The sequence below is a fragment of the Eucyclogobius newberryi genome, unplaced genomic scaffold (assembly GCF_026437365.1).
Source record: "Eucyclogobius newberryi isolate DKJ021-1_F unplaced genomic scaffold, fEucNew1.0.hap1 SCAF_8, whole genome shotgun sequence".
Lineage (NCBI taxonomy): Eukaryota > Metazoa > Chordata > Actinopteri > Gobiiformes > Gobiidae > Eucyclogobius > Eucyclogobius newberryi.
The window spans coordinates 36,249,307-36,320,743 of NW_027316500.1; the positions used below are offsets into that span (position 1 = coordinate 36,249,307).

General features: G+C 52.3%; 1 protein-coding gene across 1 annotated transcript; it reads right to left on the bottom strand.

Moving 5' to 3' along the window:
- Positions 1 to 4,177: 4,177 nt before the first annotated feature.
- Positions 4,178 to 43,951, bottom strand: tjap1 (tight junction associated protein 1 (peripheral)). Its single transcript, XM_072436871.1, has 12 exons — positions 43,679 to 43,951; positions 42,374 to 42,402; positions 41,297 to 41,458; positions 36,518 to 36,584; positions 31,528 to 31,557; positions 25,703 to 25,810; positions 10,448 to 10,531; positions 9,179 to 9,253; positions 7,480 to 7,688; positions 6,358 to 6,691; positions 5,088 to 5,377; positions 4,178 to 4,884 (listed from the first exon to the last, which is right to left on the bottom strand). The coding sequence occupies exons 3-12, from the start codon at positions 41,455 to 41,457 to the stop codon at positions 4,497 to 4,499; spliced, it is 1,746 nt and encodes a 581-aa protein (XP_072292972.1). The 5' UTR covers position 41,458; positions 42,374 to 42,402; positions 43,679 to 43,951; the 3' UTR covers positions 4,178 to 4,496.
- Between the last annotated feature and the right edge of the window lie 27,486 nt (positions 43,952 to 71,437).

A 71,437-nucleotide genomic window follows, 5' to 3' on the forward strand; every position in this document is an offset into this window, starting at 1 on the left:
ATGAGGGTCATCATGAGGGTCGTCATGAGGGTCATCATGAAGGTCATGAGGGTCGTCATGAGGGTCATCATGAGGGTCATCATGAAGGTCATGAGGGTCGTCATGAGGGTCATCATGAGGGTCATCATGAGGGTCGTCATGAGGGTCATCATGAGGGTCATGAGGGTCATCATGAGGGTCGTCATGAGGGTCATCATGAGGGTCATCATGAGGGTCGTCATGAGGGTCGTCATGAGGGTCATCATGAGGGTCATGAGGGTCGTCATGAGGGTCATCATGAGGGTCATCATGAGGGTCATCATGAGGGTCATGAGGGTCGTCATGAGGGTCGTCATGAGGGTCATCATGAGGGTCATGAGGGTCATCATGAGGGTCATGAGGGTCGTCATGAGGGTCATCATGAAGGTCATGAGGGTCGTCATGAGAGTCGTCATGAGGGTCGTCATGAGGGTCATCATGAAGGTCGTCATGAGGGTCATCATGAAGGTCATGAGGGTCGTCATGAGGGTCATCATGAGGGTCATCATGAAGGTCATGAGGGTCGTCATGAGGGTCATCATGAAGGTCATGAGGGTCGTCATGAGGGTCATCATGAGGGTCATCATGAAGGTCATGAGGGTCGTCATGAGGGTCGTCATGAGGGTCGTCATGAGGGTCGTCATGAAGGTCGTCATGAGGGTCATGAGGGTCATCATGAAGGTCGTCATGAGGGTCATGAGGGTCATCATGAAGGTCATCATGAGGGTCATCATGAGGGTCGTCATGAGGGTCATCATGAAGGTCATGAGGGTCGTCATGAGGGTCGTCATGAGGGTCGTCATGAGGGTCATGAGGGTCGTCATGAGGGTCGTCATGAGGGTCATCATGAGGGTCATCATGAAGGTCATCATGAAGGTCGTCATGAGGGTCATCATGAGGGTCGTCATGAGGGTCGTCATGAGGGTCGTCATGAGGGTCATCATGAAGGTCATGAGGGTCGTCATGAGGGTCGTCATGAGGGTCATCATGAGGGTCATCATGAAGGTCATGAGGGTCGTCATGAGGGTCGTCATGAGGGTCATCATGAAGGTCATGAGGGTCGTCATGAGGGTCATCATGAGGGTCATCATGAAGGTCATGAGGGTCGTCATGAGGGTCATCATGAAGGTCATCATGAAGGTCATGAGGGTCGTCATGAGGGTCATCATGAGGGTCATCATGAAGGTCATGAGGGTCGTCATGAGGGTCATCATGAGGGTCATCATGAGGGTCATCATGAGGGTCATCATGAAGGTCATCATGAGGGTCGTCATGAGGGTCATCATGAGGGTCATCATGAGGGTCATGAGGGTCGTCATGAGGGTCGTCATGAGGGTCATGAGGGTCGTCATGAGGGTCGTCATGAGGGTCATCATGAGGGTCATGAGGGTCATCATGAGGGTCATGAGGGTCGTCATGAGGGTCGTCATGAGGGTCATCATGAGGGTCATCATGAGGGTCGTCATGAGGGTCATCATGAGGGTCATCATGAGGGACATGAGGGTCGTCATGAGGGTCATCATGAAGGTCATGAGGGTCGTCATGAAGGTCATGAGGGTCGTCATGAGGGTCGTCATGAGGGTCGTCATGAAGGTCATGAGGGTCGTCATGAGGGTCGTCATGAGGGTCATCATGAAGGTCATGAGGGTCGTCATGAGGGTCATCATGAGGGTCATCATGAAGGTCATGAGGGTCGTCATGAGGGTCATCATGAGGGTCATCATGAGGGTCATGAGGGTCGTCATGAGGGTCATCATGAGGGTCGTCATGAGGGTCATCATGAAGGTCATGAGGGTCGTCATGAGGGTCATCATGAGGGTCATCATGAAGGTCATGAGGGTCGTCATGAGGGTCATCATGAGGGTCATCATGAGGGTCGTCATGAGGGTCATCATGAGGGTCATGAGGGTCATCATGAGGGTCGTCATGAGGGTCATCATGAGGGTCATCATGAGGGTCGTCATGAGGGTCGTCATGAGGGTCATCATGAGGGTCATGAGGGTCGTCATGAGGGTCATCATGAGGGTCATCATGAGGGTCATCATGAGGGTCATGAGGGTCGTCATGAGGGTCATCATGAGGGTCGTCATGAGGGTCATCATGAGGGTCATGAGGGTCATCATGAGGGTCATGAGGGTCGTCATGAGGGTCATCATGAAGGTCGTCATGAGGGTCATCATGAAGGTCATGAGGGTCGTCATGAGGGTCATCATGAGGGTCATCATGAAGGTCATGAGGGTCGTCATGAGGGTCATCATGAGGGTCATCATGAAGGTCATGAGGGTCGTCATGAGGGTCATCATGAGGGTCATCATGAAGGTCATGAGGGTCGTCATGAGGGTCATCATGAGGGTCATCATGAAGGTCATGAGGGTCGTCATGAGGGTCATCATGAAGGTCATGAGGGTCGTCATGAGGGTCGTCATGAGGGTCGTCATGAGGGTCATCATGAGGGTCGTCATGAGGGTCATGAGGGTCATCATGAGGGTCATGAGGGTCGTCATGAGGGTCGTCATGAGGGTCATCATGAGGGTCATCATGAGGGTCATGAGGGTCGTCATGAGGGTCATCATGAAGGTCATGAGGGTCGTCATGAGGGTCGTCATGAAGGTCATGAGGGTCGTCATGAGGGTCATCATGAAGGTCATGAGGGTCGTCATGAGGGTCATCATCATGAGGGTCATGAGGGTCATCATGAGGGTCGTCATGAGGGTCATCATGAGGGTCATCATCATGAGGGTCATGAGGGTCATCATGAGGGTCATCATCATGAGGGTCATGAGGGTCATCATGAGGGTCGTCATGAGGGTCATCATGAGGGTCATTAGGGTCATCATCATGAGGGTCATCATCATGAGGGTAATCATGAGGGTCATGGTCATCATGAGGGTCATTAGGGTCATCATCATGAGGGTAATCATGAGGGTCATGGTCATCATGAGGGTCATCATCATGAGGGTCATCATGAGGGTCATCATGAGGGTCATCATGAGGGTCATCATCATGAGGGTCATCATGAGGGTCATCATGAGGGTCATGAGGGTCGTCATGAGGGTCGTCATGAGGGTCGTCATGAGGGTCATCATGAGGGTCATCATGAGGGTCATGAGGGTCGTCATGAGGGTCATGAGGGTCGTCATGAGGGTCGTCATGAGGGTCATCATCACGAGGGTCGTCATGAGGGTCATCATCATGAGGGTCATCATGAGGGCCATCATGAGGGTCATGAGGGTCATCATGAGGGTCATGAGGGTCGTCATGAGGGTCATCATGAGGGTCATGAGGGTCATCATGAGGGTCGTCATGAGGGTCATGAGGGTCATCATCATGAGGGTCATGAGGGTCATCATCATGAGGGTCATGAGGGTCATCATCATGAGGGTCGTCATGAGGGTCATCATGAGGGTCATCATGAGGGTCATCATGAGGGTCATCATGAGGGTCATCATGAGGGTCGTCATGAGGGTCATCATGAGGGTCATGATGAGGGTCATCATGAGGGTCGTCATGAGGGTCATCATGAGGGTCATCATGAGGGTCGTCATGAGGGTCATCATGAGGGTCATGATGAGGGTCATGAGGGTCATCATCATGAGGGTCGTCATGAGGGTCATCATGAGGGTCGTCATGAGGGTCATCATGAGGGTCATGATGAGGGTCATGAGGGTCATCATCATGAGGGTCGTCATGAGGGTCGTCATGAGGGTCATCATGAGGGTCATCATGAGGGCCGTGCAGACATGAGCATGATTCAAATGCTTCATTAAGGGCTCGTTAAAGCCACACCCTGAGACCTTTGACCCCACTTTGGTCCTGTCAATGCCTCAGTTTGAACTCTGGGACAGAAGTTTGGTTTAGGGCGGAGCCTTAAAGGCGGTATGGACGATTTTTCGGCGATTTGAGAACTCAGGCGGAAGTGCTCATGCCACTCCCCCGTGCTCATGCCACTCCCCCGTGCTCATGCCACTCCCCCGTGCTCATGCCACTCCCCCGTGCTCATGCCACTCCCCCGTGCTCATGCCACTCCCCCGTGCTCATGCCACTCCCCCGTGCTCATGCCACTCCCCCGTGCTCATGCCACTCCCCCGTGTGGACTGATACAACACACACGTGTGTTTGTTTATTAGCGCGACAGATCTCATCGCATCTCTCGTCTCCCGTAGATTTCTGTCCACTTCTGCGTCAGCTCCAACTGTCGTTCTCCGTCTTCATTTTGCCCCGTACACTGAGGGAACTATATTATGATAGATCCATGCGCTTAGACACGCGGAAACGTGGGGAGGAGCCTGACGCGGCTGCAGGTGAGCGACAGGTGCGTTTTATGATTGACACGTGGCAGGACAAATGATTTATCCACGACACCAGGAAATATGATCAAACATTTGCTGAAAGAAATCGTCCATTCCACCTTTAAGTTCATTTTTCTGACATCACCAATTATTAAGCAAAGTTTCATTCATCTAAAGCTGAAAATGGTTCTACTCCAGCAGAGTGCCTTGCTCATGGGCTCTGGTCAGACTGTCTTTGCGCGTTAGATGGTGGACTCCCATTCGCTTGGGGCTCTTCGGGGGACGCTGTAGGGCGGGGCCTGGCTGCTGCGGGGCGGGGCCTGGCTGCTGCGGGGCGGGGCCTGGCTGCTGCGGGGCGGGGCCTGGCTGCTGCGGGGCGGGGCCTGGCTGCTGCGGGGCGGGGCCTGGCTGCTGCGGGGCGGGGCCTGGCTGCTGCGGGGCGGGCTGCTGCTGCAAGCTTATTGGCTGCGCCGGCTCCGGGAGGCGGGGACAGATGATGGGCAGGTCGACAGGAAGGACGTCCCTCTCCTCGTTGTTGTCATGGAGACAATTCCGGTCGTCCAAAAGGGGAGCAGAACTAAACCAGGACCAAGAAACACCGGGTCAGGGACAAGACCACATCAAGAGACACAAACATAAAAGTGAATATTCATGTTCATAATTCAGATCAAAATGACACAAATATCACTTTATCTGTCACTTTGACACTTGGAGCTGTTCTTACAGTCACAAGATGGCCGCCTGCTCAGACCCTGTGGTGCGGATCCTGCTCAGACTCACCTGGGCTCTTGGTGCAGCTGTAGCAGGTCTTGGCTGGGTCTCGCTCTGGTTTCGGGCTCCGTGTCCGTGTCCAGACTGGAGCCTCTGCTCGGGGTCCAGCTCTGATTGGACGAGACTTCTTCTCCGTCAGAGTAAGCCCCACCCCGGTGCTGCAGCTCGCGTGCCGATTGGCCACTGAAGGCTGTGCGCTGCAGAGCGTCAGACGGAGCCATTTTGTCCACAAAGAGTCTGTGCCACGAGTTCAGCAGGTCCTCCTCCGAGGAGCCGGAGCTCGGGGCCCCACTCAGGGCCTGCACAAAGAAATATTAGAACATTTCAAATACGATCAGGTCCTCCTCTGGTCCCTCAGCGCCTGTAGGAGGCGCTGTTACACCTGATTACACCTGTAGGAGGGGCCGTTACACCTGATTACACCTGTAGGAGGGGCCGTTACACCTGATTACACCTGTAGGAGGGGCCGTTACACCTGATTACACCTGTAGGAGGGGCCGTTACACCTGATTACACCTGTAGGAGGGGCCGTTACACCTGATTACACCTGTTAGAGGGGCCGTTACACCTGATTACACCTGTAGGAGGGGCCGTTACACCTGATTACACCTGTAGGAGGGGCCGTTACACCTGATTACACCTGTAGGAGGGGCCGTTACACCTGATTACACCTGTAGGAGGGGCCGTTACACCTGATTACACCTGTAGGAGGGGCCGTTACACCTGATTACACCTGTAGGAGGGGCCGTTACACCTGATTACACCTGTAGGAGGGGCCGTTACACCTGATTACACCTGTTAGAGGGGCCGTTACACCTGATTACACCTGTAGGAGGGGCCGTTACACCTGATTACACCTGTTAGAGGGGCCGTTACACCTGATTACACCTGTAGGAGGGGCCGTTACACCTGATTACACCTGTAGGAGGGGCCGTTACACCTGATTACACCTGTAGGAGGGGCCGTTACACCTGATTACACCTGTAGGAGGGGCCGTTACACCTGATTACACCTGTTAGAGGGGCCGTTACACCTGATTACACCTGTAGGAGGGGCCGTTACACCTGATTACACCTGTAGGAGGGGCCGTTACACCTGATTACACCTGTAGGAGGGGCCGTTACACCTGATTACACCTGTAGGAGGGGCCGTTACACCTGATTACACCTGTAGGAGGGGCCGTTACACCTGATTACACCTGTTAGAGGGGCCGTTACACCTGATTACACCTGTAGGAGGGGCCGTTACACCTGATTACACCTGTAGGAGGGGCCGTTACCTGAGGTGGGCTGCTGAAGGGGCTGGACTGGCTGGACAGCGGATCGCTTAGTGCCTCTCTCTGATTGGCTGAGGCGGTGCAGGGGGTGGGGCTCTCCACCAGACTGAGAGAGATGGCCTGGCGCGTGGCGTATGTGCAGTTGGGCAGCGGGCTGTTCTTGGGGACTTTGACGTCGGACGAGAACTCGATGACCTTTCGACCCGGGTACAGTGTGTGAGGGGGCGGGGCCTGCAGCGGAGGGGGCGGGGCCGGGTACGGGTTTAGTTTGGACAGTGAGACGTCTTCTAGCGACGCAGCAAGACGAGATGAGCGCGCCGAGCCGTTCTGACACGAGCTGAGGAGAGACATTAGTCAAGAGTTAGCTTAAGTTCACCCGTTCTAAACATGGATCATTATTTAGACGTTTGAACAGAATTATTCAAACATAAAGCACAAATGTAACTCTGCTCAGAGAATCATTGCAAATACTCCATGTTCATATTTCACACACACAGTCTGGCTTTTATCACCCGTTTTGACATTGTATCTGGAGTTTTGCTGCTTGAGTGAAGGCGTGGCTTTAGAGCTGCCACTCAAACTTGGGACGTCCCGAGCAGGTTTTTTTGGCCTGATCCGATTCAGAGTCATGTGATTTTGAGGATCTGCCGATACCGAGTCCCGACACGTGTAAACACGTGTAAACAAGTGTAAACAAGTGTAAACAAGTGTAAACAAGTGTAAACAAGTGTAAACAAGTGTAAACAAGTGTGAAATGTGCTGATCCATTTATGCTTAACCTTTAACCCCCTACACCCATGAATGTCCCTCTCCTCTCTGTGACCCTGCTCTCACATCTTCTGCTGAATGTCCCTCTCTTCTCTGTGACCCTGCTCTCACATCTTCTGCTGAATGTCCCTCTCCTCTCTGTGACCCTGCTCTCACATCTTCTGCTGAATGTCCCTCTCCTCTCTGTGACCCTGCTCTCACATCTTCTGCTGAATGTCCCTCTCCTCTCTGTGACCCTGCTCTCACATCTTCTGCTGAATGTCCCTCTCCTCTCTGTGACCCTGCTCTCACATCTTCTGCTGAATGTCCCTCTCCTCTCCTGCTCTCACATAGTAATAATAAAGACACTTGACTCACGAGGGAGAGCCGGCTGTCGGGTGATTGGCTCCATTGGGCTGTGCGTCCGATGATGTCATGTCCACGTGCACAAAGACGTCTTCTGCGATTGGCCGGCTGCTGCGCGAGTGGGCGGAGTTTAGCAGCAGAGGCTCCGGTTTCTCCAGAACTCTGGCGATGACCGAAGTCGGGACCACGTCTGCCGGAGTCAGGCTCAGCGAGTCCGGGTCCTAAAGCAGAGAAACATGAGGCCCGGGTGAGGCCCGGGTGAGGCCCGGGTGAGGCCAGATCGTCCAGTCCAGGTCCAGTCCAGGTCCAGTCCTGGTCCAGGTCCAGTCCTGGTCCAGTCCTGGTCCAGTTCCAGTCCTGGTCCAGTCCAGGTCCAGTCCAGGTCCAGTCCTGGTCCAGGTCCAGTCCAGGTCCAGTCCAGGTCCAGTCCTGGTCCAGGTCCAGTCCTGGTCCAGTCCAGGTCCAGTCCAGGTCCAGTCCTGGTCCAGGTCCAGGTCCTGGTCCAGTCCTGGTCCAGTTCCAGTCCTGGTCCAGTCCAGGTCCAGTCCAGGTCCAGTCCTGGTCCAGGTCCAGTCCAGGTCCAGTCCAGGTCCAGTCCTGGTCCAGGTCCAGTCCTGGTCCAGTCCAGGTCCAGTCCAGGTCCAGTCCTGGTCCAGGTCCAGGTCCAGTCCTGGTCCAGGTCCAGTCCAGGTCCAGTCCTGGTCCAGGTCCAGTCCAGGTCCAGTCCTGGTCCAGTCCAGGTCCAGTCCAGGTCCAGTCCTGGTCCAGGTCCAGTCCAGGTCCAGTCCTGGTCCAGTCCAGGTCCAGTCCAGGTCCAGTCCTGGTCCAGGTCCAGTCCAGGTCCAGTCCAGGTCCAGTCCAGGTCCAGGTCCAGTCCAGGTCCAGTCCAGGTCCAGTCCTGGTCCAGTCCAGGTCCAGTCCTGGTCCAGGTCCAGTCCTGGTCCAGTCCTGGTCCAGGTCCAGTCCAGGTCCAGTCCAGGTCCAGGTCCAGTCCTGGTCCAGTCCAGGTCCAGTCCTGGTCCAGTCCAGGTCCAGTCCAGGTCCAGTCCTGGTCCAGTCCAGGTCCAGTCCTGGTCCAGTCCAGGTCCAGTCCAGGTCCAGTCCTGGTCCAGTCCAGGTCCAGTCCAGGTCCAGTCCAGGTCCAGTCCAGGTCCAGTCCAGGTCCAGTCCTGGTCCAGTCCAGGTCCAGTCCAGGTCCAGTCCTGGTCCAGTCCAGGTCCAGTCCAGGTCCAGTCCAGGTCCAGTCCTGGTCCAGTCCAGGTCCAGTCCAGGTCCAGTCCTGGTCCAGTCCAGGTCCAGTCCAGGTCCAGTCCTGGTCCAGGTCCAGTCCAGGTCCAGTCCTGGTCCAGGTCCAGTCCTGGTCCAGTCCTGGTCCAGGTCCAGTCCAGGTCCAGTCCAGGTCCAGGTCCAGTCCTGGTCCAGTCCAGGTCCAGTCCTGGTCCAGTCCAGGTCCAGTCCAGGTCCAGTCCAGGTCCAGTCCAGGTCCAGTCCTGGTCCAGTCCAGGTCCAGTCCTGGTCCAGTCCAGGTCCAGTCCAGGTCCAGTCCAGGTCCAGTCCTGGTCCAGTCCAGGTCCAGTCCAGGTCCAGTCCTGGTCCAGTCCAGGTCCAGTCCAGGTCCAGTCCAGGTCCAGTCCAGGTCCAGTCCAGGTCCAGTCCTGGTCCAGTCCAGGTCCAGTCCAGGTCCAGTCCTGGTCCAGGTCCTGGTCCAGACCTTGTGCTCGGGGCTGTGCTGGGGCTTCATGTTCTTCATGTGCAGGTGGAGCATGTCCTGTAGTTCTGTCGGAAGCTGAAACACAAAGATCATTGTCACCTCCTGGTTCTGAATCCACATGGTCCTTCACCTCCTTCACTAACTCAGACCTAAACCAACTCCTCCTCCTGACTCCTCTTCCTCTGCTTCTCCTCCTCCTCTGCTTCTCCTCCTCCTCTGCTTCTCCTCCTCCTCTGCTTGTCCTCCTCCTCTTCTGACTCCTCTGCTCCTCCTCATGGGTGTGTTTAGTCTTTATGTACAGATACATTAAGTTCATAAAAAAAACAAAGATGTTCCAGAGCAGAATGTGGCTCAAAGAGGTGTGTCAGGTCAATAGGTCAACAGGTCAATAGGTCATGTAAGAGGTGCAGAGGTGTGTCAGGTCAATAGGTCAACAGGTCAATAGGTCATGTAAGAGGTGCAGAGGTGTGTCAGGTCAATAGGTCAATAGGTCATGTAAGAGGTGCAGAGGTGTGTCAGGTCAACAGGTCAATAGGTCATGTAAGAGGTGCAGAGGTGTGTCAGGTCAACAGGTCAATAGGTCATGTAAGAGGTGCAGAGGTGTGTCAGGTCAACAGGTCAATAGGTCATGTAAGAGGTGCAGAGGTGTGTCAGGTCAATAGGTCAACAGGTCAATAGGTCATGTAAGAGGTGCAGAGGTGTGTCAGGTCAACAGGTCAATAGGTCATGTAAGAGGTGCAGAGGTGTGTCAGGTCAATAGGTCAACAGGTCAATAGGTCATGTAAGAGGTGCAGAGGTGTGTCAGGTCAATAGGTCAATAGGTCATGTAAGAGGTGCAGAGGTGTGTCAGGTCAATAGGTCAACAGGTCAATAGGTCATGTAAGAGGTGCAGAGGTGTGTCAGGTCAATAGGTCAACAGGTCAATAGGTCATGTAAGAGGTGCAGAGGTGTGTCAGGTCAATAGGTCAACAGGTCAATAGGTCATGTAAGAGGTGCAGAGGTGTGTCAGGTCAACAGGTCAATAGGTCATGTAAGAGGTGCAGAGGTGTGTCAGGTCAATAGGTCAACAGGTCAATAGGTCATGTAAGAGGTGCAGAGGTGTGTCAGGTCAATAGGTCAACAGGTCAATAGGTCATGTAAGAGGTGCAGAGGTGTGTCAGGTCAATAGGTCAACAGGTCAATAGGTCATGTAAGAGGTGCAGAGGTGTGTCAGGTCAATAGGTCAACAGGTCAATAGGTCATGTAAGAGGTGCAGAGTTGTGTCTTTACGTCTGCAAACTTGTGGTTCCTGAAGTGGCTCTTGTTGCACTTGAGCAGCTGCACAGCCAGATTACAGTCCTGACGGTAACGCTCCTGAAACAGAGAGAACAATGACCCTGAGCACTTCAGACTTAGAGCTCGTGTGACTCTTTTGTTTGTGATTTTAGTAGTTTAGACAATCAGTTGGATTGATCATTTTTAATTTAGTTAATTTTATTGTATTTCTGTTTGTGTCATTTCTTTGTGATTTGAATGCATTTTTCCTGCTGTGAAGCTTTGAATTGCCTTGTGTATGAAATGTGCTCTACAAATAAACCTGGAGGTCATTGTGCTGGAGGTCACTGTGCTGGAGGTCACTGTGCTGGAGGTCATTGTGCTGGAGGTCATTGTGCTGGAGGTCATTGTGCTGGAGGTCATTGAGCTGGAGGTCATTGTGCTGGAGGTCACTGTGCTGGAGGTCACTGTGCTGGAGGTCACTGTGCTGGAGGTCATTGTGCTGGAGGTCATTGTGCTGGAGGTCATTGTGCTGGAGGTCACTGTGCTGGAGGTCATTGAGCTGGAGGTCATTGTGCTGGAGGTCACTGTGCTGGAGGTCATTGAGCTGGAGATCACTGTGCTGGAGGTCACTGTGCTGGAGGTCACTGTGCTGGAGGTCATTGTGCTGGAGGTCATTGTGCTGGAGATCACTGTGCTGGAGGTCACTGTGCTGGAGGTCACTGTGCTGGAGGTCACTGTGCTGGAGGTCATTGTGCTGGAGGTCATTGTGCTGGAGGTCATTGTGCTGGAGGTCACTGTGCTGGAGATCACTGTGCTGGAGGTCACTGTGCTGGAGGTCACTGTGCTGGAGGTCATTGTGCTGGAGGTCATTGTGCTGGAGGTCACTGTGCTGGAGGTCATTGAGCTGGAGGTCATTGTGCTGGAGGTCACTGTGCTGGAGGTCATTGAGCTGGAGGTCATTGTGCTGGAGATCACTGTGCTGGAGGTCATTGTGCTGGAGGTCATTGTGCTGGAGGTCACTGTGCTGGAGGTCATTGAGCTGGAGGTCATTGTGCTGGAGGTCATTGTGCTGGAGGTCACTGTGCTGGAGGTCATTGAGCTGGAGGTCATTGTGCTGGAGGTCATTGTGCTGTGCTGGAGGTCACTGTGTTGGAGGTCATTGTGCTGGAGGTCATTGTGCTGGGGGTCATTGTGCTGGAGGTCAGTGTGCTGGAGGTCATTGTGCTGGGGGTCATTGTGCTGGGGGTCATTGTGCTGGGGGTCATTGTGCTGAGGTCATTGTGCTGGAGGTCATTGTGCTGGAGGTCATTGTGCTGGAGGTCATTGTGCTGGAGGTCATTGTGCTGGGGTCATTGTGCTGGAGGTCATTGTGCTGGAGGTTATTGTGCTGGAGGTCATTGTGCTGGGGGTCATTGTGCTGGAGGTCATTGTGCTGGAGGTCATTGTGCTGGAGGTCATTGTGCTGGAGGTCATTGTGCTGGGCTGGAGGTCATTGAGCTGTGCTGGAGGTCATTGTGCTGTGCTGGAGGTCATTGTGCTGGAGGTCATTGTGCTGGAGGACATTGAGCTGGAGGTCATTGAGCTCGAGGTCATTGTGCTGGAGGTCATTGTGCTGGAGGTCTGTGCTGGAGGTCTGTGCTGGAGGTCATTGTGCTGGAGGTCATTGTGCTGGAGGTCATTGTGCTGGAGGTCACTGTGCTGGAGGTCACTGTGCTGGAGGTCACTGTGCTGGAAGTCACTGTGCTGGAGGTCATTGAGCTGGAGGTCACTGTGCTGGAGGTCATTGTGCTGTGCTGGAGGTCACTGTGCTGGAGGTCACTGTGCTGGAAGTCACTGTGCTGGAGGTCATTGAGCTGGAGGTCATTGTGCTGGAGGTCATTGTGCTGTGCTGGAGGTCACTGTGTTGGAGGTCATTGTGCTGGGGGTCATTGTGCTGGAGGTCATTGTGCTGGAGGTCATTGTGCTGGAGGTCATTGTGCTGGGGGTCATTGTGCTGGGGGTCATTGTGCTGGGGGTCATTGTGCTGAGGTCATTGTGCTGGAGGTCATTGTGCTGGAGGTCATTGTGCTGAGGTCATTGTGCTGGAGGTCATTGTGCTGGAGGTCATTGTGCTGGGGGTCATTGTGCTGGGGGTCATTGTGCTGGGGGTCATTGTGCTGAGGTCATTGTGCTGGAGGTCATTGTGCTGGAGGTCATTGTGCTGGAGGTCATTGTGCTGGAGGTCATTGTGCTGGAGGTCACTGTGCTGGAGGTCACTGTGCTGGAGGTCATTGTGCTGGAGGTCATTGTGCTGGAGGTCATTGTGCTGAGGTCATTGTGCTGGAGGTCATTGTGCTGGAGGTCATTGTGCTGGGGGTCATTGTGCTGGGGGTCCTTGTGCTGGAGGTCATTGTGCTGGAGGTCATTGTGCTGGAGGTCATTGTGCTGGAGGTCATTGTGCTGGAGGTCATTGTGCTGGAGGTCATTGTGCTGGAGGTCATGGTGCTGGAGGTCATTGTGCTGGAGGTCATTGTGCTGGAGGTCATTGTGCTGGTCCTAATCATGTACGAGACGCTCGATCTGAGCAGATAGTCTCACTGAAGCCTCCAGTTCTACTGTAAGAAACCTCAGAGTCTGATTGGACCAGGAGCTCTCATTTAAAGCTCATATAAATCAAGTCTGTGAAACAGTCTCTTTCATCTGTGTAAAAAAGGTCAAATCAGAAGAATCCGGCCTAAAAGTGAAGCTGAAACGTCTCCTGCATTTGTAACGTCTCGATTCTCCTGTAACTCCTGCTCACAGCAGGTCCTAAAAGCTCCATAAAAAGCTTTAACTGGTTCAAAATGCAGCAGCAAGATTACAAGAGGAACTAAAAGAAGAGAGCACATTACGCCGGTGCTGGAGTCTCTTCACTGGCTCCTGTCGAGTTTAGAATCACATTTAAACTCCTCCTCCTGATTTACAAAGCCATAAATGACATGGCCCCTCCCACCTCAAAGATGCTATAGAACCATCCAATCAGAGCTCTTCACTCTCAACATGCTGGCCTTCTGGTGGTGCCAAGAGTCTCTAAAAGCACAGTAGGAGGTAGAGCCTTCTGGTGGTGCCAAGAGTCTCTAAAAGCACAGTAGGAGGTAGAGCCTTCTGGTGGTGCCAAGAGTCTCTAAAAGCACAGTAGGAGGTAGAGCCTTCTGGTGGTGCCAAGAGTCTCTAAAAGCACAGTAGGAGGTAGAGCCTTCTGGTGGTGCCAAGAGTCTCTAAAAGCACAGTAGGAGGTAGAACCTTCTGGTGGTGCCAAGAGTCTCTAAAAGCACAGTAGGAGGTAGAGCCTTCTGGTGTTGCCAAGAGTCTCTAAAAGTACTGTAGGAGGTAGAACCTTCTGGTGATGCCAAGAGTCTCTAAAAGCACAGTAGGAGGTAGAACCTTCTGGTGGTGCCAAGAGTCTCTAAAAGCACAGTAGGAGGTAGAACATTCTGGTGGTGCCAAGAGTCTCTAAAAGCACAGTAGGAGGTAGAGCCTTCTGGTGGTGCCAAGAGTCTCTAAAAGCACAGTAGGAGGTAGAGCCTTCTGGTGGTCCCAAGAGTCTCTAAAAGCACAGTAGGAGGTAGAGCCTTCTGGTGGTGCCAAGAGTCTCTAAAAGCACAGTAGAAGGTAGAGCCTTCTGGTGGTCTCAAGAGTCTCTAAAAGCACAGTAGGAGGTAGAACCTTCTGGTGGTCTCAAGAGTCTCTAAAAGCACAGTAGGAGGTAGAGCCTTCTGGTGGTGCCAATAGTCTCTAAAAGCACAGTAGGAGGTAGAACCTTCTGGTGGTGCCAAGAGTCTCTAAAAGCACAGTAGGAGGTAGAGCCTTCTGGTGTTGCCAAGAGTCTCTAAAAGTACTGTAGGAGGTAGAACCTTCTGGTGATGCCAAGAGTCTCTAAAAGCACAGTAGGAGGTAGAGCCTTCTGGTGGTGCCAAGAGTCTCTAAAAGCACAGTAGGAGGTAGAGCCTTCTGGTGGTCCCAAGAGTCTCTAAAAGCACAGTAGGAGGTAGAGCCTTCTGGTGGTGCCAAGAGTCTCTAAAAGCACAGTAGGAGGTAGAGCCTTCTGGTGGTCCCAAGAGTCTCTAAAAGCACAGTAGGAGGTAGAGCCTTCTGGTTGGTCCAAGAGTCTCTAAAAGCACAGTAGAAGGTAGAGCCTTCTGGTGGTCTCAAGAGTCTCTAAAAGCACAGTAGGAGGTAGAACCTTCTGGTGGTCTCAAGAGTCTCTAAAAGCACAGTAGGAGGTAGAGCCTTCTGGTGGTGCCAAGAATCTCTAAAAGCACAGTAGGAGGTAGAACCTTCTGGTGGTCTCAAGAGTCTCTAAAAGCACAGTAGGAGGTAGAGCCTTCTGGTGGTGCCAAGAGTCTCTAAAAGCACAGTAGGAGGTAGAGCCTTCTGGTGGTGCCAAGAGTCTCTAAAAGCACAGTAGGAGGTAGAGCCTTCTGGTGGTGCCAAGAGTCTCTAAAAGCACAGTAGGAGGTATAACCTTCTGGTGGTGCCAAGAGTCTCTAAAAGCACAGTAGGAGGTAGAGCCTTCTGGTGTTGCCAAGAGTCTCTAAAAGTACTGTAGGAGGTAGAACCTTCTGGTGATGCCAAGAGTCTCTAAAAGCACAGTAGGAGGTAGAACCTTCTGGTGGTGCCAAGAATCTCTAAAAGCACAGTAGGAGGTAGAGCCTTCTGGTGGTCCCAAGAGTCTCTAAAAGCACAGTAGGAGGAAGAGCCTTCTGGTGGTGCCAAGAGTCTCTAAAAGCACAGTAGGAGGTAGAGCCTTCTGGTGGTCCCAAGAGTCTCTAAAAGCACAGTAGGAGGTAGAGCCTTCTGGTGGTGCCAAGAGTCTCTAAAAGCAGAGTAGGAGGTAGAGCCTTCTGGTTGTCTCAAGAGTCTCTAAAAGCACAGTAGGAGGTAGAACCTTCAGGTGGTCTCAAGAGTCTCTAAAAGCACAGTAGGAGGTAGAGCCTTCTGGTGGTGCCAAGAATCTCTAAAAGCACAGTAGGAGGTAGAACCTTCTGGTGGTCTCAAGAGTCTCTAAAAGCACAGTAGGAGGTAGAGCCTTCTGGTGGTGCCAAGAGTCTCTAAAAGCACAGTAGGAGGTAGAGCCTTCTGGTGGTGCCAAGAGTCTCTAAAAGCACAGTAGGAGGTAGAGCCTTCTGGTGGTGCCAAGAGTCTCTAAAAGCACAGTAGGAGGTAGAGCCTTCTGGTGGTGCCAAGAGTCTCTAAAAGCACAGTAGGAGGTAGAACCTTCTGGTGGTGCCAAGAGTCTCTAAAAACACAGTAGGAGGTAGAGCCTTCTGGTGGTCCCAAGAGTCTCTACAAGCACAGTAGGAGGTAGAGCCTTCTGGTGGTGCCAAGAGTCTCTAAAAGCACAGTAGGAGGTAGAGCCTTCTGGTGGTGCCAAGAGTCTCTAAAAGCACAGTAGGAGGTAGAGCCTTCTGGTGGTGCCAAGAGTCTCTAAAAGCACAGTAGGAGGTAGAGCCTTCTGGTGGTGCCAAGAGTCTCTAAAAGCACAGTAGGAGGTATAACCTTCTGGTGGTGCCAAGAGTCTCTAAAAGCACAGTAGGAGGTAGAGCCTTCTGGTGTTGCCAAGAGTCTCTAAAAGTACTGTAGGAGGTAGAACCTTCTGGTGATGCCAAGAGTCTCTAAAAGCACAGTAGGAGGTAGAACCTTCTGGTGGTGCCAAGAGTCTCTAAAAGCACAGTAGGAGGTAGAGCCTTCTGGTGGTCCCAAGAGTCTCTAAAAGCACAGTAGGAGGTAGAGCCTTCTGGTGGTGCCAAGAGTCTCTAAAAGCACAGTAGGAGGTAGAGCCTTCTGGTGGTCCCAAGAGTCTCTAAAAGCACAGTAGGAGGTAGAGCCTTCTGGTGGTGCCAAGAGTCTCTAAAAGCACAGTAGGAGGTAGAGCCTTCTGGTGGTCTCAAGAGTCTCTAAAAGCACAGTAGGAGGTAGAACCTTCTGGTGGTCTCAAGAGTCTCTAAAAGCACAGTAGGAGGTAGAGCCTTCTGGTGGTGCCAAGAATCTCTAAAAGCACAGTAGGAGGTAGAACCTTCTGGTGGTCTCAAGAGTCTCTAAAAGCACAGTAGGAGGTAGAGCCTTCTGGTGGTGCCAAGAGTCTCTAAAAGCACAGTAGGAGGTAGAGCCTTCTGGTGGTCCCAAGAGTCTCTAAAAGCACAGTAGGAGGTAGAGCCTTCTGGTGGTGCCAAGAGTCTCTAAAAGCACAGTAGGAGGTAGAGCCTTCTGGTGGTCTCAAGAGTCTCTAAAAGCACAGTAGGAGGTAGAACCTTCTGGTGGTCTCAAGAGTCTCTAAAAGCACAGTAGGAGGTAGAGCCTTCTGGTGGTGCCAAGAATCTCTAAAAGCACAGTAGGAGGTAGAACCTTCTGGTGGTCTCAAGAGTCTCTAAAAGCACAGTAGGAGGTAGAGCCTTCTGGTGGTGCCAAGAGTCTCTAAAAGCACAGTAGGAGGTAGAGCCTTCTGGTGGTGCCAAGAGTCTCTAAAAGCACAGTAGGAGGTAGAGCCTTCTGGTGGTCTCAAGAGTCTCTAAAAGCACAGTAGGAGGTAGAACCTTCTGGTGGTGCCAAGAGTCTCTAAAAGCACAGTAGGAGGTAGAGCCTTCTGGTGTTGCCAAGAGTCTCTAAAAGCACAGTAGGAGGTAGAGCCTTCTGGTGGTGCCAAGAGTCTCTAAAAGAACAGTAGGAGGTAGAGCCTTCTGGTGGTGCCAAGAGTCTCTAAAAGCACAGTAGGAGGTAGAGCCTTCTGGTGGTGCCAAGTCTCAAAAAGCACAATAGGAGGTAGAGCCTTCTGGTGGTCCCAAGAGTCTCTAAAAGCACAGTAGGAGGTAGAGCCTTCTGGTGGTGCCAAGAGTCTCTAAAAGCACAGTAGGAGGTAGAGCCTTCTGGTGTTGCCAAGAGTCTCTAAAAGCACAGTAGGAGGTAGAGCCTTCTGGTGGTGCCAAGAGTCTCTAAAAGCACAGTAGGAGGTAGAGCCTTCTGGTGGTGCCAAGAGTCTCTAAAAGCACAGTAGGAGGTAGAGCCTTCTGGTGGTGCCAAGTCTCAAAAAGCACAATAGGAGGTAGAGCCTTCTGGTGGTCCCAAGAGTCTCTAAAAGCACAGTAGGAGGTAGAGCCTTCTGGTGGTGCCAAGAGTCTGTAAAAGCACAGTAGGAGGTAGAGCCTTCTGGTGTTGCCAAGAGTCTCTAAAAGCACAGTAGGAGGTAGAGCCTTCTGGTGGTGCCAAGAGTCTCTAAAAGCACAGTAGGAGGTAGAGCCTTCTGGTGGTGCCAAGAGTCTCTAAAAGCACAGTAGGAGGTAGAGCCTTCTGGTGGTGCCAAGTCTCAAAAAGCACAATAGGAGGTAGAGCCTTCTGGTGGTCCCAAGAGTCTCTAAAAGCACAGTAGGAGGTAGAGCCTTCTGGTGGTGCCAAGAGTCTCTAAAAGCACAGTAGGAGGTAGAGCCTTCTGGTGTTGCCAAGAGTCTCTAAAAGCACAGTAGGAGGTAGAGCCTTCTGGTGGTCCCAAGAGTCTCTAAAAGCACAGTAGGAGGTAGAGCCTTCTGGTGGTGCCAAGTCTCAAAAAGCACAATAGGAGGTAGAGCCTTCTGGTGGTCCCAAGAGTCTCTAAAAGCACAGTAGGAGGTAGAGCCTTCTGGTGGTGCCAAGTCTCAAAAAGCACAATAGGAGGTAGAGCCTTCTGGTGGTCCCAAGAGTCTCTAAAAGCACAGTAGGAGGTAGAACCTTCTGGTGGTCTCAAGAGTCTCTAAAAGCACAGTAGGAGGTAGAGCCTTCTGGTGGTGCCAAGAATCTCTAAAAGCACAGTAGGAGGTAGAACCTTCTGGTGGTCTCAAGAGTCTCTAAAAGCACAGTAGGAGGTAGAGCCTTCTGGTGGTGCCAAGAGTCTCTAAAAGCACAGTAGGAGGTAGAGCCTTCTGGTGGTGCCAAGAGTCTCTAAAAGCACAGTAGGAGGTAGAGCCTTCTGGTGGTGCCAAGAGTCTCTAAAAGCACAGTAGGAGGTATAACCTTCTGGTTGTGCCAAGAGTCTCTAAAAGCACAGTAGGAGGTAGAGCCTTCTGGTGTTGCCAAGAGTCTCTAAAAGTACTGTAGGAGGTAGAACCTTCTGGTGATGCCAAGAGTCTCTAAAAGCACAGTAGGAGGTAGAACCTTCTGGTGGTGCCAAGAATCTCTAAAAGCACAGTAGGAGGTAGAGCCTTCTGGTGGTCCCAAGAGTCTCTAAAAGCACAGTAGGAGGAAGAGCCTTCTGGTGGTGCCAAGAGTCTCTAAAAGCACAGTAGGAGGTAGAGCCTTCTGGTGGTCCCAAGAGTCTCTAAAAGCACAGTAGGAGGTAGAGCCTTCTGGTGGTGCCAAGAGTCTCTAAAAGCAGAGTAGGAGGTAGAGCCTTCTGGTGGTCTCAAGAGTCTCTAAAAGCACAGTAGGAGGTAGAACCTTCTGGTGGTCTCAAGAGTCTCTAAAAGCACAGTAGGAGGTAGAGCCTTCTGGTGGTGCCAAGAATCTCTAAAAGCACAGTAGGAGGTAGAACCTTCTGGTGGTCTCAAGAGTCTCTAAAAGCACAGTAGGAGGTAGAGCCTTCTGGTGGTGCCAAGAGTCTCTAAAAGCACAGTAGGAGGTAGAGCCTTCTGGTGGTGCCAAGAGTCTCTAAAAGCACAGTAGGAGGTAGAGCCTTCTGGTGGTGCCAAGAGTCTCTAAAAGCACAGTAGGAGGTAGAGCCTTCTGGTGGTGCCAAGAGTCTCTAAAAGCACAGTAGGAGGTAGAACCTTCTGGTGGTGCCAAGAGTCTCTAAAAACACAGTAGGAGGTAGAGCCTTCTGGTGGTCCCAAGAGTCTCTAAAAGCACAGTAGGAGGTAGAGCCTTCTGGTGGTGCCAAGAGTCTCTAAAAGCACAGTAGGAGGTAGAGCCTTCTGGTGGTGCCAAGAGTCTCTAAAAGCACAGTAGGAGGTAGAGCCTTCTGGTGGTGCCAAGAGTCTCTAAAAGCACAGTAGGAGGTAGAGCCTTCTGGTGGTGCCAAGAGTCTCTAAAAGCACAGTAGGAGGTATAACCTTCTGGTGGTGCCAAGAGTCTCTAAAAGCACAGTAGGAGGTAGAGCCTTCTGGTGTTGCCAAGAGTCTCTAAAAGTACTGTAGGAGGTAGAACCTTCTGGTGATGCCAAGAGTCTCTAAAAGCACAGTAGGAGGTAGAACCTTCTGGTGGTGCCAAGAGTCTCTAAAAGCACAGTAGGAGGTAGAGCCTTCTGGTGGTGCCAAGAGTCTCTAAAAGCACAGTAGGAGGTAGAGCCTTCTGGTGGTCTCAAGAGTCTCTAAAAGCACAGTAGGAGGTAGAACCTTCTGGTGGTCCCAAGAGTCTCTAAAAGCACAGTAGGAGGTAGAGCCTTCTGGTGGTGCCAAGAGTCTCTAAAAGCACAGTAGGAGGTAGAGCCTTCTGGTGGTCTCAAGAGTCTCTAAAAGCACAGTAGGAGGTAGAACCTTCTGGTGGTCTCAAGAGTCTCTAAAAGCACAGTAGGAGGTAGAGCCTTCTGGTGGTGCCAAGAATCTCTAAAAGCACAGTAGGAGGTAGAAACTTCTGGTGGTCTCAAGAGTCTCTAAAAGCACAGTAGGAGGTAGAGCCTTCTGGTGGTGCCAAGAGTCTCTAAAAGCACAGTAGGAGGTAGAGCCTTCTGGTGGTCCCAAGAGTCTCTAAAAGCACAGTAGGAGGTAGAGCCTTCTGGTGGTGCCAAGAGTCTCTAAAAGCACAGTAGGAGGTAGAGCCTTCTGGTGGTCTCAAGAGTCTCTAAAAGCACAGTAGGAGGTAGAACCTTCTGGTGGTCTCAAGAGTCTCTAAAAGCACAGTAGGAGGTAGAGCCTTCTGGTGGTGCCAAGAATCTCTAAAAGCACAGTAGGAGGTAGAACCTTCTGGTGGTGCCAAGAGTCTCTAAAAGCACAGTAGGAGGTAGAGCCTTCTGGTGGTGCCAAGAGTCTCTAAAAGCACAGTAGGAGGTAGAGCCTTCTGGTGGTCTCAAGAGTCTCTAAAAGCACAGTAGGAGGTAGAACCTTCTGGTGGTGCCAAGAGTCTCTAAAAGCACAGTAGGAGGTAGAGCCTTCTGGTGTTGCCAAGAGTCTCTAAAAGCACAGTAGGAGGTAGAGCCTTCTGGTGGTGCCAAGAGTCTCTAAAAGAACAGTAGGAGGTAGAGCCTTCTGGTGGTGCCAAGAGTCTCTAAAAGCACAGTAGGAGGTAGAGCCTTCTGGTGGTGCCAAGAGTCTCTAAAAGAACAGTAGGAGGTAGAGCCTTCTGGTGGTGCCAAGAGTCTCTAAAAGCACAGTAGGAGGTAGAGCCTTCTGGTGGTGCCAAGTCTCAAAAAGCACAATAGGAGGTAGAGCCTTCTGGTGGTCCCAAGAGTCTCTAAAAGCACAGTAGGAGGTAGAGCCTTCTGGTGGTGCCAAGAGTCTCTAAAAGCACAGTAGGAGGTAGAGCCTTCTGGTGTTGCCAAGAGTCTCTAAAAGCACAGTAGGAGGTAGAGCCTTCTGGTGGTCCCAAGAGTCTCTAAAAGCACAGTAGGAGGTAGAGCCTTCTGGTGGTGCCAAGTCTCAAAAAGCACAATAGGAGGTAGAGCCTTCTGGTGGTCCCAAGAGTCTCTAAAAGCACAGTAGGAGGTAGAGCCTTCTGGTGGTGCCAAGTCTCAAAAAGCACAATAGGAGGTAGAGCCTTCTGGTGGTCCCAAGAGTCTCTAAAAGCACAGTAGGAGGTAGAACCTTCTGGTGGTCTCAAGAGTCTCTAAAAGCACAGTAGGAGGTAGAGCCTTCTGGTGGTGCCAAGAATCTCTAAAAGCACAGTAGGAGGTAGAACCTTCTGGTGGTCTCAAGAGTCTCTAAAAGCACAGTAGGAGGTAGAGCCTTCTGGTGGTGCCAAGAGTCTCTAAAGGCACAGTAGGAGGTAGAGCCTTCTGGTGGTGCCAAGAGTCTCTAAAAGCACAGTAGGAGGTAGAGCCTTCTGGTGGTGCCAAGAGTCTCTAAAAGCACAGTAGGAGGTATAACCTTCTGGTTGTGCCAAGAGTCTCTAAAAGCACAGTAGGAGGTAGAGCCTTCTGGTGTTGCCAAGAGTCTCTAAAAGTACTGTAGGAGGTAGAACCTTCTGGTGATGCCAAGAGTCTCTAAAAGCACAGTAGGAGGTAGAACCTTCTGGTGGTGCCAAGAATCTCTAAAAGCACAGTAGGAGGTAGAGCCTTCTGGTGGTCCCAAGAGTCTCTAAAAGCACAGTAGGAGGAAGAGCCTTCTGGTGGTGCCAAGAGTCTCTAAAAGCACAGTAGGAGGTAGAGCCTTCTGGTGGTCCCAAGAGTCTCTAAAAGCACAGTAGGAGGTAGAGCCTTCTGGTGGTGCCAAGAGTCTCTAAAAGCAGAGTAGGAGGTAGAGCCTTCTGGTGGTCTCAAGAGTCTCTAAAAGCACAGTAGGAGGTAGAACCTTCTGGTGGTCTCAAGAGTCTCTAAAAGCACAGTAGGAGGTAGAGCCTTCTGGTGGTGCCAAGAATCTCTAAAAGCACAGTAGGAGGTAGAACCTTCTGGTGGTCTCAAGAGTCTCTAAAAGCACAGTAGGAGGTAGAGCCTTCTGGTGGTGCCAAGAGTCTCTAAAAGCACAGTAGGAGGTAGAGCCTTCTGGTGGTGCCAAGAGTCTCTAAAAGCACAGTAGGAGGTAGAGCCTTCTGGTGGTGCCAAGAGTCTCTAAAAGCACAGTAGGAGGTAGAGCCTTCTGGTGGTGCCAAGAGTCTCTAAAAGCACAGTAGGAGGTAGAACCTTCTGGTGGTGCCAAGAGTCTCTAAAAACACAGTAGGAGGTAGAGCCTTCTGGTGGTCCCAAGAGTCTCTAAAAGCACAGTAGGAGGTAGAGCCTTCTGGTGGTGCCAAGAGTCTCTAAAAGCACAGTAGGAGGTAGAGCCTTCTGGTGGTGCCAAGAGTCTCTAAAAGCACAGTAGGAGGTAGAGCCTTCTGGTGGTGCCAAGAGTCTCTAAAAGCACAGTAGGAGGTAGAGCCTTCTGGTGGTGCCAAGAGTCTCTAAAAGCACAGTAGGAGGTATAACCTTCTGGTGGTGCCAAGAGTCTCTAAAAGCACAGTAGGAGGTAGAGCCTTCTGGTGTTGCCAAGAGTCTCTAAAAGTACTGTAGGAGGTAGAACCTTCTGGTGATGCCAAGAGTCTCTAAAAGCACAGTAGGAGGTAGAACCTTCTGGTGGTGCCAAGAGTCTCTAAAAGCACAGTAGGAGGTAGAGCCTTCTGGTGGTCCCAAGAGTCTCTAAAAGCACAGTAGGAGGTAGAGCCTTCTGGTGGTGCCAAGAGTCTCTAAAAGCACAGTAGGAGGTGGAGCCTTCTGGTGGTCCCAAGAGTCTCTAAAAGCACAGTAGGAGGTAGAGCCTTCTGGTGGTGCCAAGAGTCTCTAAAAGCACAGTAGGAGGTAGAGCCTTCTGGTGGTCTCAAGAGTCTCTAAAAGCACAGTAGGAGGTAGAGCCTTCTGGTGGTCTCAAGAGTCTCTAAAAGCACAGTAGGAGGTAGAACCTTCTGGTGGTCTCAAGAGTCTCTAAAAGCACAGTAGGAGGTAGAGCCTTCTGGTGGTGCCAAGAATCTCTAAAAGCACAGTAGGAGGTAGAACCTTCTGGTGGTCTCAAGAGTCTCTAAAAGCACAGTAGGAGGTAGAGCCTTCTGGTGGTGCCAAGAGTCTCTAAAAGCACAGTAGGAGGTAGAGCCTTCTGGTGGTCCCAAGAGTCTCTAAAAGCACAGTAGGAGGTAGAGCCTTCTGGTGGTGCCAAGAGTCTCTAAAAGCACAGTAGGAGGTAGAGCCTTCTGGTGGTCTCAAGAGTCTCTAAAAGCACAGTAGGAGGTAGAACCTTCTGGTGGTCTCAAGAGTCTCTAAAAGCACAGTAGGAGGTAGAGCCTTCTGGTGGTGCCAAGAATCTCTAAAAGCACAGTAGGAGGTAGAACCTTCTGGTGGTCTCAAGAGTCTCTAAAAGCACAGTAGGAGGTAGAGCCTTCTGGTGGTGCCAAGAGTCTCTAAAAGCACAGTAGGAGGTAGAGCCTTCTGGTGGTGCCAAGAGTCTCTAAAAGCACAGTAGGAGGTAGAGCCTTCTGGTGGTCTCAAGAGTCTCTAAAAGCACAGTAGGAGGTAGAACCTTCTGGTGGTGCCAAGAGTCTCTAAAAGCACAGTAGGAGGTAGAGCCTTCTGGTGTTGCCAAGAGTCTCTAAAAGCACAGTAGGAGGTAGAGCCTTCTGGTGGTGCCAAGAGTCTCTAAAAGAACAGTAGGAGGTAGAGCCTTCTGGTGGTGCCAAGAGTCTCTAAAAGCACAGTAGGAGGTAGAGCCTTCTGGTGGTGCCAAGTCTCAAAAAGCACAATAGGAGGTAGAGCCTTCTGGTGGTCCCAAGAGTCTCTAAAAGCACAGTAGGAGGTAGAGCCTTCTGGTGGTGCCAAGAGTCTCTAAAAGCACAGTAGGAGGTAGAGCCTTCTGGTGTTGCCAAGAGTCTCTAAAAGCACAGTAGGAGGTAGAGCCTTCTGGTGGTGCCAAGAGCCTCTAAAAGCACAGTAGGAGGTAGAGCCTTCTGGTGGTGCCAAGAGTCTCTAAAAGCACAGTAGGAGGTAGAGCCTTCTGGTGGTGCCAAGTCTCAAAAAGCACAATAGGAGGTAGAGCCTTCTGGTGGTCCCAAGAGTCTCTAAAAGCACAGTAGGAGGTAGAGCCTTCTGGTGGTGCCAAGAGTCTCTAAAAGCACAGTAGGAGGTAGAGCCTTCTGGTGTTGCCAAGAGTCTCTAAAAGCACAGTAGGAGGTAGAGCCTTCTGGTGGTGCCAAGAGTCTCTAAAAGCACAGTAGGAGGTAGAGCCTTCTGGTGGTCCCAAGAGTCTCTAAAAGCACAGTAGGAGGTAGAGCCTTCTGGTGGTGCCAAGAGTCTCTAAAAGCACAGTAGGAGGTAGAGCCTTCTGGTGGTGCCAAGTCTCAAAAAGCACAATAGGAGGTAGAGCCTTCTGGTGGTCCCAAGAGTCTCTAAAAGCACAGTAGGAGGTAGAGCCTTCTGGTGGTGCCAAGAGTCTCTAAAAGCACAGTAGGAGGTAGAGCCTTCTGGTGGTCCCAAGAGTCTCTAAAAGCACAGTAGGAGGTAGAGCCTTCTGGTGGTGCCAAGAGTCTCTAAAAGCACAGTAGGAGGTAGAGCCTTCTGGTGGTGCCAAGAGTCTCTAAAAGCACAGTAGGAGGTAGAGCCTTCTGGTGGTCCCAAGAGTCTCTAAAAGCACAGTAGGAGGTAGAGCCTTCTGGTGGTGCCAAGAGTCTCTAAAAGCACAGTAAGAGGTAGTCGTGGAGCCCTTGTTTGGGGCATATGACCTGGAGAGCTAAAACTGCTGTTGTGATTTTGGGCGTTATAAAAATAAATTGAATTGAACGTGTTGGAGATTAAGTCTCGACTCGACTTATTGAAACGGTGATAAAGAGTTGATCCATGAGTTCAGGTCACGTGACACATATGTGGGCGTGGCCATTGACGTCAAAAATATCACATCTCACTGAAAATGAAAAGGGTGGATAGTTAAAGGGTGGATAGTTAGAGGGTGGATAGTTAGAGGGTTTGATCCTCGACGGGCGAGTGGCAGACACTAAGAAGTAACAAACTGATTCACATCTAAACTTCCTGGTGGACAGTTGCTCTGCACATGCACTTCCTGTTTGATCCTATGACATCACACCAGGACGGCAGGAAATGAGGCTAAAGTTTGTAAGAATAATAACCTTTATTAACAGTGTGGCAGTTTAATGTGGAGTCGTCAAAAAAAGGGACATTATAGTGACATAAGTCTGTTACTATTGTTATTATTATATAAGAGTGTTTTTATAAGTTATTTACTTCTGCACCTACTTGTGTTGCCCCATTGTGGGACAAATAAAGGCTAATCTTATCTTAAGGGTCACATTAGACTTCCGGGTCATGACTCTCACGCTGCTGCAAAACTCGGCTTTAAAATCATCGTTTGACATAATCCAAAAGAGGAAGAACTAAAGACGAGTCAACAAGGATGACACAAGTCTGTAACCATGACGACCAAAGCAAAGAGAGCTGACCATACCACTGGAAAACAGCCCGCAGCACAAGCTAATGGGGCTAACGTGGCTAACGAGGCTAACGAAGCTCACGAGGCTCGAGGTGAAACCGGATTCTTTCATGCTTTTTTTACTTTTACAAGATCTGTGTATGAGCGGTGGTTGTGTGTTACGTGTCCTAGGCGTGTCCTAGGCGTGTCCTAGGCGTGTCCTAGGCGTATAGATGTGTTAGAGGTCATGACTCACGTTGAGCTCTTCCAGACGGTCGATGGTGCCTTTAGCATCCAACAGTTTGTTGGTGAGCTCCACCAGCTCCTGGTCCATCGTCTTTTTGTCCCGCTCCACCTTCCTCAGCTGTGACATCATCATCATCATCAGGTCAGTGACATCATCAGAGGCACACGTTTACCACAGATTATTTTTAGGGCTGCAACATTTAATTGTCAAAATCCAGTAATTGTATTTGTTTGTATTTGTCTAAAGTCATGTTTATCAGGTACTCAGTGAGGAGGGAGCCAGAGTCAGGTTACAGCAGGAGGCTGATGCCCAGTACAGGCTGATAGTAACAAAGAGGCTAGTTTCAAGTGAAACCAAAGACTCCCTTTATCAGGAGGTCCCGCCTGGTGGGCGGGGCTTCCCAGACTCCATTCACAGATTGAAAATGACGAGATGAGAGTCGAAACGTTTCGTTTTTCTAAAACAGAGTCCAGACGATAAAACGGAATCTTTTTCTAAAATATTTTGGTCAAACTAAAATAATTGTTAGTTGCAGCTCTAAATATTTTACATGTTTGTGAATCTACAGCAGCTCAAAGAGCGCCATCTACGGTCTGAAGGTTAAAGCATGTCCACTCAATGACATGACGGTAACGCAGCCGCTAACAGGAGCTAAAGCTAACAGCAGGCGCTAACAGAAGCTGCAAACAGGAGTTAAAGCTAAGAGCAGGCGCTAACAGGAGCTAAAGCTAACAGCAGCCACTAAAAGGAGTTAAAGCTAAGGGCAGGCGCTAACAGGAGCTAAAGCTAACAGCAGCCACTAAAAGGAGTTAAAGCTAAGGGCAGGCGCTAACAGGAGCTAAAGCTAACAGCAGGCGCTAACAGAAGCTGCAAACAGGAGTTAAAGCTAAGAGCAGGCGCTAACAGCAGCTAAAGCAGTAAAGGCTCTTCATGACATCAGAACACCAGGTGTGACTCATGACATCAGAACACCAGGTGTGACTCATGACATCAGAACACCAGGTGTGACTCGTGACATCAGAACACCAGGTGTGACTCGTGACATCAGAACACCAGGTGTGACTCGTGACATCAGAACACCAGGTGTGACTCGTGACATCAGAACACCAGGTGTGACTCGTGACATCAGAACACCAGGTGTGACTCGTGACATCAGAACACCAGGTGTGACTCGTGACATCAGAACACCAGGTGTGACTCGTGACATCAGAACACCAGGTGTGACTCATGACATCAGAACACCAGGTGTGACTCGTGACATCAGAACACCAGGTGTGACTCGTGACATCAGAACACCAGGTGTGACTCGTGACATCTGAACACCAGGTGTGACTCGTGACATCTGAACACCAGGTGTGACTCGTGACATCAGAACACCAGGTGTGACTCATGACATCAGAACACCAGGTGTGACTCATGACATCTGAACACCAGGTGTGACTCATGACATCTGAACACCAGGTGTGACTCATGACATCAGAACACCAGGTGTGACTCATGACATCAGAACACCAGGTGTGACTCATGACATCAGAACACCAGGTGTGACTCATGACATCTGAACACCAGGTGTGACTCATGACATCAGAACACCAGGTGTGACTCATGACATCTGAACACCAGGTGTGACTCATGACATCAGAACACCAGGTGTGACTCATGACATCAGAACACCAGGTGTGACTCATGACATCAGAACACCAGGTGTGACTCATGACATCAGAACACCAGGTGTGACTCATGACATCAGAACACCAGGTGTGACTCATGACATCAGAACACCAGGTGTGACTCATGACATCAGAACACCAGGTGTGACTCATGACATCAGAACACCAGGTGTGACTCATGACATCTGAACACCAGGTGTGACTCATGACATCAGAACACCAGGTGTGACTCATGACATCAGAACACCAGGTGTGACTCATGACATCAGAACACCAGGTGTGACTCATGACATCAGAACACCAGGTGTGACTCATGACATCAGAACACCAGGTGTGACTCATGACATCAGAACACCAGGTGTGACTCATGACATCAGAACACCAGGTGTGACTCATGATATCAGAACACCAGGTGTGACTCATGACATCAGAACACCAGGTGTGACTCATGACATCTGAACACCAGGTGTGACTCATGACATCAGAACACCAGGTGTGACTCATGACATCTGAACACCAGGTGTGACTCATGACATCAGAACACCAGGTGTGACTCATGACATCTGAACACCAGGTGTGACTCATGACATCAGAACACCAGGTGTGACTCATGACATCTGAACACCAGGTGTGACTCATGACATCTGAACACCAGGTGTGACTCATGACATCAGAACACCAGGTGTGACTCATGACATCAGAACACCAGGTGTGACTCATGACATCTGAACACCAGGTGTGACTCATGACATCTGAACACCAGGTGTGACTCATGACATCAGAACACCAGGTATGACTCATGACATCAGAACACCAGGTGTGACTCATGACATCAGAACACCAGGTGTGACTCATGACATCTGAACACCAGGTGTGACTCATGATATCAGAACACCAGGTGTGACTCATGACATCTGAACACCAGGTGTGACTCATGACATCTGAACACCAGGTGTGACTCATGACATCTGAACACCAGGTGTGACTCATGACATCAGAACACCAGGTGTGACTCATGACATCAGAACACCAGGTGTGACTCATGACATCTGAACACCAGGTGTGACTCATGACATCTGAACACCAGGTGTGACTCATGACATCAGAACACCAGGTGTGACTCATGACATCAGAACACCAGGTGTGACTCATGACATCAGAACACCAGGTGTGACTCATGACATCAGAACACCAGGTGTGACTCATGACATCAGAACACCAGGTGTGACTCATGACATCTGAACACCAGGTGTGACTCATGACATCAGAACACCAGGTGTGACTCATGACATCAGAACACCAGGTGTGACTCATGACATCAGAACACCAGGTGTGACTCATGACATCAGAACACCAGGTGTGACTCATGACATCAGAACACCAGGTGTGACTCATGACATCAGAACACCAGGTGTGACTCATGACATCTGAACACCAGGTGTGACTCATGATATCAGAACACCAGGTGTGACTCATGACATCAGAACACCAGGTGTGACTCATGACATCAGAACACCAGGTGTGACTCATGACATCAGAACACCAGGTGTGACTCATGACATCAGAACACCAGGTGTGACTCATGATATCAGAACACCAGGTGTGACTCATGACATCTGAACACCAGGTGTGACTCATGACATCAGAACACCAGGTGTGACTCATGACATCAGAACACCAGGTGTGACTCATGACATCAGAACACCAGGTGTGACTCATGACATCTGAACACCAGGTGTGACTCATGACATCAGAACACCAGGTGTGACTCATGACATCAGAACACCAGGTGTGACTCATGACATCAGAACACCAGGTGTGACTCATGACATCAGAACACCAGGTGTGACTCATGATATCAGAACACCAGGTGTGACTCATGACATCAGAACACCAGGTGTGACTCATGACATCAGAACACCAGGTGTGACTCATGACATCAGAACACCAGGTGTGACTCATGACATCTGAACACCAGGTGTGACTCATGACATCAGAACACCAGGTGTGACTCATGACATCTGAACACCAGGTGTGACTCATGACATCAGAACACCAGGTGTGACTCATGACATCAGAACACCAGGTGTGACTCATGACATCTGAACACCAGGTGTGACTCATGACATCAGAACACCAGGTGTGACTCATGACATCTGAACACCAGGTGTGACTCATGACATCAGAACACCAGGTGTGACTCATGACATCTGAACACCAGGTGTGACTCATGACATCAGAACACCAGGTGTGACTCATGACATCTGAACACCAGGTGTGACTCATGACATCTGAACACCAGGTGTGACTCATGACATCAGAACACCAGGTGTGACTCATGACATCAGAACACCAGGTGTGACTCATGACATCTGAACACCAGGTGTGACTCATGACATCTGAACACCAGGTGTGACTCATGACATCAGAACACCAGGTATGACTCATGACATCAGAACACCAGGTGTGACTCATGACATCAGAACACCAGGTGTGACTCATGACATCTGAACACCAGGTGTGACTCATGATATCAGAACACCAGGTGTGACTCATGACATCTGAACACCAGGTGTGACTCATGACATCTGAACACCAGGTGTGACTCATGACATCTGAACACCAGGTGTGACTCATGACATCAGAACACCAGGTGTGACTCATGACATCAGAACACCAGGTGTGACTCATGACATCTGAACACCAGGTGTGACTCATGACATCTGAACACCAGGTGTGACTCATGACATCAGAACACCAGGTGTGACTCATGACATCAGAACACCAGGTGTGACTCATGACATCAGAACACCAGGTGTGACTCATGATATCAGAACACCAGGTGTGACTCATGACATCTGAACACCAGGTGTGACTCATGACATCAGAACACCAGGTGTGACTCATGACATCAGAACACCAGGTGTGACTCATGACATCAGAACACCAGGTGTGACTCATGACATCAGAACACCAGGTGTGACTCATGACATCAGAACACCAGGTGTGACTCATGACATCAGAACACCAGGTGTGACTCATGACATCTGAACACCAGGTGTGACTCATGATATCAGAACACCAGGTGTGACTCATGACATCAGAACACCAGGTGTGACTCATGACATCAGAACACCAGGTGTGACTCATGACATCAGAACACCAGGTGTGACTCATGACATCAGAACACCAGGTGTGACTCATGATATCAGAACACCAGGTGTGACTCATGACATCTGAACACCAGGTGTGACTCATGACATCAGAACACCAGGTGTGACTCATGACATCAGAACACCAGGTGTGACTCATGATATCAGAACACCAGGTGTGACTCATGACATCTGAACACCAGGTGTGACTCATGACATCAGAACACCAGGTGTGACTCATGACATCAGAACACCAGGTGTGACTCATGACATCAGAACACCAGGTGTGACTCATGACATCAGAACACCAGGTGTGACTCATGATATCAGAACACCAGGTGTGACTCATGACATCAGAACACCAGGTGTGACTCATGACATCAGAACACCAGGTGTGACTCATGACATCAGAACACCAGGTGTGACTCATGACATCCCAGCCCTGATCTAGAGTTTGGTTCATAATCTGCAGTCACAGCTTTATTTAACTGCTCTGGTTCATTCACCCGTGTTGTGTCCAAAAGACCCTAACCCACAATGCATTGTGTCCTGCGTAAACCAGGACTAAACCAGGACTAAACCAGGTGTAAACCAGGACTAAACCAGGACTAAACCAGGTGTAAACCAGGACTAAACCAGGACTAAACCAGGTCTAAACCAGGACTAAACCAGGTCTAAACCAGGACTAAACCAGGACTAAACCAGGTCTAAACCAGGACTAAACCAGGTCTAAACCAGGTCTAAACCAGGACTAAACCAGGTCTAAACCAGGACTAAACCAGGTCTAAACCAGGTCTAAACCAGGTGTAAACCAGGTGTAAACCAGGTGTAAACCCTGGTGTACAGATGAAGATATGAACAGGTTTCTAAATGAGCAGGTTTGATTTGGGGTTTATAGGGCGATGAGTGAGGGTTAGACTGGAGGTGTCAGAGCAGGTCAAGCAGGTCAGAGCAGGTCAGAGCAGGTCAGAGCAGGTCAGAGCAGGTCAGAGCGCAGATGAGTGACACTGACAGCGTGGACCCAGGTCTGACTGACGGCCGCCTGAGGTCGATGTGAATCCAGCAGCAAAATAGAAAAAAACAGTTGACTTCATATGGGAACTCACTACAACACGTGACGAGGTCCTCACTACAACACGTGACGAGGTCCTCACTACAACACGTGACGAGGTCCTCACTACAACACGTGACGAGGTCCCGACGTGTGACGAGGTCCTCACTACGACACGTGACGAGGTCCTCACTACAACACGTGACGAGGTCCCGACACGTGACGAGGTCCTCACTACAACGCGTGACGAGGTCCCGACGTGTGACGAGGTCCACGCGACGAGGTCCTCACTACGACACGTGACGAGGTCCCGACACGTGACGAGGTCCCGACGTGTGACGAGGTCCTCACTACAACACGTGACGAGGTCCCGACACGTGACGAGGTCCACGCGACGAGGTCCTCACAACGACACGTGACGAGGTCGACACGCGACGAGGTCCCGACACGTGACGAGGTCCTCACAAAGACACGTGACGAGGTCCCGACACGTGACGAGGTCCTCACAAAGACACGTGACGAGGTCCCGACATGTGACGAGGTCCTCACAAAGACACGTGACGAGGTCCCGACACGTGACGAGGTCCTCACAAAGACACGTGACGAGGTCCCGACACGTGACGAGGTCCTCACTACAACACGTGACGAGGTCCTCACTACGACACGTGACGAGGTCCCGACACGTGACGAGGTCCTCACTACAACACGTGACGAGGTCCTCACTACAACACGTGACGAGGTCCTCACTACAACACGTGACGAGGTCCCGACACGCGACGAGGTCCTCACTACAACACGTGACGAGGTCCTCACTACAACACGTGACGAGGTCCCAACACGTGACGAGGTCCTCACTACGACACGTGACGAGGTCCTCACTACAACACGTGACGAGGTCCCGACACGCGACGAGGTCCACGCGACGAGGTCCTCACTACGACACGTGACGAGGTCCTCACTACAACACGTGACGAGGTCCCAACACGTGACGAGGTCCTCACTACAACACGTGACGAGGTCCTCACTACAACACGTGACGAGGTCCCAACACGTGACGAGGTCCTCACTACGACACGTGACGAGGTCCTCACTACAACACGTGACGAGGTCCCGACACGCGACGAGGTCCACGCGACGAGGTCCTCACAACGACACGTGACGAGGTCGACACGCGACGAGGTCCCGACACGTGACGAGGTCCCGACACGTGACGAGGTCCTCACAAAGACACGTGACGAGGTCCTCACTACGACACGTGACGAGGTCCCGACACGTGACGAGGTCCCGACACGTGACGAGGTCCTCACTACAACACGTGACGAGGTCCTCACTACGACACGTGACGAGGTCCCGACACGTGACGAGGTCCTCACTACAACACGTGACGAGGTCCTCACTACAACACGTGACGAAGTCCCGACACGTGACGAGGTCCTCACTACAACACGTGACGAGGTCCCGACACGTGACGAGGTCCTCACTACAACACGTGACGAGGTCCTCACTACAACACGTGACGAAGTCCCGACACGTGACGAGGTCCTCACTACAACACGTGACGAGGTCCCGACACGCGACGAGGTCCACGCGACGAGGTCCTCACAACGACACGTGACGAGGTCGACACGCGACGAGGTCCCGACACGTGACGAGGTCCCCACGACACGTGACGAGGTCCTCACGACACGTGACGAGGTCCCGACGTGTGACGAGGTCCTCACAACGACACGTGACGAGGTCCCGACAACGACGCGTGACGAGGTCCCGACGTGTGACGAGGTCCTCACAACGACACGTGACGAGGTCCTCACTACGACGCGTGACGAGGTCCCGACGTGTGACGAGGTCCTCACAACGACACGTGACGAGGTCCCGACAACGACGCGTGACGAGGTCCTCACTACGACGCGTGACGAGGTCCTCACAACGACGCGTGACGAGGTCCTCACTACGACGCGTGACGAGGTCCCGACACGTGACGAGGTCCTCACTACAACACGTGACGAGGTCCTCACAACGACGCGTGACGAGGTCCTCACTACGACGCGTGACGAGGTCCCGACGTGTGACGAGGTCCTCACAACGACACGTGACGAGGTCCTCACAATGACACGTGACAAGGTCCCGACACGTGACGAGGTCCTCACTACGACACGTGACGAGGTCCTCACAACGACGCGTGACGAGGTCCTCACAACGACACGTGACGAGGTCCCGACACGTGACGAGGTCCTCACAACGACGCGTGACGAGGTCCTCACAACGACACGTGACGAGGTCCCGACACGCGACGAGGTCCTCACAATGACACGTGACGAGGTCCCGACACGTGACGAGGTCCTCACAACGACGCGTGACGAGGTCCTCACAACGACGCGTGACGAGGTCCCGACGTGTGACGAGGTCCTCACTACGACGCGTGACGAGGTCCTCACAACGACGCGTGACGAGGTCCCGACGTGTGACGAGGTCCTCACTACGACACGTGACGAGGTCCTCACAACGACACGTGACGAGGTCCCGACACGCGACGAGGTCCTCACAATGACACGTGACGAGGTCCCGACACGTGACGAGGTCCTCACAACGACGCGTGACGAGGTCCTCACAACGACGCGTGACGAGGTCCCGACGTGTGACGAGGTCCTCACAACGACGCGTGACGAGGTCCTCACTACGACACGTGACGAGGTCCCGACGTGTGACGAGGTCCTCACTACGACATGTGACGAGGTCCCGACACGTGACGAGGTCCTCACAACGACGCGTGACGAGGTCCTCACTACGACGCGTGACGAGGTCCCGACGTGTGACGAGGTCCTCACAACGACACGTGACGAGGTCCCGACACGCGACGAGGTCCTCAAAATGACACGTGACGAGGTCCTCACAATGACACGTGATGAGGTCCCGACACCTGACGAGGTCCTCACAACGACACGCGACGAGGTCCCGACACGAGACGAGGTCCCGACACGTGACGAGGTCCTCAAAACGACACGTGACGAGGTCCCGACACGTGACGAGGTCCTCACGACACATGACGAGGTCCCGACAAGTGACGAGGTCCTCACAACGACACGTGACGAGGTCCCGACACGCGACGAGGTCCCGACACGCGACGAGGTCCTCACAACGACACGCGACGAGGTCCCGACACGTGACGAGGTCCCGACACGTGACGAGGTCCCGACACGCGACGAGGTCCTCACAACGACACGTGACGAGGTCGACACGTGACGAGGTCCTCACAACGACGCGTGACGAGGTCCCGACGTGTGACGAGGTCCTCACTACGACACGTGACGAGGTCCCGACGTGTGACGAGGTCCTCACTACGACATGTGACGAGGTCCCGACACGTGACGAGGTCCTCACTACGACATGTGACGAGGTCCCGACACGTGACGAGGTCCTCACAACGACACGCGACGAGGTCCCGACACGTGACGAGGTCCCGACACGTGACGAGGTCCCGACACGCGACGAGGTCCTCACAACGACACGTGACGAGGTCGACACGTGACGAGGTCCTCACAACGACGCGTGACGAGGTCCCGACGTGTGACGAGGTCCTCACTACGACACGTGACGAGGTCCCGACGTGTGACGAGGTCCTCACTACGACATGTGACGAGGTCCCGACACGTGACGAGGTCCTCACTACGACACGTGACGAGGTCCCGACGCGTGACGAGGTCCTCACTACGACATGTGACGAGGTCCCGACACGTGACGAGGTCCTCACTACGACATGTGACGAGGTCCCGACACGTGACGAGGTCCTCACTACGACACGTGACGAGGTCCCGACGCGTGACGAGGTCCTCACTACGACGCGTGACGAGGTCCTCACTACGACGCGTGACGAGGTCCTCACAACGACGCGTGACGAGGTCCCGACACGTGACGAGGTCCCGACGCGTGACCAGGTCCCGACACGTGACGATGTCCTCACTACGACATGTGACGAGGTCCCGACACGTGACAAGGTCCTCACTACGACATGTGACGAGGTCCCGACGCGTGACGAGGTCCCGACGCGCGACGAGGTCTTCACTACGACGCGTGACGAGGTCCAGACGCGTGACGAGGTCCCGACGCGTGACGAGGTCCTCACCACGACGCGTGACGAGGTCCTCACCACGACGCGTGACGAGGTTCAGACGCGTGACGAGGTCCCGACGCGTGACGAGGTCCCGACGCGTGACGAGGTCCCGACGCGTGACGAGGTCCCGACGCGTGACGAGGTCCTCACTACGACGCGTGACGAGGTCCTCACAACGACACGTGACGAGGTCCCGACACGTGACGAGGTCCTCACTACGACGCGTGACGAGGTCCAGACGCGTGACGAGGTCCCGACGCGTGACGAGGTCCTCACCACGACGCGTGACGAGGTCCTCACCACGACGCGTGACGAGGTCCAGACGCGTGACGAGGTCCCGACGCGTGACGAGGTCCCGACGCGTGACGAGGTCCTCACCACGACGCGTGACGAGGTCCTCACCACGACGCGGGACGAGGTCCCGACGCGTGACGAGGTCCTCACTACGACGCGTGACGAGGTCCCGACGCGTGACGAGGTCCCGACGCGTGACGAGGTCCCGACGCGTGACGAGGTCCCGACGCGTGACGAGGTCCCGACGCGTGACGAGGTCCCGACGCGTGACGAGGTCCCGACGCGTGACGAGGTCCCGACGCGTGACGAGGTCCTCACCACGACGCGTGACGAGGTCCTCACCACGACGCGTGACGAGGTCCTCACTACGACGCGTGACGAGGTCCTCACTACGACGCGTGACGAGGTCCCGACGCGTGACGAGGTCCTCACTACGACGCGTGACGAGGTCCCGACGCGTGACGAGGTCCTCACTACGACGCGTGACGAGGTCCTCACATCTACAACACACGGACCACTCTCCTAAAGCCTGTTCTGATTGGTTCTTACCAGTGCATGAAGCTTCTCTTCCAGGTCCTGATTGGCTCTCTGAGATGCTGTGTAACTGTTCTGCAGCCTGAGGACACAAGGAGAGAGGAGATGAGAAGAGATGAGGAGAGGAGAGAGGAGATGAGGAGGGAGGAGATGAGGAGATGAGGAGAGAGGAGATGAGGAGATGAGGAGATGAGGAGAGAGGAGGAAATGAGGAGATGAGGAGAGTGGAGATGAGGCGAGAGGAGATGAGGAGAGAGGAGATGAGGAGAGAGGAGATGAGGAAATGAGGAGATGAGGAGAGAGGAGGTGAGGAGATGAGGCGAGAGGAGATGAGGAGAGAGGAGATGAGATGAGGAAATGAGGAGATGAGGAAATGAGGAGATGAGGAAATGAGGAGATGAGGAGATGAGGAGATGAGGAGAGAGGAGGAAATGAGGAGATGAGGAGAGTGGAGATGAGGCGAGAGGAGATGAGGAGAGAGGAGATGAGGAGAGAGGAGATGAGGAAATGAGGAGATGAGGAGAGAGGAGGTGAGGAGATGAGGCGAGAGGAGATGAGGAGAGAGGAGATGAGATGAGGAAATGAGGAGATGAGGAAATGAGGAGATGAGGAAATGAGGAGATGAGGAGAGAGGAGATGAGGAGGGAGGAGATGAGGAGAGAGGAGATGAGGAGGGAGGAGATGAGGAGGGAGGAGATGAGGAGGGAGGAGATGAGGAGATGAGGAGAGAGGAGATGAGGAGGGAGGAGATGATGAGGGAGGAGATGAGGAGGGAGGAGATGAGGAGATGAGGAGGGAGGAGATGAGGAGGGAGGAGATGAGGAGATGAGGAGAGAGGAGATGAGGAGGGAGGAGATGATGAGGGAGGAGATGAGGAGATGAGGAGGGAGGAGATGAGGAGGGAGGAGATGAGGAGAGAGGAGATGAGGAGGGAGGATATGAGGAGATGAGGAGAGAGGATGAGAGGAGATGAGGAGGAGATGAGAAGAGAGGAGGTGAGGAGATGAGGCGAGAGGAGATGAGGAGAGAGGAGATGAGGAGAGAGGAGATGAGGAGAAGAGGAGATGAGGAAATGAGGAGATGAGGAGATGAGGAGAGAGGAGATGAGACGATGAGAGAAGAGATGAGGAGATGAGGAGATGAGGAGAGAGGAGGTGAGGAGATGAGGAGAGTGGAGATGAGGCGAGAGGAGATGAGGAGAGAGGAGATGAGGAGAAGAGGAGATGAGGAGAAGAGGAGATGAGGAAATGAGGAGAGAGGAGATGAGGAGGGAGGAGATGAGGAGAGAGGAGATGAGGAAATGAGGAGATGAGGAGATGAGGAGATGAGGAGAGAGGAGATGAGGAGAGAGGAGATGAGGAGAGAGGAGATGAGGAGGGAGGAGATGAGGAGAGAGGAGATGAGGAGGGAGGAGATGAGGAGGGAGGAGATGAGGAGGGAGGAGAGAGGAGATGAGGAGAGAGGAGATGAGGAGGGAGGAGATGAGGAGGGAGGAGATGAGATGAGGAGAGAGGAGATGAGGAGGGAGGAGAGAGGAGATGAGGAGAGAGGAGATGAGGGAGGAGAGAGGAGATGAGGAGAGAGGAGATGAGGAGAGAGGAGATGAGGAGAGAGGAGATGAGGAGATGAGGAGAGAGGAGATGAGGAGGGAGGAGAGAGGAGATGAGGAGAGAGGAGATGAGGAGGAAATGAGGAGATGAGGAGAGTGGAGATGAGGCGAGAGGAGATGAGTAGAGAGGATATGAGGAGAGAGGAGATGAGAAATGAGTAGATGAGGAGAGTGGAGATGAGGCGAGATGAGATGAGGAGAGAGGAGGATGAGGAGAAGAGGAGAAGAGGAGGAGGAAATGAGGAGATGAGGAATGAGGAGATGAGGAAATGAGGAATGAGGAGATGAGGAGATGAGGAGATGAGGAGAGAGGAGATGAGGAGAGAGGAGATGAGGAGGGAGGAGATGAGGGAGGGAGATGAGGGGAGGAGATGAGGAGGGAGGAGATGAGGAGATGAGGAGAGAGGAGATGAGGAGGGAGGAGATGATGAGGGAGGAGATGAGGAGGGAGGAGATGAGGAGATGTGGAGGGAGGAGATGGGAGGGAGGAGATGAGGAGAGAGGAGATGAGGAGGGAGGATATGAGGAGATGAGGAGAGAGGAGATGAGGAGGAGATGAGAAGAGAGAGGTGAGGAGATGAGGAGAGTGGAGATGAGGCGAGAGGAGATGAGGAGAGAGGAGATGAGGAGAAGAGGAGATGAGGAGAAGAGGAGATGAGGAGATGAGGAGGAAATGAGGAAATGAGGAGATGAGGAGATGAGGAGATGAGGAGAGAGGAGATTAGATGAGGAGAGAGGAGATGAGGAGAGAGGAGATGAGACGATGAGACGAGGAGAGAAGAGATGAGGAGATGAGGAGAGAGGAGGTGAGGAGATGAGGAGAGTGGAGATGAGGCGAGAGGAGATGAGGAGAGAGGAGATGAGACGATGAGACGAGGAGAGAAGAGATGAGGAGAGATGAGGAGAGGAGAGAGGGAGATGAGGAGGTGAGGAGATGAGGAGATGAGGAGAGAGGAGGTGAGGAGATGAGGCGAGAGGAGATGAGGAGAGTGGAGATGAGGAGAAGAGGAGAAGAGGAGAAGAGGAAATGAGGTGATGAGGAGATGAGATAAGGAGAGAGGAGATGAGGAGAGAGGAGATGAGGAGGGAGGAGATGAGGAGGGAGGAGATGAGGAAATGAGGAGATGAGGAGATGAGGAGGTGAGGAGATGAGGAGAGTGGAGATGAGGAGAAGAGGAGATGAGGAGAAGAGGAGATGAGGAAATGAGGAATGAGGAGATGAGGAGATGAGGAGGAGAGGAGATGAGGAAGGAGGAGATGAGGAGGGAGGAGATGAGGAGATGAGGAGGGAGGAGATGAGGAGGGAGGAGATGAGGAGGGAGGAGAGAGGAGGTGAGGAGATGAGGAGAGTGGAGATGAGGCGAGAGGAGATGAGGAGAGAGGAGATGAGGAGAAGAGGAGATGAGGAAATGAGGAGATGAGGAGATGAGGAGAGAGGAGATGAGGAGAGAGGAGATGAGGAGAGAGGAGATGAGGAGATGAGGAGAGAGGAGGTGAGGAGATGAGGAGAGTGGAGATGAGGCGAGAGGAGATGAGGAGAGAGGAGATGAGGAGAAGAGGAGATGAGGAAATGAGGAGAGAGGAGATGAGGAGAGAGGAGATGAGGAGGGAGGAGATGAGGAGAAGAGGAGATGAGGAGAAGAGGAGAAGAGGAGAAGAGGAGATGAGGAAATGAGGAAATGAGGAAATGAGGAAATGAGGAGAGAGGAGATGAGGAGGGAGGAGATGAGGAGAGAGGAGATGAGGAGGGAGGAGATGAGGAGGGAGGAGATGAGGAGGGAGGAGATGAGGAGGGAGGAGAGAGGAGATGAGGAGAGAGGAGATGAGGAGGGAGGAGAGAGGAGAGAGGAGATGAGGAGGGAGGAGAGAGGAGATGAGGAGGGAGGAGATGAGGAGGGAGGAGATGAGGAGGGAGGAGATGAGATGAGGAGAGAGGAGATGAGGAGGGGAGATGAGGAGATGAGGAAATGAGGAGATGAGGAGAGAGGAGATGAGGAGATGAGGAGAGTGGAGATGAGGAGAAGAGGAGATGAGGAAATGAGGAAATGAGGAAATGAGGAAATGAGGAGAGAGGAGATGAGGAGAGAGGAGATGAGGAGAGAGGAGATGAGGAGGGAGGAGATGAGGAGAGAGGAGATGAGGAGGGAGGAGATGAGGAGAGAGGAGATGAGGAGGGAGGAGATGAGGAGAGAGGAGATGAGGAGAAGAGGAGATGAGGAGAAGAGGAGAAGAGGAGATGAGGAAATGAGGAAATGAGGAGAGAGGAGATGAGGAGGGAGGAGATGAGGAGAGAGGAGATGAGGAGGGAGGAGAGAGGAGATGAGGAGGGAGGAGATGAGGAGGGAGGAGAGAGGAGATGAGGAGGGAGGAGATGAGGAGGGAGGAGAGAGGAGAGAGGAGATGAGGAGGGAGGAGAGAGGAGATGAGGAGAGAGGAGATGAGGAGGGAGGAGAGAGGAGATGAGGAGGGAGGAGATGAGGAGGGAGGAGATGAGGAGGGAGGAGATGAGATGAGGAGAGAGGAGATGAGGAGGGAGGAGAGAGGAGATGAGGAGAGAGGTGATGTGGGAGGAGCGAGGTGAGTGAGGTGGGAGGAGATGAGGAGGAGGAGATGAGGAGGGAGGAGGAGAGGAGAGGAGGAGATGAGGAGGGAGGAGTGGGGATGTGGTGGTGGTGTGAGGTGGGTGGTGATGAGGAGGGGAGGAGATGAGGAGGGAGGAGATGAGATGAGGAGAGAGGAGATGAGGAGGGAGGAGAGAGGAGATGAGGAGAGAGGAGATGAGGGAGGAGAGAGGAGATGAGGGGGGAGGAGATGAGGAGAGAGGAGATGAGGAGATGAGGAGAGAGGAGATGAGGAGGGAGGAGAGAGGAGATGAGGAGAGAGGAGATGAGGAGGGAGGAGATGAGGAGGGAGGAGATGAGGAGGAAGGAGATGAGGAGATGAGGAGAGAGGAGATGAGGAGGGAGGAGAGAGGAGATGAGGAGGGAGGAGATGAGGAGAGAGGAGATGAGGAGAGAGAAGATGAGGAGATGAGGAGGGAGGAGATGAGGAGATGAGGAGAGAGGAGATGAGGAGGGAGGAGATGAGGAGATGAGGAGGGAGGAGATGAGGACATGAGCAGGTTTAGACCTGGACCACGTCTGATGTTCTCGCGCCCTTTGACCCCGGCCTGACCCCATTATTACCTCCTGAACTTGTCCCTCATCTTGTCCAGGTCGTCTCGGGTGTGGTTAAGCTCCGCCTCCATGTAGTGTCTGCAGGAGTCCAGCTCCGCCCCCAGAGCTTCCGTTCTCTGATTGGACAAAGAGAGACGATGACGCAGCTCCTGGTTCTGCCCCTCCAGCATCCTGAAAACACAGGTCACATGATCACTGAGCCTACACTGCAAAACACGCTGAAAACACAGGTCACGTGATCACTGAGCCTACACTGCAAAACACGCTGAAAACACAGGTCACGTGATCACTGAGCCTACACTGCAAAACGCGCTGAAAACACAGGTCACGTGATCACTGAGCCTACACTGCAAAACACGCTGAAAACACAGGTCACGTGATCACTGAGCCTACACTGCAAAACGCGCTGAAAACACAGGTCACGTGATCACTGAGCCTACACTGCAAAACGCGCTGAAAACACAGGTCACGTGATCACTGAGCCTACACTGCAAAACGCGCTGAAAACACAGGTCACGTGATCACTGAGCCTACACTGCAAAACACGCTGAAAACACAGGTCACGTGATCACTGAGCCTACACTGCAAAACGCGCTGAAAACACAGGTCACGTGATCACTGAGCCTACACTGCAAAACGCGCTGAAAACACAGGTCACGTGATCACTGAGCCTACACTGCAAAACACGCTGAAAACACAGGTCACGTGATCACTGAGCCTACACTGCAAAACGCGCTGAAAACACAGGTCACGTGATCACTGAGCGGGAGCACAGATCACACACGATACAAACAACTATTTATATTAATCATATTTGATATTTACACTTTTATGATTTATTTCACAAACATTTCCCAAGTTTGATCATTAAACTTGAACCATGTCATTTAACCATACGAGTATGCGCCGATTCCGGGTATCGGCCACTCCGGCCGGCACCCGCCCGGCACCCGCCCGGCACCCGCCCGGCACCCGCCCGGCACCCGCCCGGCACCCGCCCGGCACCCGCCCGGCACCCGCCCGGCACCCGCCCGGCACCCGCCCGGCACCCGCCCGGCACCCGCTGGTTTAAATAAAAACACTCACCTGATCCGCTCCGACTCCGACACCGGCTCCTGAAACACAAAAGAAGAGCATCAGGACTCCAGCACAGCCCCTCAGCTGAAAGGAGGCACGTCTGCCACGTCTCAGCGCAGGTCACTTCCTGGTCACTTCCTGGTCACTTCCTGGTCACTTCCTGGTCACTTCCTGGTCTGGTTTGTTTGCATTCACAATTCAGACAAATTGAACCACAGTTTCCCAAATGATCTGGACAGTCCAGGCAAATGGACCAGATCCAGATCCAGATCCAGATCCAGAGTGTGGAACAACCTGAGAAAAACACCGGAAGTCCCTCCTTAACTCCTCCTCTCCCTCCTTAACTCCTCCTCTCCCTCCTTAACTCCTCCTCTCCCTCCTTAACTCCTCCTCTCCCTCCTTAACTCCTCCTCTCCCTCCTTAACTCCTCCTCTCCCTCCTTAACTCCTCCTCTCCCCTCTTAACTCCTCCTCTCCCCTCTTAACTCCTCCTCTCCCCTCTTAACTCCTCCTCTCCCCTCTTAACTCCTCCTCTCCCCTCTTAACTCCTCCTCTCCCTCCTTAACTCCTCCTCTCCCTCCTTAACTCCTCCTTAACTCCTCCTCTCCCCTCTTAACTCCTCCTCTCCCCTCTTAACTCCTCCTCTCCCTCCTTAACTCCTCCTTAACTCCTCCTCTCCCCTCTTAACTCCTCCTCTCCCTCCTTAACTCTTCGTTTCCTCTCCTAGCTCCTGGTCGCCTCTTTTAACTTCTCTCCGTGCGCCCTAGCCCCTCGTCTCCTCACCGTGCGCCCTAGCCCCTCGTCTCCTCACCGTGCGCCCTAGCCCCTCGTCTCCTCACTGTGCGCCCTAGCCCCTCGTCTCCTCACCGTGCGCCCTAGCCCCTCGTCTCCTCACCGTGGGCCCTAGCCCCTCGTCTCCTCACCGTGGGCCCTAGCCCCTCGTCTCCTCACCGTGCGCCCTAGCCCCTCGTCTCCTCACCGTGCGCCCTAGCCCCTCGTCTCCTCACCGTGGGCCCTAGCCCCTCGTCTCCTCACCGTGCGCCCTAGCCCCTCGTCTCCTCACCGTGGGCCCTAGCCCCTCGTCTCCTCACCGTGCGCCCTAGCCCCTCGTCTCCTCACCGTGCGCCCTAGCCCCTCGTCTCCTCACCGTGCGCCCTAGCCCCTCGTCTCCTCACCGTGGGCCCTAGCCCCTCGTCTCCTCACCGTGGGCCCTAGCCCCTCGTCTCCTCACCGTGGGCCCTAGCCCCTCGTCTCCTCACCGTGCGCCCTAGCCCCTCGTCTCCTCACCGTGGGCCCTAGCCCCTCGTCTCCTCACCGTGGGCCCTAGCCCCTCGTCTCCTCGTCTTCTTAGCGAGGCGGTCCACTCGTCCCACCTCTGGCGCCGTTCATGGTGACATGGCGTTTCTTGGTGACGGCGTCGAGAAGTTTTCGAGATGTTTTCATGTTGTGGGGGCGTGGCTTGTTGTGGGGGCGTGGCTTGTTGTCGGCCCAGCGACTGCAGGTGGGCGGGGCTTAGCACGCGACATGTGACATCATCCAGAAAGTGAGAAAAGCGCTCTTTGTCATGAAGCAGCTGCTGCAGGGGGCGCTACAAGCAGACAACAGGCTCAAGACAAGCCACAAAGGACGAAAGAAACCAAACCAGACTAAAACCGACAACACTCAGTTTCATCGTAAAAGACTTTGAAATATCTATTGGAGCTGAGAGAAAGCCCAGATGCATGTGTATCCCTGGAGAGAGAAGAGGTTTCAGCAGGCTTCAGGCAGTTTCAAGAGGCTTCAGGAGGTTACAGGAGGTTTCAGGCGGTTTCAGGCAGTTTCAAGAGGCTTCAGGAGGTTTCAAGAGGCTTCAAGCGGTTTCAGGCGGTTTCAGGCAGTTTCAAGAGGCTTCAGGAGGTTTCAGGGCGTTTCAAGAGGTTTCAGCAGGTTTCAGCAGGTTTCAAGAGGTATCAGGAGGTTTCAGGGCGTTTCAAGAGGTTTCATGAGGTTTCAGGGCGTTTCAGGAGGTTTCAGGGGGTTTCAGGGCGTTTCAAGAGGTTTCAGGGGGTTTCAGGGCGTTTCAAGAGGTATCAGGAGGTTGCAGGGCGTTTCAAGAGTTTTCATGAGGTTTTAGGGCGTTTCAGTAGGTTTCAGGGCATTTCAGGAGGTTTCAGGGCGTTTCATGAGGTTTCATCAGGTTTCAGGAGTTTTCAAGCGGTTTCAAGAGGTTTCAGGCAGTTTCAAGAGGTTTCAGGCGGTTTCAGGAGGTTTCAAGAGGTTTCAAGAGGTTTCAGGAGTTTTCAGGGCATTTCAACAGGTTTCAGTAGGTTTCAGCAGGTTTCAGGAGGTTTCAGGGCATTTCAGGAGGTTTCAGGAGGTTTCAGGGCGTTTCAGGAGGTTTCAGGGCGTTTCAGGAGGTTTCAGGAGGTTTCAGGGCGTTTCAGGAGGTTTCAGGAGGTTTCAGCAGGTTTCAGCAGGTTTCAGCAGGTTTCAGGCGGTTTCAGGAGGTTTCAGGGCGTTTCAGGAGGTTTCAGCAGGTTTCAGCAGGTTTCAGGCGGTTTCAGGAGGTTTCAGGAGGTTTCAGCAGGTTTCAGCAGGTTTCAGGAGGTTTCAGGCGGTTTCAGGAGGTTTCAGGGCGTTTCAGGAGGTTTCAGCAGGTTTCAGCAGGTTTCAGGCGGTTTCAGGAGGTTTCAGGAGGTTTCAGCAGGTTTCAGCAGGTTTCAGCAGGTTTCAGGCGGTTTCAGGAGGTTTCAGGGCGTTTCAGGAGGTTTCAGCAGGTTTCAGCAGGTTTCAGGCGGTTTCAGGAGGTTTCAGGGCGTTTCAGGAGGTTTCAGCAGGTTTCAGCAGGTTTCAGGCGGTTTCAGGAGGTTTCAGGGTGTTTCAAGAGGTTTCAGGAGGTTTCAAATAAGGTCCAAGAGGAGACGAAGATGAAAGTGAATAACTCAGAGGACGAGTGCGGGGCAGGACACCAGGGGGCGCATGCGTCACCTTCTGTTCCACAGACCGGGATAAGGAGCCGCAATGTGATTGGTCCAAAGGCTCCGCAGACCGCGCCCTCCTGATGACGTCACAATCCCGCTGCGCTCCCTTTGGACGCTTAAGTATTCCTCTGGGTGACAGCGTAAGATTGGCTCGTCTGTGTCGAGGGGCGGGGCTATGGGCGTGTGCCGACATGTCGCTGCTGACATCACTGATGATGTCATCGCTGTCTGAGAACTAAGGAGGTGAGGAAACGAGGAAGGAAACGAGGAAGGAAACGAGGAAGGCCTGTTAGACTCTCATTGTGAAGGTCTAACAGACTCTCACTGTGAAGGTCTAACAGACTCTCATTGTGAAGGTCTAACAGACTCTTACTGTGAAGGTATAACAGACTCTTACTGTGAAGGTCTAACAGACTCTTATTGTGAAGGTCTAACAGACTCTTATTGTGAAGGTCTAACAGACTCTTATTGTGAAGGTCTAACAGACTCTTATTGTGAAGGTCTAACAGACTCTTATTGTGAAGGTCTAACAGACTCTTATTGTGAAGGTCTAACAGACTCTTATTGTGAAGGTCTAACAGACTCTTACTGTGAAGGTCTAACAGACTCTTATTGTGAAGGTCTAACAGACTCTCACTGTGAAGGTCTAACAGACTCTTACTGTGAAGGTCTAACAGACTCTTACTGTGAAGGTATAACAGACTCTTATTGTGAAGGTCTAACAGACTCTTATTGTGAAGGTCTAACAGACTCTTATTGTGAAGGTCTAACAGACTCTTACTGTGAAGGTATAACAGACTCTTATTGTGAAGGTCTAACAGACTCTTATTGTGAAGGTCTAACAGACTCTTATTGTGAAGGTCTAACAGACTCTTATTGTGAAGGTCTAACAGACTCTTACTGTGAAGGTCTAACAGACTCTTATTGTGAAGGTCTAACAGACTCTCACTGTGAAGGTCTAACAGACTCTCACTGTGAAGGTCTAACAGACTCTTATTGTGAAGGTCTAACAGACTCTTATTGTGAAGGTCTAACAGACTCTTATTGTGAAGGTCTAACAGACTCTCACTGTGAAGGTCTAACAGACTCTTATTGTGAAGGTCTAACAGACTCTTACTGTGAAGGTCTAACAGACTCTTACTGTGAAGGTCTAACAGACTCTTATTGTGAAGGTATAACAGACTCTTATTGTGAAGGTCTAACAGACTCTTACTGTGAAGGTCTAACAGACTCTTACTGTGAAGGTCTAACAGACTCTTATTGTGAAGGTATAACAGACTCTTATTGTGAAGGTCTAACAGACTCTTATTGTGAAGGTCTAACAGACTCTTATTGTGAAGGTCTAACAGACTCTCACTGTGAAGGTCTAACAGACTCTCACTGTGAAGGTCTAACAGACTCTTATTGTGAAGGTCTAACAGACTCTCACTGTGAAGGTCTAACAGACTCTTATTGTGAAGGTCTAACAGACTCTTACTGTGAAGGTCTAACAGACTCTTACTGTGAAGGTCTAACAGACTCTTATTGTGAAGGTATAACAGACTCTTATTGTGAAGGTCTAACAGACTCTTATTGTGAAGGTCTAACAGACTCTTATTGTGAAGGTCTAACAGACTCTTATTGTGAAGGTCTAACAGACTCTTACTGTGAAGGTCTAACAGACTCTTATTGTGAAGGTCTAACAGACTCTTATTGTGAAGGTCTAACAGACTCTCACTGTGAAGGTCTAACAGACTCTCACTGTGAAGGTCTAACAGACTCTTATTGTGAAGGTCTAACAGACTCTTATTGTGAAGGTCTAACAGACTCTTATTGTGAAGGTCTAACAGACTCTTATTGTGAAGGTCTAACAGACTCTCATTGTGAAGGTCTAACAGACTCTTACTGTGAAGGTCTAACAGACTCTCACTGTGAAGGTCTAACAGACTCTCACTGTGAAGGTCTAACAGACTCTTATTGTGAAGGTCTAACAGACTCTTATTGTGAAGGTCTAACAGACTCTTATTGTGAAGGTCTAACAGACTCTCACTGTGAAGGTCTAACAGACTCTCACTGTGAAGGTCTAACAGACTCTTATTGTGAAGGTCTAACAGACTCTTATTGTGAAGGTCTAACAGACTCTTATTGTGAAGGTCTAACAGACTCTTATTGTGAAGGTCTAACAGACTCTCATTGTGAAGGTCTAACAGACTCTTATTGTGAAGGTCTAACAGACTCTTATTGTGAAGGTCTAACAGACTCTTATTGTGAAGGTCTAACAGACTCTTATTGTGAAGGTCTAACAGACTCTTATTGTGAAGGTCTAACAGACTCTTATTGTGAAGGTCTAACAGACTCTCACTGTGAAGGTCTAACAGACTCTTATTGTGAAGGTCTAACAGACTCTTATTGTGAAGGTCTAACAGACTCTTATTGTGAAGGTCTAACAGACTCTTATTGTGAAGGTCTAACAGACTCTTATTGTGAAGGTAAATTTACAATAGTAGAAAAAGCTTCAGTTGTTTCATCTGGACTCAGTTAGAAAAAATAGACGTTTCGACTTCATCCAAGAGTCATTGTCAATAACAGAATTTAGGTCGAGAACTCCCATATTAATACTGTTCTGTGGTAAGACCCGCCCATGAACTGAAGCTTTTTCTACTATGGAACACGCCTGGACCAATGAGGGATTACACCCATAAATTTACAATTGTTCAATCTAATCCTTTAAATCAGTGACTAGGACTAGGACCAGGACCAGGACCAGGACCAGGACCAGGACCAGGACCAGGACCAGGACCAGGACCAGGACCAGGACCAGAGCCAGGACCAGGACCAGGACCAGAGTCAGGACCAGAACCAGGACCAGAGCCAGGACCAGAACCAGGACCAGGACCAGGACCAGGACCAGAGCCAGGACCAGAACCAGGACCAGGACCAGGACCAGGACCAGGACCAGGACCAGGACCAGGACCAGGACCAGAGCCAGGACCAGAACCAGGACCAGGACCAGGACCAGGACCAGAGTCAGGACCAGGACCAGGACCAGAACCAGGACCAGAGCCAGGACCAGAACCAGGACCAGGACCAGGACCAGGACCAGAGCCAGGACCAGGACCAGGACCAGGACCAGAGCCAGGACCAGAACCAGAACCAGGACCAGAACCAGAACCAGAACCAGGACCAGGACCAGGACCAGAGCCAGGACCAGAACCAGGACCAGGACCAGGACCAGGACCAGGACCAGGACCAGGACCAGAGCCAGGACCAGAGTCAGGACCAGGACCAGGACCAGAACCAGGACCAGAGCCAGGACCAGAACCAGGACCAGGACCAGGACCAGGACCAGAGCCAGGACCAGGACCAGGACCAGGACCAGAGCCAGGACCAGAACCAGGACCAGGACCAGGACCAGGACCAGGACCAGGACCAGGACCAGAGCCAGGACCAGAACCAGAACCAGGACCAGGACCAGGACCAGGACCAGGACCAGAGCCAGGACCAGAGCCAGGACCAGAACCAGGACCAGAACCAGGACCAGGACCAGGACCAGAGCCAGGACCAGAACCAGGACCAGAACCAGAACCAGGACCAGGACCAGGACCAGGACCAGAGCCAGGACCAGAACCAGGACCAGAACCAGAACCAGAACCAGGACCAGGACCAGGACCAGAGCCAGGACCAGAGCCAGGACCAGAACCAGGACCAGGACCAGAACCAGGACCAGAACCAGAACCAGAACCAGGACCAGGACCAGGACCAGAGCCAGGACCAGAGCCAGGACCAGAACCAGAACCAGAACCAGAACCAGAACCAGGACCAGGACCAGGACCAGAACCAGGACCAGGACCAGGACCAGAGCCAGGACCAGAGTCAGGACCAGGACCAGAGTCAGGACCAGAGCCAGGACCAGAGCCAGGACCAGAACCAGGACCAGGACCAGAGCCAGGACCAGGACCAGGACCAGAGTCAGGACCAGAGCCAGGACCAGAGCCAGGACCAGAGCCAGGACCAGAACCAGGACCAGAGCCAGGACCAGAGTCAGGACCAGAGCCAGGACCAGAGTCAGGACCAGGACCAGGACCAGAACCAGGACCAGAGTCAGGACCAGAGCCAGGACCAGAACCAGGACCAGAGCCAGGACCAGAACCAGGACCAGGACCAGGACCAGGACCAGAGTCAGGACCAGGACCAGGACCAGAACCAGGACCAGAGCCAGGACCAGAACCAGGACCAGGACCAGGACCAGGACCAGAGCCAGGACCAGGACCAGAACCAGAACCAGGACCAGGACCAGGACCAGAGCCAGGACCAGAACCAGGACCAGGACCAGGACCAGGACCAGAGCCAGGACCAGGACCAGGACCAGGACCAGAGCCAGGACCAGGACCAGGACCAGGACCAGGACCAGAGCCAGGACCAGAACCAGGACCAGGACCAGGACCAGGACCAGAGCCAGGACCAGAGCCAGGACCAGAACCAGGACCAGAGCCAGGACCAGGACCAGGACCAGGACCAGAGCCAGGACCAGAACCAGGACCAGAACCAGAACCAGGACCAGGACCAGGACCAGAGCCAGGACCAGAGCCAGGACCAGAACCAGGACCAGAGCCAGGACCAGAACCAGGACCAGGACCAGGACCAGGACCAGGACCAGAGCCAGGACCAGAGTCAGGACCAGAGCCAGGACCAGAACCAGGACCAGAGCCAGGACCAGAACCAGAACCAGGACCAGGACCAGGACCAGGACCAGGACCAGAGCCAGGACCAGAACCAGGACCAGGACCAGAGTCAGGACCAGAACCAGGACCAGAGCCAGGACCAGAACCAGGACCAGGACCAGAGTCAGGACCAGGACCAGAGTCAGGACCAGAGTCAGGACCAGAGCCAGGACCAGAACCAGGACCAGGACCAGAGCCAGGACCAGGACCAGGACCAGAGCCAGGACCAGAGCCAGGACCAGAGCCAGGACCAGAGCCAGGACCAGAACCAGGACCAGAGTCAGGACCAGAGCCAGGACCAGGACCAGGACCAGAGCCAGGACCAGAACCAGGACCAGGACCAGGACCAGGACCAGAGTCAGGACCAGGACCAGGACCAGAACCAGGACCAGGACCAGGACCAGGACCAGAGTCAGGACCAGGACCAGGACCAGAACCAGGACCAGAGCCAGGACCAGAACCAGGACCAGGACCAGGACCAGGACCAGAGCCAGGACCAGGACCAGGACCAGGACCAGGACCAGAGCCAGGACCAGAACCAGAACCAGGACCAGAACCAGAACCAGAACCAGAACCAGGACCAGGACCAGGACCAGAGCCAGGACCAGAACCAGGACCAGGACCAGGACCAGGACCAGGACCAGAGCCAGGACCAGAACCAGGACCAGAACCAGAACCAGAACCAGAACCAGGACCAGGACCAGGACCAGAGCCAGGACCAGAACCAGGACCAGAACCAGAACCAGAACCAGGACCAGGACCAGGACCAGAGCCAGGACCAGAGCCAGGACCAGAACCAGGACCAGGACCAGGACCAGAGCCAGGACCAGAGCCAGGACCAGAACCAGAACCAGAACCAGAACCAGGACCAGGACCAGAGTCAGGACCAGGACCAGGACCAGAGCCAGGACCAGAACCAGGACCAGGACCAGAGTCAGGACCAGAACCAGGACCAGAGCCAGGACCAGAACCAGGACCAGGACCAGAGTCAGGACCAGGACCAGGACCAGAGTCAGGACCAGGACCAGAGTCAGGACCAGAGTCAGGACCAGAGCCAGGACCAGAACCAGGACCAGGACCAGAGCCAGGACCAGGACCAGGACCAGAGTCAGGACCAGAGCCAGGACCAGAGCCAGGACCAGAGCCAGGACCAGAACCAGGACCAGAGCCAGGACCAGGACCAGGACCAGAACCAGGACCAGAGCCAGGACCAGAACCAGGACCAGGACCAGGACCAGGACCAGAGTCAGGACCAGGACCAGGACCAGAACCAGGACCAGAGCCAGGACCAGAACCAGGACCAGGACCAGGACCAGGACCAGAGCCAGGACCAGGACCAGGACCAGGACCAGAGCCAGGACCAGAACCAGAACCAGGACCAGAACCAGAACCAGGACCAGGACCAGGACCAGGACCAGAGCCAGGACCAGGACCAGGACCAGGACCAGGACCAGAGCCAGGACCAGAACCAGAACCAGGACCAGGACCAGGACCAGGACCAGGACCAGAGCCAGGACCAGAGCCAGGACCAGAGCCAGGACCAGAACCAGGACCAGAACCAGGACCAGGGCCAGGACCAGAGCCAGGACCAGAACCAGAACCAGAACCAGAACCAGGACCAGGACCAGGACCAGAGCCAGGACCAGAACCAGGACCAGAACCAGAACCAGAACCAGGACCAGGACCAGGACCAGAGCCAGGACCAGAGCCAGGACCAGAACCAGGACCAGGACCAGAACCAGGACCAGAACCAGAACCAGAACCAGGACCAGGACCAGGACCAGAGCCAGGACCAGAACCAGGACCAGAGCCAGGACCAGGACCAGGACCAGGACCAGAGCCAGGACCAGAGCCAGGACCAGAACCAGGACCAGAGCCAGGACCAGGACCAGGACCAGGACCAGGACCAGAGCCAGGACCAGAACCAGGACCAGAACCAGGACCAGAGCCAGAACCAGAACCAGAACCAGGACCAGAACCAGAACCAGAACCAGGACCAGGACCAGGACCAGAGCCAGGACCAGGACCAGGACCAGGACCAGGACCAGGACCAGGACCAGGACCAGGACCAGAGCCAGGACCAGAACCAGAACCAGGACCAGGACCAGGACCAGGACCAGGACCAGAGCCAGGACCAGAGCCAGGACCAGAGCCAGGACCAGAGCCAGGACCAGAACCAGGACCAGGACCAGGACCAGAACCAGGACCAGAACCAGAACCAGAACCAGGACCAGGACCAGAGCCAGGACCAGAGCCAGGACCAGAACCAGGACCAGAACCAGAACCAGAACCAGAACCAGAACCAGGACCAGGACCAGGACCAGAGCCAGGACCAGAGTCAGGACCAGAGCCAGGACCAGAACCAGGACCAGAACCAGGACCAGGACCAGGACCAGGACCAGAGCCAGGACCAGAACCAGGACCAGGACCAGGACCAGGACCAGAGTCAGGACCAGAACCAGGACCAGAACCAGAACCAGAACCAGAACCAGAACCAGGACCAGGACCAGGACCAGAGCCAGGACCAGAGTCAGGACCAGAGCCAGGACCAGAACCAGGACCAGAACCAGGACCAGGACCAGGACCAGGACCAGAGCCAGGACCAGAACCAGGACCAGGACCAGAGCCAGGACCAGAGTCAGGACCAGGACCAGAGCCAGGACCAGAGTCAGGACCAGAGCCAGGACCAGAACCAGGACCAGGACCAGAGTCAGGACCAGAGCCAGGACCAGAGTCAGGACCAGAGTCAGGACCAGGACCAGAGTCAGGACCAGAGCCAGGACCAGGACCAGAGTCAGGACCAGAGTCAGGACCAGAACCAGGACCAGAGTCAGGACCAGAGCCAGGACCAGAGTCAGGACCAGAGTCAGGACCAGAGTCAGGACCAGAGCCAGGACCAGAACCAGGACCAGGACCAGGACCAGAGCCAGGACCAGAGCCAGGACCAGAACCAGGACCAGGACCAGAGTCAGGACCAGAGTCAGGACCAGAGCCAGGACCAGGACCAGAGTCAGGACCAGAGCCAGGACCAGAACCAGGACCAGAGCCAGGACCAGAACCAGGACCAGAGCCAGGACCAGGACCAGAGTCAGGACCAGAGCCAGGACCAGGACCAGAGTCAGGACCAGAGTCAGGACCAGAGCCAGGACCAGGACCAGAGTCAGGACCAGAGCATGGACCAGGACCAGAGTCAGGACCAGAGCCAGGACCAGAGCCAGGACCAGAGCCAGGACCAGAGCCAGGACCAGAACCAGGACCAGGACCAGGACCAGGACCAGAGCCAGGACCAGGACCAGGACCAGGACCAGGACCAGGACCAGAGTCAGGACCAGAGCCAGGACCAGAGCCAGGACCAGAGCCAGGACCAGAGCCAGGACCAGAACCAGAACCAGGACCAGAACCAGAACCAGAACCAGGACCAGGACCAGGACCAGAGCCAGGACCAGAGCCAGGACCAGGACCAGGACCAGGACCAGGACCAGAGCCAGGACCAGAACCAGGACCAGGACCAGGACCAGGACCAGGACCAGGACCAGAGCCAGGACCAGAACCAGAACCAGGACCAGGACCAGGACCAGGACCAGAGCCAGGACCAGAGCCAGGACCAGGACCAGGACCAGAGCCAGGACCAGAACCAGGACCAGGACCAGAACCAGAACCAGAACCAGGACCAGGACCAGGACCAGGACCAGAGCCAGGACCAGAACCAGGACCAGAACCAGAACCAGAACCAGGACCAGGACCAGGACCAGAGCCAGGACCAGAGTCAGGACCAGAGCCAGGACCAGGACCAGGACCAGGACCAGGACCAGAGCCAGGACCAGAACCAGGACCAGGACCAGAGCCAGGACCAGAACCAGGACCAGGACCAGAACCAGGACCAGGACCAGGACCAGGACCAGAGCCAGGACCAGAGTCAGGACCAGGACCAGAGTCAGGACCAGAGCCAGGACCAGAGTCAGGACCAGAGCCAGGACCAGAACCAGGACCAGGACCAGAGTCAGGACCAGAGCCAGGACCAGAACCAGGACCAGAGTCAGGACCAGAGCCAGGACCAGAGTCAGGACCAGAGTCAGGACCAGAGTCAGGACCAGAGCCAGGACCAGAACCAGGACCAGAACCAGGACCAGAACCAGGACCAGAGCCAGGACCAGAGTCAGGACCAGAGCCAGGACCAGAGTCAGGACCAGAGCCAGGACCAGAACCAGGACCAGAGCCAGGACCAGGACCAGAGTCAGGACCAGAGCCAGGACCAGGACCAGGACCAGAGCCAGGACCAGAACCAGGACCAGGACCAGAGCCAGGACCAGAGTCAGGACCAGAGCCAGGACCAGAGTCAGGACCAGAGTCAGGACCAGGACCAGAGTCAGGACCAGAGCCAGGACCAGGACCAGAGTCAGGACCAGAGTCAGGACCAGAGTCAGGACCAGAGCCAGGACCAGGACCAGAGTCAGGACCAGAGCATGGACCAGGACCAGAGTCAGGACCAGAGTCAGGACCAGAGCCAGGACCAGAGTCAGGACCAGAGCCAGGACCAGAACCAGGACCAGGACCAGAGCCAGGACCAGAGTCAGGACCAGAGCCAGGACCAGAGTCAGGACCAGAGTCAGGACCAGGACCAGAGTCAGGACCAGAGCCAGGACCAGAGTCAGGACCAGAGTCAGGACCAGGACCAGAGTCAGGACCAGAGCCAGGACCAGGACCAGAGTCAGGACCAGAGTCAGGACCAGAGCCAGGACCAGAGTCAGGACCAGGACCAGGACCAGAGCCAGGACCAGGACCAGGACCAGGACCAGAGCCAGGACCAGGACCAGGACCAGAGCCAGGACCAGAACCAGGACCAGGACCAGAGTCAGGACCAGAGCCAGGACCAGAACCAGGACCAGAGTCAGGACCAGAGCCAGGACCAGAACCAGGACCAGAGCCAGGACCAGAACCAGGACCAGGACCAGGACCAGGACCAGAGCCAGGACCAGGACCAGGACCAGGACCAGAGCCAGGACCAGAACCAGAACCAGGACCAGAACCAGAACCAGAACCAGGACCAGGACCAGGACCAGAGCCAGGACCAGAGCCAGGACCAGGACCAGGACCAGGACCAGAGGCAGGACCAGAACCAGGACCAGGACCAGGACCAGGACCAGGACCAGAGCCAGGACCAGAACCAGAACCAGGACCAGGACCAGGACCAGGACCAGAGCCAGGACCAGAGCCAGGACCAGGACCAGGACCAGAGCCAGGACCAGAACCAGGACCAGAACCAGAACCAGAACCAGGACCAGGACCAGGACCAGGACCAGAGCCAGGACCAGAACCAGGACCAGAACCAGAACCAGGACCAGGACCAGAGCCAGGACCAGAGTCAGGACCAGAGCCAGGACCAGGACCAGGACCAGGACCAGGACCAGAGCCAGGACCAGAACCAGGACCAGGACCAGAGCCAGGACCAGAACCAGGACCAGGACCAGAACCAGGACCAGGACCAGGACCAGAGCCAGGACCAGAGCCAGGACCAGGACCAGAGCCAGGACCAGAGTCAGGACCAGAGTCAGGACCAGAGCCAGGACCAGAGTCAGGACCAGAGCCAGGACCAGAACCAGGACCAGGACCAGAGTCAGGACCAGAGCCAGGACCAGAACCAGGACCAGGACCAGGACCAGAGCCAGGACCAGAGTCAGGACCAGAGCCAGGACCAGAGCCAGGACCAGAACCAGGACCAGAGCCAGGACCAGAGTCAGGACCAGAGCCAGGACCAGGACCAGAGTCAGGACCAGAGCCAGGACCAGAACCAGGACCAGAGCCAGGACCAGGACCAGAGTCAGGACCAGAGCCAGGACCAGAGTCAGGACCAGGACCAGAGTCAGGACCAGAGCCAGGACCAGAGTCAGGACCAGAGTCAGGACCAGGACCAGAGTCAGGACCAGAGCCAGGACCAGGACCAGAGTCAGGACCAGAGTCAGGACCAGAGTCAGGACCAGGACCAGAGTCAGGACCAGAGTCAGGACCAGAGCCAGGACCAGGACCAGAGTCAGGACCAGAGTCAGGACCAGAGTCAGGACCAGGACCAGAGTCAGGACCAGGACCAGGACCAGAGCCAGGACCAGAGTGGTGGGAGAAGAGGCGGGGTTTGTTACCTGTGGGACATCTGGGGGCGGAGCTGCAGGGAGGTGGTGAGGTGGGCGTGTCTCTCTGTGTTGGGGCGGGGCTTTGCGATACGGCTTCCTTGCTGCCGCACTCATCTCCTACCTCCTTGTCTCCTCTGTCCTTGAGTCCTTGATCCTGAGAGAGCAAAAAAACATTTAAGAACTAAAAGAATAAAGCCCAGAAGAGTCCAGAGCTGAAGGAACTAAACCAGGTCTAAACCAGGACTAAACCAGGTCTAAACCAGGCCTAACCAGGTCTAAACCAGGACTAAACCAGGACTAAACCAGGACTAAACCAGGACTAAACCAGGACTAAACCAGGACTAAACCAGGACTAAACCAGGACTAAACCAGGTCAAACCCGGGACTGGTCAGTACTGGTCAGGACTGAGCCAGGACTAAAGCAGGACCAGAGCAGGACCAGGGCAGAGAGCAGCTCGATGGCCCCGGGGCCCTGTTCTGGGGGAGGGACTGAGGGGTCAATACTGAATGTAGAGCTCCACATGGTCTAAACCAGGACTAAACCAGGACTAAACCAGGACTAAACCAGGACTAAACCAGGACTAAACCAGGACTAAACCAGGACTAAACCAGGACTAAACCAGGACTAAACCAGGACTAAACCAGGTCTAAACCAGGACTAAACCAGGTCAGGGTCTATAACTAACATCTTTAGATCAGAGGATTTCTACTGAACGTTGACACTTTTTAAACACATTCTTCACCAAATAAAGGTCTATTATGTGACTGAAGCTTTAGAGAATATTTAATCTGTCACATCCTGAGGCCGGCGAGCATTTTCTATATCTCAAATATACTCTTACATCATCACTTTTATTTCCGTGGTCAATACCATAAGTTATACATCATTTTAAAGAGTATTTTCTCAACAAAACGAATATGTCATTGATTTACATAGAATAATTTGCCCCAAGAAGCAATTGCCAATAGTTTGTGAGAAAGTCTCAACTTTTACAAACGCATGTCCTGTTTGTGTTTATAATGGACGAAACGGCTTTAATTCTGTTCATCCTTGTGCTCAGTCTGTCCATAAGGAACCATTGAAAAACAATATACACTTGTATTTTTACTGAAGTTTTCTGATTTCGAGATATTGTCAAGTAAACAAACTTTTCTTTGTTTCTCGCCGGACGAGAATGCGCTTGTCCGGCGCATTTCTCCGTCCATAACAAATGACCTGTTTGACCTATAAGATAATGTTGGGTATCCTTCTGTTCTTCAGACTGTTTCCTACAGAATGAGACCATCCACACATTTTTCTGTCCACGGGTTTGTTTGCTTCAGCCTCCGGAGGAAAAAATGCGCCGCTTGCGACGCACATGGATTAGTCTGTTTACATCTAAATAGTGCTGCATGTGAGTGACGTAGAAGTATTTGATTGACATATTATTCTAGCCAATAAGAATAGCTTTAGAAAGAGGGGCGGGACAAAGGGCTTATTGACACAGAATCTTCTGTATTCTCGTGCGTAAGGCAGGATTTTGCGCATAACGTTTTCTGATTTTATTAGCCTTTTGGACGTGCATTTTGTTAGATATATGTATTATTATACCAATATAAAAATATATATATATATATATTTTTTTTAACCTCTATATGGGAAATTCATGGGTAAACTCATATTTACACATTTTCACATATATTGTTTTTAGCAGTTATAATGGGTATTAGTGGCCTACAAAACATCAAAATGTATGTTTTATGATCATAGAGGAGCTAAAATTGATTGTAATAAAACAGTTTGGCACAGTTGGCACATATTTGGATCACTTGAATATACTTTTTGATACAAAAAGGTCAACAGCACCAAAATGCCTGTTCCTAGAGATCTGAAACTGTACACAGTTGTTGTCAACAAGATAAACATCATGTGCAGTGAACAGCATAAACACACAATGAAGTATGTCATGCTCAGGACCATTACAAATGGACAATATTCAGGCGAGACTAAAAAAGGATGTTTTGTTTATGTTTGGGCCTCTGTAGTGTAAGTTCTGAAGCCCTGACAGTGTGACATGTGCACATCTGCAGAAACTAGAAGGTCTAAGCTTTCTAATGATGCATCACACTTGCATGTGGAACATAAGATCCTCTTTTAATAAGCAATGACATGTGGGTCCAACCATTGTGCACAGGGCCAAAATAGGTGGATGGGAACAGGTTAAGAATAATGATTTCTCTGACACATATTTGGAGGTTAGACTTGCCTTACGAGTCAGGTCTGCTCTGAGGAGAGCAGACCTGAGGATACGAGTCAGGTCTGCTCTGAGGAGAGCAGACCTGAGGTTACGAGTCATGGATCTCACATCAAACACACGGCCTGTATTATTCTTTTGGCCTGTGATTGTGGTCTCCTCTAGAGGGCGCTCTACATCCTATTGTAACCTGACTTTGGCTCCCTCCTCACTGAGTACCCGATTAGCATTCGAAAGTCCTGGGTGTCTCCCGCTCCAGGGTTTCAAGACAATATTATATACGACCAGAAGGTTGAATCTTCCATGTCTGTTTTGAGCAAAGATCATCTCTGTAACTCTTTCTCTTCATCTTTTGTCCTGCTCAGAATCTTCTCTTTGTCTTTGATCCAGTGTTTTGTGTCTTTAAGATGAAACTGCACGACGCTCTGTGGTCCTGAACTCTAGTGTTTGACGTGTGAGAGAGCCTCTGCTGCAGTGGCTCTTTAGTTTCACTATGTGGCTCTTTAGTCTCACTATGTGGCTCTTTAGCCTCACTATGTGGCTCTGTTTAGTCTCACTATGTGGCTCTTTAGCCTCACTATGTGGCTCTTTAGCCTCACTATGTGGCTCTTTAGTCTCACTATGTGGCTCTTTAGCCTCACTATGTGGCTCTTTAGCCTCACTATGTGGCTCTTTAGTTCCACTATGTGGCTCTTTAGTCTCACTATGTGGCTCTTTAGTCTCACTATGTGACTCTTTAGTCTCACTATGTGACTCTTTAGTCTCACTATGTGGCTCTTTAGTCTCACTATGTGGCTCTTTAGTCTCACTATGTGGCTCTTTAGCCTCACTATGTGGCTCTTTAGCCTCACTATGTGGCTCTTTAGCCTCACTATGTGGCTCTTTAGCCTCACTATGTGGCTCTTTAGCCTCACTATGTGGCTCTTTAGCCTCACTATGTGGCTCTTTAGCCTCACTATGTGGCTCTCTTTAGTCTCACTATGTGGCTCTTTAGTCTCACTATGTGGCTCTTTAGTCTCACTATGTGGCTCTCTTTAGTCTCACTATGTGGCTCTCTTTAGTCTCACTATGTGGCTCTTTAGTCTCACTATGTGGCTCTTTAGTCTCACTATGTGGCTCTCTTTAGTCTCACTATGTGGCTCTCTTTAGTCTCACTATGTGGCTCTCTTTAGTCTCACTATGTGGCTCTCTTTAGTCTCACTATGTGGCTCTCTTTAGTCTCACTATGTGGCTCTCTTTAGTCTCACTATGTGGCTCTCTTTAGTCTCACTATGTGGCTCTCTTTAGTCTCACTATGTGGCTCTTTAGTCTCACTATGTGGCTCTGTTTAGTCTCACTATGTGGCTCTGTTTAGTCTCACTATGTGGCTCTTTAGTCTCACTATGTGGCTCTTTAGCCTCACTATGTGGCTCTTTAGCCTCACTATGTGGCTCTTTAGTCTCACTATGTGGCTCTTTAGTCTCACTATGTGGCTCTTTAGCCTCACTATGTGGCTCTTTAGCCTCACTATGTGGCTCTTTAGTCTCACTATGTGGCTCTTTAGCCTCACTATGTGGCTCTTTAGCCTCACTATGTGGCTCTTTAGCCTCACTATGTGGCTCTTTAGCCTCACTATGTGGCTCTCTTTAGTCTCACTATGTGGCTCTTTAGTCTCACTATGTGGCTCTCTTTAGTCTCACTATGTGGCTCTCTTTAGTCTCACTATGTGGCTCTCTTTAGTCTCACTATGTGGCTCTCTTTAGTCTCACTATGTGGCTCTTTAGTCTCACTATGTGGCTCTTTAGTCTCACTATGTGGCTCTTTAGCCTCACTATGTGGCTCTTTAGTCTCACTATGTGGCTCTTTAGCCTCACTATGTGGCTCTTTAGCCTCACTATGTGGCTCTTTAGCCTCACTATGTGGCTCTTTAGCCTCACTATGTGGCTCTCTTTAGTCTCACTATGTGGCTCTTTAGTCTCACTATGTGGCTCTCTTTAGTCTCACTATGTGGCTCTCTTTAGTCTCACTATGTGGCTCTCTTTAGTCTCACTATGTGGCTCTCTTTAGTCTCACTATGTGGCTCTTTAGTCTCACTATGTGGCTCTTTAGTCTCACTATGTGGCTCTTTAGTCTCACTATGTGGCTCTTTAGCCTCACTATGTGGCTCTTTAGTCTCACTATGTGGCTCTCTTTAGTCTCACTATGTGGCTCTCTTTAGTCTCACTATGTGGCTCTCTTTAGTCTCACTATGTGGCTCTTTAGTCTCACTATGTGGCTCTTTAGTCTCACTATGTGGCTCTTTAGCCTCACTATGTGGCTCTGTTTAGTCTCACTATGTGGCTCTTTAGTCTCACTATGTGGCTCTTTAGTCCCACTATGTGGCTCTTTAGTCTCACTATGTGGCTCTTTAGTCTCACTATGTGGCTCTTTAGTCTCACTATGTGGCTCTTTAGTCTCACTATGTGGCTCTTTAGTCTCACTATGTGGCTCTCTTTAGTCTCACTATGTGGCTCTCTTTAGTCTCACTATGTGGCTCTTTAGTCTCACTATATGGCTCTCTTTAGTCTCACTATGTGGCTCTCTTTAGTCTCACTATGTGGCTCTTTAGTCTCACTATGTGGCTCTTTAGTCTCACTATGTGGCTCTCTTTAGTCTCACTATGTGGCTCTTTAGTCTCACTATATGGCTCTCTTTAGTCTCACTATGTGGCTCTCTTTAGTCTCACTATGTGGCTCTTTAGTCTCACTATGTGGCTCTTTAGTCTCACTATGTGGCTCTCTTTAGTCTCACTATGTGGCTCTTTAGTCTCACTATGTGGCTCTTTAGCCTCACTATGTGGCTCTTTAGCCTCACTATGTGGCTCTCTTTAGTCTCACTATGTGGCTCTTTAGTTCCACTATGTGGCTCTCTTTAGTCTCACTATGTGGCTCTTTAGTCTCACTATGTGGCTCTTTAGTCTCACTATGTGGCTCTCTTTAGTCTCACTATGTGGCTCTCTTTAGTCTCACTATGTGGCTCTCTTTAGTCTCACTATGTGGCTCTTTAGTCTCACTATGTGGCTCTTTAGCCTCACTATGTGGCTCTTTAGTCTCACTATGTGGCTCTGTTTAGTCTCACTATGTGGCTCTTTAGTCTCACTATGTGGCTCTTTAGTCTCACTATGTGGCTCTTTAGCCTCACTATGTGGCTCTTTAGTCTCACTATGTGGCTCTTTAGTCTCACTATGTGGCTCTCTTTAGTCTCACTATGTGGCTCTCTTTAGTCTCACTATGTGGCTCTCTTTAGTCTCACTATGTGGCTCTCTTTAGTCTCACTATGTGGCTCTCTTTAGTCTCACTATGTGGCTCTCTTTAGTCTCACTATGTGGCTCTCTTTAGTCTCACTATGTGGCTCTCTTTAGTCTCACTATGTGGCTCTCTTTAGTCTCACTATGTGGCTCTTTAGTCTCACTATGTGGCTCTTTAGTCTCACTATGTGGCTCTTTAGTCTCACTATGTGGCTCTTTAGTCTCACTATGTGGCTCTTTAGTCTCACTATGTGGCTCTCTTTAGTCTCACTATGTGGCTCTCTTTAGTCTCACTATGTGGCTCTTTAGTCTCACTATGTGGCTCTTTAGTCTCACTATGTGGCTCTCTTTAGTCTCACTATGTGGCTCTTTAGTCTCACTATGTGGCTCTTTAGTCTCACTATGTGGCTCTTTAGTCTCACTATGTGGCTCTTTAGTCTCACTATGTGGCTCTTTAGTCTCACTATGTGGCTCTCTTTAGTCTCACTATGTGGCTCTCTTTAGTCTCACTATGTGGCTCTTTAGTCTCACTATGTGGCTCTCTTTAGTCTCACTATGTGGCTCTCTTTAGTCTCACTATGTGGCTCTCTTTAGTCTCACTATGTGGCTCTCTTTAGTCTCACTATGTGGCTCTTTAGTCTCACTATGTGGCTCTTTAGTCTCACTATGTGGCTCTTTAGTCTCACTATGTGGCTCTTTAGTCTCACTATGTGGCTCTTTAGTCTCACTATGTGGCTCTTTAGTCTCACTATGTGGCTCTTTAGTCTCACTATGTGGCTCTTTAGTCTCACTATGTGGCTCTTTAGTCTCACTATGTGGCTCTTTAGTCTCACTATGTGGCTCTTTAGTCTCACCATGTGGCTCTTTAGTCTCACTATGTGGCTCTTTAGTCTCACTATGTGGCTCTTTAGTCTCACTATGTGGCTCTTTAGTCTCACTATGTGGCTCTTTAGTCTCACTATGCAGGAAGTGAGCGTTGACAGTGTTAGCTTGGTTAGCATCTTTAGCCAGGTTAGCATCTTTAGCCAGGTTAGCATCTTTAGCCAGGTTAGCATCTTTAGCCAGGTTAGCGCTGTTAGCCTGGTTCTCCCCCACCTCAAGTCCTTCACCTCCTCCTGCGACTCCATCAACCTGGCTCTCCACTTCACCTGCAGCACCTGGACGCCCCGAGAACCTACACCATCATCAACACCACCTCCTGCTCTGCTCCAGGACATGCTCTCCCAGCTCAACGCGCCCGACTCCACCTGCAGGAGGAGCTCCTCCTCCTGCAGGTGGAGTCGGAGCTCCTCCTCCTGCAGGTGGAGTCGGAGCTCCTCCTCCTGCAGGTGGAGTCAGTCCTCCTCCTGCAGGTGGAGTCAGAGCTCCTCCTCCTGCAGGTGGAGCTCCTCCTCCTGCAGGTGGAGTCGGAGCTCCTCCTCCTGCAGGTGGAGTCGGAGCTCCTCCTCCTGCAGGTGGAGTCACTCCTCCTCCTGCAGGTGGAGTCGGAGCTCCTCCTCCTGCAGGTGGAGTCACTCCTCCTCCTGCAGGTGGAGTCGGAGCTCCTCCTCCTGCAGGTGGAGTCGGAGCTCCTCCTCCTGCAGGTGGAGTCACTCCTCCTCCTGCAGGTGGAGTCGGAGCTCCTCCTCCTGCAGGTGGAGTCACTCCTCCTGCAGGTGGAGTCGGAGCTCCTCCTCCTGCAGGTGGAGTCACTCCTCCTCCTGCAGGTGGAGTCGGAGCTCCTCCTCCTGCAGGTGGAGTCACTCCTCCTCCTGCAGGTGGAGTCGGAGCTCCTCCTCCTGCAGGTGGAGTCACTCCTCCTGCAGGTGGAGTCGGAGCTCCTCCTCCTGCAGGTGGAGTCACTCCTCCTCCTGCAGGTGGAGTCGGAGCTCCTCCTCCTGCAGGTGGAGTCACTCCTCCTCCTGCAGGTGGAGTCGGAGCTCCTCCTCCTGCAGGTGGAGTCGGAGCTCCTCCTCAAGTCCTTCACCTCCTCCTGCGACTCCATCAACCTGGCTCTCCACTTCACCTGCAGCACCTGGACGCCCCGAGAACCTACACCATCATCAACACCACCTCCTGCTCTGCTCCAGGACATGCTCTCCCAGCTCAACGCGCCCGACTCCACCTGCAGGAGGAGCTCCTCCTCCTGCAGGTGGAGTCGGAGCTCCTCCTCCTGCAGGTGGAGTCGGAGCTCCTCCTCCTGCAGGTGGAGTCGGAGCTCCTCCTCCTGCAGGTGGAGTCACTCCTCCTCCTGCAGGTGGAGTCAGTCCTCCTCCTGCAGGTGGAGTCAGAGCTCCTCCTCCTGCAGGTGGAGTCACTCCTCCTGCAGGTGGAGTCACTCCTCCTGCAGGTGGAGTCACTCCTCCTGCAGGTGGAGTCGGAGCTCCTCCTCCTGCAGGTGGAGTCGGAGCTCCTCCTCCTGCAGGTGGAGTCACTCCTCCTGCAGGTGGAGTCGGAGCTCCTCCTCCTGTAGGTGGAGTCGGAGCTCCTCCTCCTGCAGGTGGAGTCGGAGCTCCTCCTCCTGCAGGTGGAGTCACTCCTCCTCCTGCAGGTGGAGTCGGAGCTCCTCCTCCTGCAGGTGGAGTCACTCCTCCTGCAGGTGGAGTCGGAGCTCCTCCTCCTGCAGGTGGAGTCACTCCTCCTCCTGCAGGTGGAGTCGGAGCTCCTCCTCCTGCAGGTGGAGTCACTCCTCCTCCTGCAGGTGGAGTCGGAGCTCCTCCTCCTGCAGGTGGAGTCGGAGCTCCTCCTCCTGCAGGTGGAGTGGAGCTCCTCCTCAAGTCCTTCACCTCCTCCTGCGACTCCATCAACCTGGCTCTCCACTTCACCTGCAGCACCTGGACGCCCCGAGAACCTACACCATCATCAACACCACCTCCTGCTCTGCTCCAGGACATGCTCTCCCAGCTCAACGCGCCCGACTCCACCTGCAGGAGGAGCTCCTCCTCCTGCAGGTGGAGTCGGAGCTCCTCCTCCTGCAGGTGGAGTCGGAGCTCCTCCTCCTGCAGGTGGAGTCACTCCTCCTCCTGCAGGTGGAGTCAGTCCTCCTCCTGCAGGTGGAGTCAGAGCTCCTCCTCCTGCAGGTGGAGCTCCTCCTCCTGCAGGTGGAGTCGGAGCTCCTCCTGCAGGTGGAGTCGGAGCTCCTCCTGCAGGTGGAGTCGGAGCTCCTCCTCCTGCAGGTGGAGTCGGAGCTCCTCCTCCTGCAGGTGGAGTCACTCCTCCTCCTGCAGGTGGAGTCGGAGCTCCTCCTCCTGCAGGTGGAGTCACTCCTCCTCCTGCAGGTGGAGTCGGAGCTCCTCCTCCTGCAGGTGGAGTCGGAGCTCCTCCTCCTGCAGGTGGAGTCACTCCTCCTCCTGCAGGTGGAGTCGGAGCTCCTCCTCCTGCAGGTGGAGTCACAGGGTCAGAGGAAGAGACAGACTCTGGTCGGTCTGAAGACACCGGAGACCAGAGGAAAATCTGAGTCATTCTGTCACACAAGACGCTCCAAGACCAAGACTAGACCAGGACTAGACCAGGACTAGACCAGGACTAGACCAGGACTAGACCAGGACTAGACCAGGACTAGACCAGGACTAGACCAGGACTAGACCCAGATTTAGGGAAAAGACTGACTAAATCTCGGGTTCAGTTTTAGTCCCAGTTTTTGACTCATCTTTAAATCCAGTTTAATCCCCGGTTCACGGGTCTTTAGCCCGGTTTGTCCCGGGTCTTTAGCCCGATTTGTCCCGGGTCTTTAGCCCGGTTTGTCACGGGTCTTTAGCCCGGTTTGTCCCGGGTCTTTAGCCCGGTTTGTCACGGGTCTTTAGCCCGGTTTGTCCCGGGTCTTTAGCCCGGTTTGTCCCGGGTCTTTAGCCCGATTTGTCCCGGGTCTTTAGCCCGGTTTGTCACGGGTCTTTAGCCCGGTTTGTCCCGGGTCTTTAGCCCGGTTTGTCCCGGGTCTTTAGCCCGATTTGTCCCGGGTCTTTAGCCCGGTTTGTCCCGGATCTTTAGCCGTGCTTCAGGCTCGGGCTTCAGGCTCGAGCTCCGGGGCGGCTCACTCACCGAGGCCGGGCACAGGAGCTCGGACAGCGGACAGCGCGATGACTCCAGACCGGGGACGAGCGCAGGCAGCGGGCCGTGGTGGAGGCTGTGGCCGGGCTCAGGACTTCAAACTGCGGCTAGAGTAAGAGTCGGACTCGTTCTCACAGAAAGTTAAGGATGTTCGCAGCGGTCGCCATCTTTACCGCGGTGCATCATGGGTAATCCCCCCTTTCGCTGACGCACGACGTGATGACGCACGAAAGCGCAGAGGAAAGTCACGTCCACAGCGTTTGTATTATTAACTGTGGAAGAAGGCCAAAGGAAGAAAGTGTAAGTGTAAAGAAGTCTGGAATGTAACGCTTGGATAGCAACCGCCATAAAACAACAACAACATTATTAACTGTCCCAACTGTCATACCCATGTGCAATACTGTCATACCCATGTGCAATACATTCATACCCATGTGCAATACTGTCAAACCCATGTGCAATACTGTCATACCCATGTGCAATACTGACATACCCATGTGCAATACATTCATACCCATGTGCAATACTGTCAAACCCATGTGCAATACTGTCATACCCATGTGCAATACTGACATACCCATGTGCAACATGTGCAATACTGACATACCCATGAGCAATACTGACATACCCATGTGCAATACTGTCACACCCATGTGCAATGCTGTCATACACATGTGCAATACTGTCATACACATGTGCAATACTGACATACACATGTGCAATACTGACATACCCATGTGCAATACTGACACACCCATGTGCAACATGTGCAATACTGTCTTACCCATGTGCAATACTGACATACCCATGTGCAATACTGACAGACCCATGTGCAACATGTGCAATACTGTCATACCAATGTGCAATACTGTGATACCCATGTGCAATAATGACATACCCATGTGCAATACTGTCATACCCATGTGCAATACTGTCATACCCATGTGCAATACTGACATACCCATGTGCAATACTGTCATACCCATGTGCAATACTGACATACCCATGTGCAATACTGTCATACCCATGTGCAATACTGTCATATTCATGTGCAATACTGTCATACCCATGTGCAATACTGTCATACCCATGTGCAATACTGTCATACACATGTGCAATACTGACACACCCATATACATACATAACCCTAACCCTTATATAAGTTATAGTAAGAATAGAGTCTATAATTAGGGGGAGAATGTCTTTGAGGAGCTTGGAATGGGGTCTAGGACACAAGTGGAGCTTTTAGAGGACATAATGGCTGAAGTTCTCTCTCTTGATCAACAGCTGTGAACCTTTCTAGGTTTACAGCTGGATTTATCTGGGACGTTAGTTTTACAGCTTGGGCTAGTTCAGGGCTAATAGCGGGGGTAATTTCATCTCATTTATCTCTGATTGTTTTTATTTTATTGTTAAAAAATAGGAGGAAATCATCAGAGCTAAGTGTAGCTGGGAGTGAGGGCTCTACTGCGCTGTGACAGTTTGTTACCATGGTTACAGCGCTGAAAAGAAATGTAGTGTTACTTTGACTTCTATTAGATGTGAATAGTCTCTGGTTTGGGCCTCACACGGAGCTGCTGACAGGACAGGAGCAACTTTTCCTGCTTTTAGAGATTCTTCTGTGTGGGAGGAGCCAAATGATCCCTCTAGTTTTCTAACTCTTTGTTTATGTCAGTGCAGTTCTTGGTTGTACCAGGAGGAGGCGCTTTGACCTGATGACCTTCTGTTTTAACGGAGCTGCAGCATCAAGAGCAGACTTCAGACAATTCATGGTCAAGTCGACAAATTGATCACATGACATGATCACATGATGTGATCACATGTGATCATGTGATCATGTCATGTGATCACATGTGATCACATGACATGATCACATGATGTGATCACATGATCACATGACGTGATCACATGATCACATGATGTGATCACATGATCACATAACGTGATCACGTGACATGATCACATGACGTGATCATGTCATGTGATCATGTCATGTGATCATGTGATCATGTCATGTGATCACGTCATGTGATCAAATGACATGATCACATGACGTGATCACATGACGTTCACACAGTCCACCACTCTGAGCGCTCTGCCCATCTCCTCCATCCAACCTTCCTTTTATTAAGGACCATACGATATTTACACATTAACCAGCCCCTAAGTGGAAAGGTCACTGGTCCAGGTCACACACAGGTCACATACAGGTCACACACAGGACACATACAGGACACATACAGGACACATACAGGTCACACACAGGACACATACAGGTCACATACAGGTCACATACAGGTCACACACAGGACACATACAGGTCACATACAGGTCACACACAGGACACATACAGGTCACATACAGGTCACACACAGGACACATACAGGTCACATACAGGTCACATACAGGTCACATACAGGTCACATACAGGTCACATACAGGACACATACAGGTCACATACAGGTCACATACAGGTCACATACAGGTCACATACAGGACACATACAGGTCACATACAGGTCACATACAGGTCACATACAGGTCACATACAGGACACATACAGGTCACACACAGGTCACATACAGGTCACATACAGGTCACATACAGGTCACATACAGGTCACACACAGGACACATACAGGTCACATACAGGTCACATACAGGTCACATACAGGTCACATACAGGACACATACAGGTCACATACAGGTCACATACAGGTCACATACAGGTCACATACAGGTCACATACAGGACACATACAGGTCACACACAGGTCACATACAGGTCACATACAGGACACATACAGGTCACATACAGGTCACATACAGGTCACATACAGGTCACATACAGGACACATACAGGTCACATACAGGTCACATACAGGTCACATACAGGTCACATACAGGACACATACAGGTCACATACAGGACACATACAGGTCACATACAGGTCACATACAGGTCACATACAGGTCACATACAGGTCACATACAGGACACATACAGGTCACATACAGGTCACATACAGGTCACATACAGGTCACATACAGGACACACACAGGACACATACAGGTCACACACAGGTCACATACAGGACACATACAGGTCACATACAGGTCACATACAGGTCACATACAGGTCACATACAGGACACATACAGGTCACATACAGGTCACATACAGGTCACATACAGGTCACATACAGGTCACATACAGGTCACACACAGGACACATACAGGACACATACAGGTCACATACAGGTCACATACAGGTCACATACAGGACACATACAGGACACACACAGGACACATACAGGTCACATACAGGTCACATACAGGTCACATACAGGTCACATACAGGTCACATACAGGTCACATACAGGTCACATACAGGTCACATACAGGTCACATACAGGTCACATACAGGACACATACAGGACACACACAGGACACATACAGGTCACATACAGGTCACATACAGGTCACATACAGGTCACATACAGGTCACATACAGGTCACATACAGGTCACATACAGGTCACATACAGGTCACATACAGGTCACATACAGGACACATACAGGACACATACAGGACACATACAGGTCACATACAGGACACATACAGGACACATACAGGTCACATACAGGACACACACAGGTCACATACAGGTCACATACAGGTCACATACAGGACACACACAGGACACATACAGGTCACATACAGGTCACATACAGGTCACACACAGGACACATACAGGACACATACAGGTCACATACAGGACACATACAGGTCACATACAGGTCACATACAGGACACATACAGGTCACATACAGGACACATACAGGACACATACAGGTCACATACAGGACACATACAGGACACATACAGGACACATACAGGTCACATACAGGTCACATACAGGACACATACAGGACACATACAGGTCACATACAGGTCACATACAGGTCACATACAGGTCACACACAGGTCACATACAGGACACATACAGGACACATACAGGACACATACAGTGATACTAGGGTCACTCTCGACCGCTTGTTTCATTGATACTAGGGTCACTCTTGACCACTTGTTTCATCCATCCTAGGGGCACTCTTGACCGCTTGTTTCATCCATCCTAGGGTCACTCTCGACCGCTTGTTCCAGTGATACTAGGGTCACTCTCGACCGCTTGTTTCAGTGATACTAGGGTCACTCTCGACCGCTTGTTTCATACATCCTAGGGTCACTCTCGACCGCTTGTTTCAGTGATACTAGGGTCACTCTCGACCGCTTGTTTCAGTGATACTAGGGTCACTCTCGACCGCATGTTTCATTGATACTAGGGTCACTCTTGACCGCTTGTTTCATCCATCCTAGGGTCACTCTCGACCGCTTGTTTCAGTGATACTAGGGTCACTCTCGACCGCTTGTTTCAGTGATACACCTGCTCTTGCAGTGCTGCATCTTTAACACTCTCTGGCTCCATCACTACACGACCTGGAGGAGACGTCCTGTCGTCTCCATGGAAACCAGTTGACTCAAGTTTCTTCTTGGTGTTTGTGGGACGTCCGGCTGTAACGTCTGCAGAAGATTCAGACAAGGAAAAGAAATTCATAAGTATTGATAGATTATGATTTTATTTGTGTTTTAGTTTTAGAATTATGGTTTTATTAGGCCCGAGCGCCACAAGCTGGCGAGAGGCCTATTAATCTCGTAAGGCTGCGAAAGTGCGCACGTAGTGCGCACGAAATCGAGCGCGAAGCGCTCGCCCACTTCCAAACACTCACTAACGCACTCCTTCACTCATGCACGCCCCGTGCAGACTAATTAGTAGTAGGAAAATGGAACATTACCGTTGTAAACGGGCGAAGCCCGTGCAAAAGTGTGCACTAAACGAGCACTTTACATTGAGATGACGACCGCGAAGCGGTCGTCATCCCCATATAAAGCACTCATTTGCTCTAAGTATCTCACGAATACGTTCCCCATCTCTTGCATGTTCCGTGCATATAAACATGTAATGCAAAAATGTAACATTATTACTGTATAGAGGGCCAAAAACACAAAGTGGGCGGAGCCCACTCAAAATTGACGAAAGTACCCGTCAGTGACCAGGGACCCACACCATGAGGTAGGAAAGCGCGAGCGCTTTCCGAAAATGTATAGTTTATGATATTTGAAAAATGGGAAACATTGTTTTCGCATCGGAATATTATTCTTTCTTCTTCTTCTTCTTCTCGGGACACGCCCCCTATTTTTCACCCAGTGACATTGAGGAAAAGTCACAAAAATGTTCACACCTCTAAAGATCGTGCCTCTACATTCTGGCTATTTCCCTTTTCTATAATTAAAGAATGTGCTCGTCAGCGCCCCCAAATGTACCAAAAATGCATTGAGAGATGGGAAATGACCCAAAAAAAATCTGATCGTAGAATCATGAAATTTGGCGCAGAGGAAGATGGTGACAAGAGAAGTAAAAAATATTATTACGGCAACGCCGTCCGCCCAACCAAATGTCGGCCATATTGCTTCAAAAATGGCTAAACATGACTTCGGAGTTTTTCCAAATCTCGTACTTTTACAAACTCCTCCCAGGGCGTTGGCCCTAAAAAGCTGAAATTTGGTGAAAATGCTACTGAGGAGTGGGACATCAAAAGTTATCCAAATTACATTGATACCTCTCACGGTCTCTGTGCGGCGAAGCCGCAAACTGTAGCTAGAATTTCAGAAATCTCCCATATTTAAAATTTCTGCCGTTTGCGCAGAT

Excerpts from the sequence above, each read along its gene's own strand:
- tjap1 (XM_072436871.1), bottom strand. The coding sequence starts at position 41,457 with ATGCTGGAGGGGCAGAACCAGGAGCTGCGTCATCGTCTCTCTTTGTCC. Across the intron at positions 7,689-9,178 it reads AGCACAGCCCCGAGCACAAG|GACCCGGACTCGCTGAGCCT; the intron begins GTCTGGACCAGG and ends TCTCTGCTTTAG. Across the intron at positions 6,692-7,479 it reads CCGACAGCCGGCTCTCCCTC|CTCGTGTCAGAACGGCTCGG; the intron begins GTGAGTCAAGTG and ends GTCTCTCCTCAG.